The sequence below is a fragment of the Vigna unguiculata genome, chromosome 7, assembly GCF_004118075.2.
Source record: "Vigna unguiculata cultivar IT97K-499-35 chromosome 7, ASM411807v1, whole genome shotgun sequence".
Classification (NCBI taxonomy): Eukaryota; Viridiplantae; Streptophyta; class Magnoliopsida; order Fabales; family Fabaceae; genus Vigna; species Vigna unguiculata.
The window spans coordinates 16,656,395-16,728,483 of NC_040285.1; the positions used below are offsets into that span (position 1 = coordinate 16,656,395).

General features: G+C 36.9%; 2 protein-coding genes, 1 long non-coding RNA gene and 1 pseudogene across 36 annotated transcripts; 1 reads left to right on the forward strand and 3 right to left on the reverse strand.

The window, feature by feature from the left end:
• Positions 1-21,145: 21,145 nt before the first annotated feature.
• Positions 21,146-24,677, reverse strand: LOC114189500 (bet1-like SNARE 1-1). 3 transcript variants are annotated; one of them, XM_028078076.1, is made up of 8 exons: positions 24,394-24,676; positions 24,191-24,260; positions 22,915-23,071; positions 22,438-22,494; positions 22,293-22,352; positions 22,037-22,122; positions 21,561-21,613; positions 21,146-21,412 (listed from the first exon to the last, which is right to left on the reverse strand). In XM_028078076.1, the coding sequence occupies exons 2-7, from the start codon at positions 24,202-24,204 to the stop codon at positions 21,607-21,609; spliced, it is 381 nt and encodes a 126-aa protein (XP_027933877.1). In that variant the 5' UTR covers positions 24,205-24,260; positions 24,394-24,676; the 3' UTR covers positions 21,146-21,412; positions 21,561-21,606. The 3 variants fall into 3 exon arrangements, with proteins under 3 accessions (XP_027933877.1, XP_027933878.1, XP_027933876.1); XM_028078077.1 differs by lacking the exon at positions 22,037-22,122 and having other exon boundaries at positions 24,394-24,677; XM_028078075.1 differs by lacking the exon at positions 21,561-21,613.
• Positions 24,678-32,814: 8,137 nt separating this feature from the next.
• Positions 32,815-39,986, reverse strand: LOC114191230 (annotated as a pseudogene).
• Positions 39,987-51,031: 11,045 nt separating this feature from the next.
• On the reverse strand, positions 51,032-65,729 carry LOC114192012 (outer envelope protein 80, chloroplastic-like). 30 transcript variants are annotated; one of them, XM_028081519.1, is made up of 21 exons: positions 65,595-65,728; positions 65,242-65,468; positions 64,399-64,475; positions 64,021-64,248; positions 63,828-63,923; positions 63,434-63,506; positions 62,565-62,668; positions 61,733-61,796; positions 60,514-61,587; positions 53,845-53,961; positions 53,678-53,736; positions 53,497-53,554; positions 53,363-53,398; positions 53,122-53,266; positions 52,809-52,973; positions 52,599-52,669; positions 52,434-52,512; positions 52,227-52,342; positions 52,003-52,150; positions 51,645-51,714; positions 51,032-51,399 (listed from the first exon to the last, which is right to left on the reverse strand). In XM_028081519.1, the coding sequence occupies exons 9-21, from the start codon at positions 60,531-60,533 to the stop codon at positions 51,242-51,244; spliced, it is 1,242 nt and encodes a 413-aa protein (XP_027937320.1). In that variant the 5' UTR covers positions 60,534-61,587; positions 61,733-61,796; positions 62,565-62,668; positions 63,434-63,506; positions 63,828-63,923; positions 64,021-64,248; positions 64,399-64,475; positions 65,242-65,468; positions 65,595-65,728; the 3' UTR covers positions 51,032-51,241. The 30 variants fall into 30 exon arrangements, with proteins under 30 accessions (XP_027937320.1, XP_027937322.1, XP_027937319.1 ...); XM_028081521.1 differs by having other exon boundaries at positions 64,371-64,475; XM_028081518.1 differs by having other exon boundaries at positions 60,514-60,600; positions 61,566-61,587; positions 64,371-65,468.
• Positions 65,730-67,973: 2,244 nt separating this feature from the next.
• Positions 67,974-71,332, forward strand: LOC114190215. 3 transcript variants are annotated; one of them, XR_003605779.1, is made up of 3 exons: positions 67,974-68,097; positions 68,269-68,617; positions 70,068-71,332. It is a non-coding gene; the product is annotated as an uncharacterized LOC114190215 (long non-coding RNA). The 3 variants fall into 3 exon arrangements; XR_003605777.1 differs by having other exon boundaries at positions 67,993-68,115; positions 68,195-68,617; XR_003605778.1 differs by having other exon boundaries at positions 67,998-68,097; positions 68,195-68,617.
• Positions 71,333-72,089: the final 757 nt, after the last annotated feature.

Genomic DNA, 72,089 nt, shown 5'->3' on the forward strand with positions numbered 1-72,089 from the left:
TTCAGGTAACCTTGTTATGGGTTATTGTGTGATTTCTGGGATGAGGTGTTGTGTGTTGTATGATTTTGGAGCGACACACTCTTTTGTGTCTTTTGCTTGTGTGGAACGGTTGGGTTTGCCGGTGCGCGAGCTGCAGTGTGAGCTTGCGGTGTCTACTCCGGCATCGGGTTTGGTCAGGACGTCGTCCTTGTGTGCTAGGCTTCCAGTGGAGGTAGAGGAGCGCAGGTACAGGGTGAACTTAATCTGCCTACCTCTACAGGAGTTGGAGGTGATCTTAGGGATGGATTGGCTCTCTGCCAATCGCATTCTAATAGATTGTCGGGAGAAGAAATTGTTGTTTCCCGACTCAGAGGAACATGAGTTGGTGTCCTCCCAGGGTGTTATGAGGGAACTACAGGACGGTGCGCCGTGCTACATGATCTTCATGCACATGGGGGTGGAGAGAGGGGAGACGACGTCTATGATACCAGTCGTCCAGGACTTTGTGGATGTGTTTCCGAAGGAGGTACCAGGGTTGCCTCCCAGTAGAGAGGTGGAGTTCTCTATTGATCTAGTCCCAGGAACAGGCCCGGTCTCGATGGCCCCATATCGCATGGCCCCGGCCGAGTTGGTAGAGCTCAAGAAACAGATAGAAGACCTGATGGAGAAACAGTTCATACGGCCCAGTACTTCGCCTTGGGGAGCACCAGTGTTGTTGGTAAAGAAGAAGGACGGGAGTTCGCGTCTGTGTGTGGACTACAGGTTGTTGAACAAGATGACGATCAAGAATAATTATCCGCTCCCGAGAATTGATGACTTGATGGATCAGTTGCATGGGTCATCAGTGTTCTTGAAGATAGATCTGCGATCGGGTTATCATCAGATTTTGGTAAAGGCTGATGATGTACAGAAGACAGCCTTCAGGTCGAGGTATGGCCACTATGAGTATGTGGTTATGCCGTTCGGTGTGACCAACGCCCCGGCAGTGTTCATGGACTACATGAACAGGATCTTCTGACCCTTCCTAGATAAGTTTGTAGTGGTCTTCATAGACGACATCCTTATCTACTCCAGGACTCAGGAGGAGCATGCAGAACACCTGAGCTTGGTGCTTGGTGTTTTGAGAGAGAAACAGCTGTATGCCAAGTTATCCAAGTGCGAGTTCTGGATGGATGAAGTTCAGTTCTTAGGACATGTGATATCAGCCCAGGGGATTGCAGTGGACCCGGCAATGGTCGAGACAGTAGTAAAGTGGGAAAGTCCTAAATCAACCACAGAGATCAGGAGCTTTGTGGGGTTAGCGGGCTACTATAGGAGATTCATAGAGGGATTCTCCAAGATAGTGGCGCCTCTGACTTTGCTTACCCGGAAAGACCAACCCTTCACTTGGACGGACAAGTGTGAGGAGAGCTTTTAAGAGTTAAAGAGGAGATTGACGAGTGCTCCTATATTGGTAATTCCGAATGTGGGGAAACCGTTTGAAGTCTACTGCGACGCGTCTCATCTTGGACTTGGTTGTGTTTTGATGCAAGAAAAGAAGGCGGTAGCGTATGCTTCGAGGCAGCTTAAGATACATGAGCGTAACTATCCCACTCATGACTTAGAATTGGCGGCTATAGTTTTTGCCTTGAAGATCTGGAGGCACTATCTGTATGGTACTCAGTTTCGGGTGTTCAGCGACCACAAAAGTTTAAAGTACTTGTTTTATCAGAAGGAGTTGAACATGAGGCAGAGGAGGTGGATGGAATTCCTGAAGGACTATGACTTCGAACTTCTATATCATCCGGGGAAGGCAAATGTGGTGGCAGATGCTCTGAGTAGAAAGACGGTACATACGGCACATCTCATGATAAAAGAGGTAGAGCTACTAGAGAAGTTCAGAGACATGAGGATACAGGTGGAGTTGGGGTCCGAGTCCTTAGGTGTAGTACTCTTACTATATCTAGTGACTTCTTGGGCTCAATCAGAGAGAGGCAATTATTGGATGCCAGTCTGAACAGAGTTAGAGAACAGATTGGATCAGATGAGGCTAGAGATTTTGTTTTGGGTGAGGATGGTATACTACAGTTTCAGGGCAGGGTATGCGTACCTGATGACGCAGAGGTGAGAAAGTTGATTCTCGAGGAAGGACACAAGAGTCGTCTTAGCTTGCACCCTGACATGACTAAGATGTACCAGGACCTCAAGGAAACTTTCTGGTGGCAGGGGATGAAGAAAGATGTGGCCCAGTTTGTATCAGCTTGTTTAACGTGTCAGAAGGCGAAGGTGGAGCATCAGAGACCCACGGTTCACATCCCGGTTTTGGCAGACGTTGCAGGGTGCTATGGGTAGCAAGCTCACCATGAGTTCAGCTTACCACCCTCAGACCGATGGTCAGTCTGAGAGGACGATCCAGTCATTAGAAGACTTGTTGAGGACATGCATATTGGACCACCTAGGAGCTTGGGATGAAGTATTTCCTTTGATTGAGTTCACCTACAACAACAGTTTTCATGCGAGCATTGTCATGGCGCCATACGAGGCTCTTTATGGCAGGAGGTGTAGGACTCCTCTCTGCTGGTATCAGGATGGGGAGGCAGTATTAGTTGGACCAGAGTTGTTAGAGCTGACCACCGAGAAGGTGAGGATGGTGAGAGATAGGATGTTGGCTTCTCAGAGTAGGCAGAAGGCCTATGCTGATCGTAGGAGGAGACCTTTGGAGTTTACGGCAGGAGATCATGTATTCTTGAGGGTGACCCGAACCACGGGCGTGGCAAGGGCTCTCTGCTCAAGGAAGCTTTCACCCAAGTTCCTTGGCCCGTATCAGATCACGAGGAGGATTGGGCCAGTAGCTTATGAGATAGCTTTACCCCCGCAGTTGGCAAACCTACATCCAGTGTTTCATGTCTCGCAGCTGAGGAAGTATGTATTTGATCCGGCCCACGTGTTGGAGGTTGAGGATATACAGATCAGGGAGGATCTCACAGTGGAAGTACCACCCATCGCTCTTGAGGATAGCAAGGTTGAGGAACGTCGTGGGAAGACCGTTAGCCTTGTTAAATTTATCTGGGATCGGAGGACGGGTGACTCGACGTGGGAGTTAGAGGAGAACATGAGAAAATCACATCCACATCTGTTTGTCTAGTGAGTCTTTATTTTCGAGGTCGAAAATTTTCTTGTTGGGGAGAATGTAAGGCCCCTTTTTATTTCTGCCCTAAAGTTAGTGGGTTGCCCTTGTAAGTGGGCCTAGGGGCTGGCCCAGCATATAAGATCCTACTATGTTGCCCTAATCCCACACTCACTTTCACTCTTTCAGAATCGTAGCCGTCACCTTCCTTAGTGCGCCAAAAGTACGTTATGCTAGGGTTAGGTACTTGCCGTTGTCGAGCTAGTTCGAAGTTGTCTCCAACTCCATGTAAGTACTATGCTAGCCATTCTCGTCTCCATTGTTCCTTTTCGTTTCTTTCCGTTAGGGCTTCCAAGTAACCCATATCGTGCTTCTGTTTCACTATCCTTTCAGTTCTTCCATTCGCTCCTTGAGCTGTTGTGCTCGTGCGTTCGGTGTCGAGGGAGTGTTGGGTCATTTGCTAGCTTATTCCAGGTACGGGAAGCTAGAATCCTTCGTTCGTTTAGTGCGAGTATGCTGTTTTGTGTGCGTGGTGATTCCCTTTTTCGTTTACCTGTTGATTTGGATGTATGATACGGTGGGATTGTTGCTTGCGGTATGTCTTTGCGTCTGTTGCAGGTGAAAACAGTGGCGGGCACTGATAAACTCGCCCAAGCGAGCTAGTCTCGCCTAGGCGAGATTAACAGAGGCTCGCCTAAGCCTTTTTCTCCACGAATGGTCGCCCAGGCGACTCGCGATGACTTTTGAGCGAGCAGGCAACTCGCTCAGGCGAGAGGGATCTCGCTTAAGCGAGATCCCGCGTTGCTCATGCTCTTGTTCTTGTGCCCTCGCCTAGGCGGAGGGGGTGGCTCGCTTGAGCGAGACCCCTCAGCCTGAGCGATGTGCTGGGCGAGACAGTGCTGCGATTGGATGTCTGTTTGTTCCTGAATGATCTGTTTTGGTTGAGTATGATTGTATGATGAGTGATATGTATATAATGGAATATGAGGTATGTTTGGCATGATTCATAAATTGCGTATGACGGGTTGGGTATGATATTGGCATGTGAAATGAATGAGTGGTTTGGAACTAAAGGGGCACGTGTTTAATATGAGATGAGGCCCTAGATTCACGGTGTGGTGATGATTAGAGGTATGGATTCGAAATGTGATGTGTATGAGGAATAAATCTCAGGGAAGGGTATGGAATTGCAAACATGATCTTTGATGCTCTCCTACTGCTGTTTTATGAATGTTGGTCCGTGTCAGCGTGTAATTCCTTGGGGTCTCTAGGTGAGATCTCCGGGGTTACGCTTCAGTGGTCGGGACGTAATCCCATGGCCCTGTTAGTGGGTGTCCATGGTGGTGCCCCATCTGTATAACCAAGTAAGGATTCGAGGTAAGGACTGTATCCTGACACTCTAAGGGGCCAGTTAGTCTCACTTAGAGCGGACTGACTCCTGTGGTGAGAGTAGCAGGAGGCCCAAAATTCATTAAGGGCTAACCTTGTGGTGAGGGAGATTTGATTCATCATAACATTTGTAACACATAGCTCGGGGATGAGCAGCTCATGTTCGAGCAGAGGTATCCACCACAAGTGCAAGCATCCGCTGAATCCGACTAAGTTATACGTATCCGGATGAGTCGAGTCGAGTCGTAGTGTATTGAATGAAGAGTCATAACATGTTTGGTTGTTATATGGATATGAGATGATGAAAATATCTTTAACTGTATGATGAATATGTGTTGGCTCTAGCTTACCCGTTTTGTTGCATGGTTGTGTTGTATGTGGCTGTTCTTCCTTGCGATGATCATCAACTTGGTTGATGGGAGCAGATGGGCGAGGTTCTCGTGGTCAACAAGGGAACGGCGATTCCGCTACCTAGCCATCTGGGCTGTACCTTATACTTCTTTCTGTCATGTTTCTTTAGGGCTATGGCCCCTGTACTCGTGGTTATTAGATTGTAAACTTCTAGTTGAACAGTTTTCTGCTTTTGTTGGCATCGTGGTGTGCTTAGTTTTGTAGGGGTGATGTTGGAAACCCCAGGACTGCGTGGTTATACTACCTTATGTGTGGCGTTTCCTTTAATTGCGTTTATAAATTAAATGGGACGTTACACCTTGGCCCCCGCCTGTCCTCCTATAATCCGCCATTAGACTAACATAAGATCCGAGAAAATTAAATAAATAAATAAATATTTATTTAATAAATGCGAGGGCGGAAATCCCTAAGTTCATGAATATAGAGAGAGAAGTCAATGAGCAATGGTAGCTTAAGTGGTTAAGAGTAGTTACTATTATGAGATGACTTAGGTTTGAGCCTTGTGTATGTCATTAGCGTATTAATTTAATTGTTTTATTATTTTAATAATATGCTTGACCATGGTGCGTGATAATATAATCCTAGAGGTGTAGGAATTATCATTAAACACGAATTAGTTGAATAGTTGTGCAATTGTTTGGTAATTGAGTTAGGGTAGGTTCAAGCCTTGGCTAGCACAATTTAGCCTTGAATTATATGCATTTTATTATTTTTTTTGTTCTGCAATGTTAGGGAAAACCTATAAACCCTAGTAGCCGTTAGAGAAACCAAAGAGGCACGGAATAATCTGTTACAATGAACTCACCTGTTAATGGTGTTAGTATGGCTACCAAAAGCGAGTTTAGTGCCCAAGGGTGGAGATCAATTATGGTGTAAGGAAGGATTCTATGTGCACTTTTGGAACTGGAATTCCAAGTTAGGGGAGCTGCCATTTCTTGTTTTAGTGATATTATATGGAATTGAGTTATATATATTGATGCATGAAAATCTTCTCCTGAACCAAATTCTTGTATCATTTAACTTCTTGGTGTTCGTTGTATGTGGTTTTAGAGAGAGCATGCGTGTGTTTGTGGTTTCCATTATATTAAGTTGTCTTTGTGAACTCATTATTGCTATGATTATTATGATTCTTCTTTCTGCCTTAACATGGTGTTTAGAGTTTTTCTTCTATACACAACACACTCATGATTATTATTTACTATTATTATATTACTATTATTATTATTATTATTATTATTATTTTATTATTATAATTATAATTTTATTTTACTATATTTTATTATTATTTTTATTATTTTTATTTTAATGATGATTTTATTATCATTATTATTGTTTTATTATTATTCAATTATTTTATTATTATTGTTTTATCTTATTAGTATTACTATTTTATTATTATTTTTCATCTCATTTTATTATTATTATTATTTTTTATAGTTTCATTATTTTAATATTATTATTATTATTATTATTACTATAATCATTATTATTTATATTATTTATATTTTTATTATTTTTCTTTTTATTATTATTATTCTTATTATTATTATTATTATTATTACTAGCGTACAAACAAGCGTTATCACGCTTGTATGTACGCATCTTTTAAATATGAATGGTAGTATGTTAGTAGGTGATAATAGTGTAATGTTCTTAAGTTAATATATAAAATAAATTTATATTTATTAAAAGTAAAGTGAAATGAATAGAGAAATTAATTGTTAATGAATAAAGAAAAAGAATAAAAGATAAACAATTTTACAGAAAATAGGTAAAAATAATCGTTAATTTTAAAAAAAGTAATAAATAATTATATTGTAAAGGGTAGAATTTGTATTATGAAATGTGGATGTAAGGCCCAATTATTTTATGCCCATTTTAATTTAGAGGTTGTCCAATCTTTTGGGCCTAAATGGGGTTGGCCCAATTCAATTTCTGACCTAAGGTACCCCAAAACCCTAACTTGTAACCGCTCTTCGTAAAACAGATCCCTCACATCTCTTAGAGCAGCTGCCGTCATCCTCTGCTAGGGTTTGGAGTCGTCATAGCTTAGCAAGCTCAGCCTCATTCTTCTGTTTCGCGTAAGTCCCTCCTAACTCAGGCTCTATGTTCTTTTTTTGTTCTTCCGTATGTTCTCAATTAGAGCTTCCTAATGAGCTCGTTTTCGGAACCTGTTCCACTGTTTTTCAGCTCGCGAAGCTGTCCCGTGAGCTATTGTTCCTCACTGTTCGAGTGTCAAAGCCTTAGCTAATCCAGGTACGGGAAGTTAGGGTTTGAGTTTAAGTTGAGGATTTTCTGCCGTTCTTGAGCTTGCGAAATGTTTGTATGGATAAATCGTTGATTTTGATGCGTGGAATGCTTTGTGTGTTTTGCTGGGTTGAAAGATGCATCTGCTGCAGGTGAGAACAGGGCGAGAACTGGTAATCTCGCCCAGGTGAGTCTGGCGGAGGCTCGCCCAAACCATTTTCGTGAAAGGTCGCCCAGGCGACCTGCTCATTATTTTAAGCGAGAAGGGTCTCACCTAAGCGAGATCCCACGTTGGTTCTTGTTTCCTTTTTCGAGCTCTCGCATGGGCGGAGGGGGCTCGCATGAGCGAGACTGTCTCACCTAAGCGAGACCCTTCAGCCTGAGCGAGGAGCTGGACGAGACAGTACGTGGTTTGGTTATTTGGTTGCCCTTGGATGATTCATAATTGGTTGGGTATGCTTGTTGTAAGACCTGAGAAAATTAAATAGCTATTTAAATAATTATTTAATTATGGCGGGTAATAGAAACATTTAAAGCAATTAATGTGAGGAACTATGATGTGGAAAAGTACTAGCTCAAATGGTTGAGAGTACTTTATTGTGTGTGAGAACTTGGATTCGAGTCCTATGTGTGCCACTTGGATGTTATTTAAATTGTGCGTTTTTGTGTATTTATATATTGAATGCGTGGTTGTAATGATAAATTCCTAGAATTGTAGGAGTTATCATGAAATTTGGATTGGTTGAATGGTTTGGCTTTGGTTTGGTATGTGCATGGGTGTGGGTTCAAACCTTGTTGAGAACTAAATAATTTCTTTTTGCCAATTTTTCCTTTGGCATGAATGTGAAAGGGTTAGAAACCTAGCAGCCAATGGAGAGGTAACCTAAGGGCTGGAAAACAAAGGATAATTAAACATTGGACTAGCCTTAGTGTAATGTTTTATTAAAATTCGTGTAAGGCACTAAAAGAGTAATTAAGTGAGAGTGATTGTGAGAGAGAAGGTCATAAGAGGAGAAAGATAGCACTGTGAATTCGTACTCATCATAAGCAAGGGTTTTCCAGAGTTTTGGGGCTGATTGAGAGAAGTGGTGAGGCTGAAATCACGAAAGTTGGATTGGAAACAAAGGCTAGGAAGGTTTTTGTGAAGGGATAAGCATACCGATTCGAATTTAGCAAGGAATCCAGGTAAGAGGAGTTGTTTTTGATGTTTTAGATACATGTACATTGTACTGTGTTTTGGTTGATTGAAATCGCATGTCTTCCATTTGATTATGCACTGTTTGATAGAGTTTCTGGGTAAAATCTGAGAGTTGGCGTTTGGCGACGGAAGTGGTCCCGCTAGGTGGTGTGTTGTAGAACAAGGCTTGGACCAAAATCCAGTGGGTTGGAGCCCGACAGCGCCAAGTGTTGTGCCAGGTGGTCTAGAACGCGAGTTAAGCTAGCGGCATGGATGTTGTGCTAGGTGGTTTTGGATGTAGTGATGGATTACGCGAGGGATTCTACATAGCTTTGGATGGAGGTCTTGATGCGATGCTTTGCTAGGGGCCTAGTTACGAGTGCAACTTGTATTGGGGTAACACGTGGCCACTCGAGGTTATAACGTCGTGGTTTTGGAAGTCTAGTGGAGTGTGCGAGATCGTGGCTCGTACGGATGGGTTCCAGAAGATTGCCCTACTCGGTGTTATCCGACGAGTTTGGTAGTTTTAGGACAAATACGGACTGCAGTTTGTATTGGGGAACTCCACTTAGCATCACGGATCATGGTCGTGGCAAATTTATTCCCGCGTGTGGACTATTAGGTAGTGGCTTATAGTGGGAGGGGCGAGTACACACTCGTGACAGCAAGGATCGATCAATGTAATCATCAAAGGGTGTAGAATCAAGAGGCGTTCAGAGGAAGATTTGGAAGTCGAAGATTAAGGATTATGGCTTGTGAGTCTTAGGGAAAGCAATGCTCTTACTGGGTTTTGGTGAACAAGTAAGGGTTGTGCTCTTGCCGAGTTTTAGTGAGCAGGTAAGGGTGGTTGCTTGTAAGTCCTAAGGAAAGTAATGCTCTTATCAGGTTTTGGTGAACAAGTAAGGGTTGTTGCTTGTTCTTCCCAAGAGGCGTTGGTGCATAGGAAAGAAAACTGGTTGGTTATGAGAGAATAATATACTATGTGATGAGACTTAAGAGTATTAAAACTATTGGAATATTGTATGCTTATTTATTATATTGTGTAATGCAGTTTTATTGTGTTGAGCTCACCCTATTTGCTTGTGTTTGGCGATGATCGTGTAATGTGTTACACGGGAGCAGATGATGTTGCAAGTAGTGTCGGTGAAGCATAGATTCAGAGAGGGGCTAGCTTGGGGGAAAAATCTTTATGACTTTTTCTTGTTTTATGGATTTTAAACGTTTTGTGATCATTTATCTTACCAAATTCAGAGTTTGTAATCGACAATCGTAGTTTGTGGATTTTGATTTATTGTAGTATAATAAATGTTGTAAATTTTCCCGTGTTTTGAGAAAAGGAATTATTAGAAATGTGATTTCATACTTTTCCCTATTCTAATTATTTAAATTAGTAATGTTCGGCCGAGATGTTACATTACGTGGCAACTTTCTCTCTCTCCCAAGTGAGACTTTCCTTCCTCTTCCATGGTGTTATGCGTGAAGATACGATGATGGTGTTGCGTAAGGTTTTTTTCCTTGTGGTGGCTCATGGAGTTTTCCATTTGCTTCACGCGAGTGCGTGGTTATTGTCACAATGGTCCAACATTCAGTGTTCCTATGCAGTTGCATGAACAAAGCTCGTGTTTGCATGGGTTTCGCTATGGAACGAATCACGATCTGAATCTCGTGGCATTGTGGTGATTCTAACGTGAACGATGACAAAGTTGGTTGCTCTTATAGAGAAGATGATAGCTCGAAGGTGTTGGCATGGGTTTTGGTTTGGAGAGGATGGAGAATGAAGGAGGATCGTACTGCTGCAAGTGTGTAAGGATGCAACGATTCCCAATCTGGTTTCATGTGCAGGGACATTGGATCTATCCCAACGTTGTTGTTTGGACCTAGGTTGAAGGTGATGAGGTGGCATCATCTGATTCGACAAAGTCTGAGTGCTAGGTGTAACACCCCAATTTAGGATGTCACGGATATTTATAAAACATAGTCTTCATAGAAAACAAACAAAAATTAAAACTTTAATACTATTTTTAAACGCATAATTCAAAATAATAATTATTCGAGATTTTCAAATAACCATAGTACTTAAAGTTATATTGTCTTTGACATTTGTTCAAAAAAAACTTAACGAAAGAAAAACCCTAAATTCATCTCATCTTCTCGTCAATCTACTCAGTGTCAGAAACACTTGTACTACCACTTGCTCCCGTATGACAGACGAGTCATATAATCATCGCACATACAACAAATAAACAAACAGGGGTGGCCTAACCGCAAACAATATTATATAAACAGATTTAACGTAACAAGTCAACCAATTAATATTAAAATCAAATCAAACCAAGCATGTGCACAAGTATGATAATCTCTACCACACTCTATGGTTTTCCGGCCACCTGTTCCCTACCACATGAGCTGGTTTCCTAGAACCAGATGGTTCTAGTCGTTCTACCATTTCAGCACGAACTTGTCTCCCCTGCTCCTCTAGGACTTACGAGTAACAACTTCGGTGAATCTTACACCGAGCACTATAAGCAACAAGCCAAAACTAAGGGTGAAACATCTTTCCCCTCTCCACTGCCTCACGTGTAATACCCGAGAAAATTAAAGATATAAATAAATGTTTATTTAATTAATGTTAGGACGAGAACCCCTAAGTTAAGTAATGCGGGGGGAAGAGAATGAATAGTACTAGCTCAAGTGGTTGAGAGTACTTGGTCAGGTTAAGAGGACTTGGGTTCGAGTCCTGTGAATGCCAATTGTTTGTTATTTTGATTGTTCTACTGTTTTGCATGTATGCTTGAGCATAAATTCAGATGATAAAATCATAGATAAGTATGACTTGCCAAGAAACACAAATAGGGAGTTCAAAACCCTAGAACCCTAAAGAGTGGAGTTAGGGGAGTGTTAGAGGGTTGGGAGGAGGTCTCAAGGTTCGAGGTTCAAAGGAAGGGCAATTTGGATCAAGGAGAAATTTTAGAAGCACGTTTGGAATGAGGAATCCAGGTTAGGGGAGTTCCACTTATTCTTTAATTTTATTTGTACAATTGTGTGCCATGATTTATGATTGAGGTGCCTATTCTATCGTTTTTTTTCGTACTAAATTTCTTTGTATTTTTGGAATTTTATAGAAATTGCCTGGCGGGTCTTCTACGATACAAGAGTATTGTGCGTATTTTCTGGGTTTTTTGCATTTTTAGTGGACTTTGTGATGTTGGTGATGCTTGGATGGAATCTTTATATAAAATTGTATGGTTGCCGATGTGATTGAATGTTTGAGATTGCATTACTTGATGAAAATTGTATGAACATGGTTATAATTGGGAAGTAGGGTTCATGTTAGGATTAAGGATGAAGAAATATGATCTCTATTTATTATTGGTGTTTTATTTCATGGAAATAATTTTAATAGAATGAGTGAACTTTATAAGTTTGATTGAACACTAAAGGACTACCAAAATGCATGTCTGAATGGAGAATTAGGGGTTAGGCCTCGTACTAGTGTAGGAAAATCTAGGAAGAACCTAGAATTTGTATGCACCGCTTGGCGGTACATGAACTGCCGCCAGGCGACACATCAGGTGTAAAGTGGCACTCTGATTCTGCTTCGCGTTGGGCTTCTTGGCGGGTTATTTGGAAATTTTGTTTATAATATTGGTTAATTAGGCAGAGGGTGTGGGAAGGAAACATATGAATGTAAGATAATTAAACATATGCATGATAATGTGATGTTTGGGATTAAATGCGTAGGTTAAAACACCTGTCAGTCACTATTCATGGCCATTGATGATTTTAAGACTATTAGAAAAAAAGGACCTAATTGAACAAAATTGACAAAAATTGGGACCTACTTGAACACAAAACCAAAATTAAGACTTATTTGACAAATGTGTGCAAATTGTGATGTTGGTTGAAATTGGGACCAAAAAAGTATTTTAACCTAAATGCGTATAAATGTAAGGTTTTACCTTGATAGTGATGTTGTATTGTGCCTGGTTGGAGATTGTCAATGTGTGCAAATTGTGAAGTTGGTTGAAATTTAGTGTGGCATGTTTTAATTGGTAAAATAATAAGTTGATAGTGAATTTCATCAATAATTGAGTAAAGGCATGATCTTAACTGTGAGACATTTGGTAAATGAAGATGTTAAATTATGATTCAGTCATATTATTATGACTGGATAGGTATAATTGAAATTATGAATTGTGTTTTGAGTGCTTGGGGTACTTTAGAACCTGCCCAAAATGCGAAAAACCAGTAGCATTGACACTACTCGTATGGCGCCTGGTGACGCGAGACGAGCCGCCAAGCAATAGGGACCCAAAATAGTGGCAGTGGTCACTAAAATTAGGTGGCACCTAGTAGTGGAGATGGTTCTGCCAAGCGTAAACGGTCAAGCAGAGAACTCTAGAGGTGCGTGGCGCCTGGTGCTTTGGAACCAGGTTTCGCCAGGCAACACGGGTAATACGTCAGGCGATTCCAAGTGCATAGTGGATTGTATGGAGGATTTTACATAGCTTTGGATGGAGGTTTTGAGGCGATGACTTGCTAGGGGCCCTTTATGAGCTGTAGCTTGTTCTAGGGGTAACACGTGACCACTTGAGGTTGTAGCTCGGTGGTTTTGGAAGTCCAATGTGAGTGTACGAGATCGTGGCTCATATGGATGGGTCTTCGAAGATTACCCTTATCCTCACCTATCACCCGTGAAAATTAATTAATTGAATAATTAATTAATTAATAAATGCGGGTAGTGGGAGCCTTTATAGCATTTAATTATGATAGGCATGACGTGGAAAAGTACTTACTTAAGTGGTTGAGAGTACTTGGTTGTGTTGAGAGGACTTGGGTTCAAGTCCTTAGTATGTCATTTATATGTTAATTGATTTATTATTATTTTAATAATATGTTTGGTCATGATGCATGATAATATACACTTAGAGTTTTAAAAATTATGACAAAACATGAATTAGTTGAATGGTTGTGCATGGATTTGACATTGGCATGGTTATGGGTTTGAACTTTGGTAGATATAAATTAACTTTCTCTTTTTGTTTTTGCTAAAATTAGTTTTGGCATGAAGGTGAAAGGGTAGAGAAACCCTAGCTGACAATGGGCAGCCAAGGGAGGCTGGGAAATAGCCACTAAATGAAACTTGAATGGTAATTAAACTCTAGTTAATGGCAATTTTCGTTTTAGTGCATTAATCTATCATTAAGACCATTAAAAGGTAAATTTTGGGTGAGAAGAAAGGTTTATGTGCTTACCATTGCTGCATAGTGAGAGGAGTACGAAATTGGAGAGTGTACTGTGAGGATTGAGTGAAGCAAGGAACTGAATTGAGAAGAAGTGTTAGGCGACATAGTGATCAAGGAGGAACTCCAAAAGAAATCCAAGATTAAGCAAAGAAAACCAAGTTAGGGGATCTTTATGCGTTAATCTTTACGTTTAAGCACGAATTGCATGGTAAGTATATGATGATTATACATGAACCCCTTCTGTTTTGTTAAATTTCGTGTTTTTGTAAATTTTCTAGAAACCGCCTTGCGGGCTATTCATAACCGTCAGGCGACACATACGTTTTGGCTTAATTCTGGGTTCCTGAAGAGGAACCACCTGGCGGTAAGCTCCCGACCGCTAAGCGACGCATGACTGATTCACCCAGTTCCTGGGTTTTTGTTTGAACTGCCTGACGGTGATGAATACCCACTAGGCAACGTGAGTCATGTTGGCTCGATTTTTGTGTTTTCTGGGTTCTGGGAAAATTCTGATTGGTGGAAAAGGGTGTTTAACCATAGAGTGATGGAAAGGAGAGAGTTAATCACGAAATTAAAGTGTGTACGAGGGGATTTAAGTGATATTGGTTATATATGAATAATAGGATTGGCAGATTTGGGATTTTGGTGAATGAAGTAAAGTGATTGTTGGTTGAATTGGAATTGTCGTGAGTAGTATTTAGAATGGAGTATTTGCACCATTGTTATTATGTTCACGTGCTAGACAATGAAGGCGGGAAGTGGAGTGGATTGGATCGCCTGGCAACACGAGACTGTGAGGTGTCGAAGGAAGTTGGGTTCTATGTCAGACCAAAATAGAACAAGAATAATGAATTTGGTGATACTTTCGAGTAGGCAATGATAATATTAATTAATGCATGGGATAAGATTTTGGATTTTCTTAGGATTTGATTGGGTTTGGAGACAAACGCATGCAAAGGAAATATAGAAGGGTAGTGAAACATATATGGAAATTTATTGTTGCACAACCTAATGAAGAATTAGTTATTCCAAGATATTGATCAAGTTTGAAGTGGACTTGAAAGATATGGGCAGAGAACCTAGTATATGACAAGATACTAATGACTAAGAAATGGATACTTAGTAATTCAAGTTTAAATGGGTGTAATATGTTTGGATTGTATCAATTCATCATCCTATGGCATGTTGGAGTAGATCATAATTCATAACTAATCTGTGGTGAGATGAATAAGAATTATGGGTTGTAATGCATGATTGTAGTACTCAAGTTAGCAAGCTAAGGTGAAGGGAAAAAGGTTAGAAAGGGGGGAAAGCACTGAGTCATTTTAAACCAGAAACCTCGTTGTACTAGTATAGTGCCTGGCGGTTCATACCTCACCGTCGGGCGACAACAAGGAAATCAGAGAAGCCTGGGAAACGTGGCGTCTGGCGACAGAGTTAGTTCCGCCAGGCGATAGATGCAAATTCAGTGTGTGCAAAGGTGCTTGGCGCTTGGTGATACGCGTCCCCCGCCAGGCGGTCTGGAAGCGTGATGAGTGTGTATTTTTGCCCTCATTTAATGTTTAATTCAAGTTTAATTAAAGAGTGATTTAATTGATAATTCTGATAATTAGGCCGTTTGAGCTTGTGTCATAAATATGTCTTAAAAAGTGAGTTTTAGCTGCATAAATTATTTTTGGATATTTTAACGTTTATTGATGCAACTGAAGTTAAGATTAAGCTCATTCAAGGTGGGAAAATAAATTGATTGAAGTTACAAATCACCTTTAAATAAGGCTGAAATTAGCAAGTTCTGAAAAAATCACTTCTGCACCCCCAATTTTTATTTTACATACTCCTCCTATAAGTGGACCACTAAAAACCTACTTCTACACCCCTTCCTTTGTCTATTTTCAACCCTCTTTCCACTCATAAACTAGATACACTCAGATGCTGCCATATGGCAATCCTTACCTTCCAAATCTATCAAACCATATGATGACACGTGTCATGATCCTCCACTTACTAAACTGGCCAACCATACACTGCCACGTCATCATCTTCCTCCATCTCACACATGAAACCCTAGCCTCCATTTTCATGCTACTGCCACACCTATAATTGTCGTTAACCTCGCATTGCGCCGTCAACGTTGAAACAACACCTACAACCGTGCATCGTTAGGATACACTACCTCGTAACCCAAAGGGAGATAACATCTACATGACTTTTCTTTCCAAAATAAAGGTCCTGAGGAGGAAGAAAAACCCATGCAAGGCTACCAAAATGCTTTAACACATGAAAATATATGGATATGCAATTAATGCATGCATTGCACCACAATTAAAAGTGTACCAGTTATATGCATCCCATGGGTCCCTTCCAAGCATCAAAGCATATTTTATAATAGGCCCATGAAAACAAGATAACTACATCATGCACTCGCATACAACATTGCACGCGTCATACCACAACGCATGAAAACCCACGGCCATAGATTGGCAGCACCCTTGAATGTTTTTTCTTTTCAAAATAACTTCTTAAAAGGATTAGCCAAATCTAATCAAACACTACAAAAATTTTGAGGTAAATATTGCGGTTTTAATATGGTGGTTATGAAAAACCGCCATAATTTGCTTTATAATATGACAATTTTATAATTGCCACATTTGTATGTGCAAAATATGGCATTTACAAACGCTATTATACTCCCATTATATTATTTTTGTAAGATCCAAGAAAATTAACTAAATAAATAGATATTTATTTATTAAATGCGAGGACAGGAATTCCTAAGTTAATTAATGTGGAAAGAGAAAATAAGGAATAATGCAAGCTCAAGTAGTTGAGAGTACTTGGCTATTATGTGGAGACTTAAGTTCGAGTGTTGTGGATGCCATTAGTGTGTGAATTTAAGAGCTGGTGCGCGTTTGGGAGTGGAGAAAAGAGTGGAAACCTTCGTGGATCAAAAAGCAACTCTAAGATTTTCAATTGGAGCAAGAAACACCAGGTTAGGGGAGCTCCTTTGTGTGCATACTTATTTTGTGATTTTTTTTCGTAGCATAATACGTAACTGTGATGCCTGTGCTTGATCAAAATTTACTTGGTTTTCACATTTCTGGAATTTTTTCAGAAACCGCCTGCTGGCATTGAAGGCCCGCCAGGCGATGCATGAATCATGTGTTGTTTTTCTAGATTGGTGATGAACCGCCTAGAAGTAGGGTAGAAACTGCCAGGCGACACGAATTGGACTTTCCCAGTTCTGCAATTGTGGTTGATTTCTATGACATGTTTTGGTGTTTTGGGAACTTATGTAATCTCTTTGCATGTGTGCTTTATAAATTGCATGAGTAGATCACGTATTTGAATGCTTTGGAGGTGTGTAATAACTATCTTTTCATGAAAAACGATGTTTTTCAGATTTTTCGCGCAGCAGGGAACGTCGGCGGTGGTTTCCTACCTATGGGCACCAAGTCTCTGGTCTTGTTTCGCTGGACGGCTAGATCTAGTCGTTGGGCGACTACGACTTTTCTAGTTTGCACAATTTTTGTAAAACCGCGTTTCCTAGTTCGTTAATCGTTCAATTTAGCTGAATTTTTTACAGAGGGTTCATAATAGGTAGTTCGTTACTTTGAATGGTGGAGATTTGAATTGGAGCTCTCTAGATAGAGATATATGTTATTCATGATTGTTGTTTGAATTCCCTAAGAGTATGATTAGTAATAGATGCTTAAGTGTGCTTAACTGTTGGTATGACCTTGATTTGTGAATGTGAATATATATATATATATATATATATATATATATATATATATATATATATATATATATATATATATATATATATATATATATATATATATATATATATATATATATATATATATATATATAGATGCGTGATTCATAAGTATGTTTTTGGCAGTACTTGTTAAGCCATGTTAAATATATAAATCTATATATGTTAGCTCGAATGTATGATGTTATAAGTGTGATAAAAAGGCCACTACTGATGATGTCACTATGACCGAGTGTTGCATGATCATGATGGGTTTTGGGCAACTATGAGAACATGATGATTTTGGTTTCACTTAAGTGTTGGCATGAGAGTAGATGGTTGTGCATACTGCGAATTTATATTATTGAACTATATAATATATTGGAGTGTAATCTTAAGTTAAATTGCTAAATATAGACCTATAAAATAATAAATTGGACTTAGGTATGGGGTGCTAAAATTGTTTTTGGGGTGCTAAATCAGTAGCTGGCACGTAACTGGTATAGCGCCTGGCGGCGCGGGGAAGGCCGTCAGGCGATAGAAGTACCAGGGATGTCCTTGGAGTGAGTGGCGCTTGGCGGTGAGGAGTGAACCGTCAAGCGATAGCATTTAAACAGTGGCTCTAGAATCTATCTAGCACCTGGCGACGAGAAAGTTTTGTCAGGCGGTCTGTGCTGGAATATCGCGTTTTGGTGCTTAGGCAACGCCAAGCGATAGCGTAGAGAGCAGTGTGTTCTATTGGCTTGTGTTTTGCGTGTTTGTGATGTTGGGCTTGGACTAGGAGATGCTTGACTATGTCATGAGCGGGTACATTCATGGCTGGTGGTGAACACGTGATAATATGAGTGGGGAGGTTCATTTTATGATGCTCTCGTGTGAAGATACGAGCAAGGAGGTTCATATTTTTTGTGCTCACACTTGATGGTTACTGCGAGCGTGGAGGTTCGTAGTTGTTCGATCACTTGTGTTTGACTACGAGCGGGGAGGTCCGTAGAGTTGGACTACGAGCGGGGAGGTTCGTAGAGGCAAGACAACGAGTGGGAAGGTTCATGGAAGCATGTATATCCTGGGTCCACGGTCAAGTATTTGTATGGTGTGCTTGGAAAAGTGGTTTCATGTGCAAAAGAAGATTTAGAGTTTTACACGACTTGTGGCTTGTGTGCTTTGGATGTGTGTAGTCTACAAGTCTTTGGGTGATACCTTAAGGATGGACATTGCTGGAGCATTCCTTGAGTTGTGGCTTGGAATGGCATCCCTTGAGTTGTGGCTCGAGATGGAGGGTAAATACATGGCATTCCTTGAGTTGTGGCTTGGAATGGTATGTCTTACTAGTGTGAGTGTGCGAGTTGTGACTCATACGGAGGGTCTCCAATCGATTGAGCAATCACAGGTTGTGGCTAGTGACGTGCTAATCTTATGTCGAGAGTACGAACTGTGGTTCGTATTGGAAACTCCACCAAGCGTTGCGAAGTGTGGTCTGTAGAATGATTTTTTACCTTATGTGTTCTACAAGTTGTAGCTTATAAGTGGTGGCAGCAAAGAATATCTTAAGGTTATCATTTCAAAGATGTAGAACGTGGATGAACATGGTGGTGGCCATGGTTTATGGAATCAGAGGATAGTGTTCTTTGATGAGTGTATGTGTGTGTGTACATTGATTTGTGATTATATATATATATATATATATATATATGTGTGTGTGTGTGTGTGTGTGTGTGTGTGTGTGTGTGTGTGTGTTTATATGTTAGCTCACCCTATCTGTTTGTGTTTGGCGATGATCGTGTAATTCCTTACATGGGAGCATATAATATTGTAAGTGGCGTTGATAAGGCATAGAGCCATAGAGGGGCTATATTTGGTAAAAATTTTATGGAGTTTTATTTGAGGGATTTTGATTGAGGTCATACCCGATCAAATAAAACATGTAAATGTAATACTCAGCAGCTCAACCAAGGTCGTCTCTTGGTGACCAAACCTTTCATTCAAAGAGATTTCCAGATGGAATTCAACACAAAGAGAGGGTTGGCAGATTCCAGAATTATGATAATAAATTAAACAAATTTGCAAATGTTAATAAAGCAGATTAAAAACAGTATTGACTTCCTTGAATTTGAATGCAATTTCACTCATCACATGTCACGTAATTAGGGTTCTGGAATCACCCAATCCACTCATTCAAACCCACTAAGCGAGGATTAAAAACGTATTTCAATATGCAATTAAGCAATGTATACATCTATTCATCTATGGCAGCCAACCTAACTCATTAAACATGAACAAAATAAACCAAGAACACATTACCCAATCTGTAATTAAGCCTTAATAGAATCAAAATAATCATTCATGGTATTAGGTGTGGTGGTCATGCCTTCATCACCCTTTTTCTCGCAAAATTATGGTTATTTTTTGTGGCTGATGACTTGAAGAAGATGAAGGTTGAAGATGATGACGTGTCAGCACGTGCTTGGACAAATTGGTGTGTGGAAGATCATGACACGTGTTTCTTTCTGGTTGGACAGATTTTGTGAGTGATAAAAGGGGTGAAAATAGATAAATTACGGTGGTGCAAAAATAGGTTTTGTGTGCCCTCATTGTAAAAGAGGAGTGTTTAAGTAATGTAAGGGGTGTAGGACAAATTTTTCCAAAGTTTGTTCGTTTTGACCTTATTTTGAAGGTCTTTTGTAATTTTTATCAATTTATTTTTACACCTTGAACAAGTTTAACTTAGTTTCAGTTGCATCAACAAACATTAAAATATCCATAAATAATTTATGTAATCCAAAATCACTTTTTAAAGTATTTTTATTTCACAAACTCAATAAACCTAATTATCACAAATCTTATTTAAATTAATCTTTTAAAGACAAAAATTCAAGATTCAAAATTAAAGATTAAATGAAGTCACAACTACGCACTCATCAATAAGATAAGATTTTTTTTTATTGAATTTTAGTTCCCAAGTTTAGTTATGCACAATATGCATTTTTCTTGTAGATGTAGAAGAAGCGTGTGTGGAAATATTTTGTCTAGATGTTTGAAATTATATTAGTACCAAAGGAATGCGGCATGCATAGCAATTATGAAAAAGTGATATTTACAATGCTATATGGCAAAATAAATAACTAAGGATAGTCTAAGGGAAATAGATCTCATAAGTTTCCTACTATTGAAACAAGTACATCTCATAATTTCCATGTTAAGATTATTAAAATATGAATTGTGGTATTTTTCGGCACAATTTACAATTGATTTGGAGCCAACGGGCATTTTATGTGATTCTCGTTATTAGGCGGAGACAACATAAAGTAAGCCTTTTTCTATTTGCATTTTAGTTGGTAAATTTAAAATACTTAGTGGTTTTTTTCAAAGTTAATGTGCATATTAATTTGATTTTTTATTTTAATAAACACGCGAAATGATTATTGAAGACCAAACAGATTAATCATTAATAGTGTTCTAATAAAACCAACAAAACTAAAATGATTATACTAAACCTGTAATATTTCTATTATACTAAACATAAAATATATCAATATTTATTTACCCTATTATTTAATATGTACTATTTTTGTTAAAGTAAAGAAATATTGTTTTGTATACAGGGGCAACTCCATTCTAAGGACACGACACCCTGGATACAAAATCTTGGGTAAATTCCAAAATCAAAGCCCCTCTATTCTCTCACGCTCCATATAGTATTTTCCATTAAGTTTTGTATCTCGAACTCACAACCAGTTAGAATTTTGACCTTGTTCAAATTGCATCTCCAAGTGTGTTTGGTGATACAAGAAGTTGATTTATAAGTAGAATTTCACAAATTCTAATACATTATCAAATAATAACTTTGATATTTTGGTCACATATATCTTTTACCTTCAGGACTGTGTCAAACATAAAAGACTAGATGGTCATATAATGTTGCCTTAATAAGGTTGGCTTAATTGTAGTTTTTTATAGGGAGCGTACATAGTTTCACATCAATCAGCAATACCATTAATCCATTTTTCTTGCAATGTTTGGATAATCTTCACTATTTTGGTCAAGTACCGTGGACGGTTTGAAGATGACTGGGAGTTTAGGCTTTCGAAAGATTACCCTTTCTGCCATAGAAAAAAAGTTGAAAAAATTCGTAAAGTAATATAATTGAAAACATTTAAAACTGATCAAGACGCTTAAAATTTAAAACAGCTACAACAAAAGTGACTTTCGCACAATATACAACTGACAATACATGAGCAAAAAACAAACCTTAACGTAAACGGTGATCTTGAACTGCTAGACTTCCAGTTCAGATTCAACCACTAGAATAAATTAATCAAAGCCAAAAAGTGATGAAACTAATTCAACATAAAACAGTATAAATATAAAAACTAAATAAATATGAACGTTATCAATAGGGTCAGTTCGTTCAACTTATTCAACCGAGTTTTAGTTCATTCAGAGTCGTCCACACGTCAATTAGGAGGAGACTATACCATAACCAAATAAATGCCAAGTTCCCTGTTAGACCAAGAACTTTTCTGGATCTTCTTTCGTCAACAAACTATATTTTTTGGTATACAAACTAGATATTGACATTACCAGTTGGATAAAATGAAACGTCAAAATCTTTATACAAACACAAAGGAACATGTTACACGCAGTATAGCTAATTAGAGAAATAGAGCAAATAGCTTCCTTTCCGATCTAACATATAGCTGACAACTGAGGGAAAGATCAATTACCTAGTAAGATAATATATTATAAGAAAAAGCACAACAAAGGATGCTACAAGAGAAAACATTCTTCGGCTGGATTTTGTTTCAAATACCTGAAAGATGACACAATATCATAAAAAAAGACACAAAAATAAATACTTGATCCTGATACAGGAAGAAAACACTATATCCCTACCACATCTATTGACACTATCCCGAATCAGAAGGAATGGAAAAGACAACAAATGTATAGAGAAAAATGTAAACAAGACAGTTCACATACCATTTTGAATTTATCCATAGTGCCCGAGAGGACCCCTCTCGAAGAATCCATATCGTTTCCCTATATAAAATGCCAACAGGTTACCAGCAGATAACATGATATATCAGAGAAAATGCAAACATTTTCAGTAATTGCTCGTACGCACCATACGATCCAACATCCGGTTATGACTATCCACTTCCTCATTTATGTCACCTGACAACTGTAGAAACTATGCTCGTTAAAACTATCACAAAATTGCCCATTGTTAATAAATTTACAGGATATACATTTACATGCATCCAAGGTCTTTAAACACTATTATAAAGGGTTTCAAGAAGACAAGAACCAAATAGATATTATAATACTCCACTAATGGAACGGCATCAGTTACACCGTAATAGAATAAGAAGTAATGAAAATATGGGTCAAACAATGATTCGATGAAAGAATGGAAGATAACAAAAACTTGAAAATTGAAATTATTTAAAGCAAGGAACGAAGGAACAGCTCCGAGCTTTAATGCATTATATATATTCCAAGAATTCAATTCCGATCCAGCAGATTAATTCGTGCAGTATAATTTACCTTTCAGTTCTGAACAGAAAAGATAACATGACATTAGAAGCAATAGTAAACTTACTCTTTTCAGAAGATTGACTCTATCTTGCAATCCCTCCAATGCTTGTTCATTATCATGTTCATCAATTTCATGGGAGGAAGTTGAGTAAAGAGACGATGCTCTGATGCCACCCTCCTCAATACCATCAAAAAGTGCAACTCTGTTATTACGGCCATCTCTGAAACAGAAAAAAATAATAGTATACAATGCTGTGATATGAGCCAGATGGTCAAATAATACACAAGCAAGATAGTTTCACTTATTTGATGTTTCCATAAGCGCATAAAGCATCAAGGATTCTAGATATATAAAATGAATTAAATCATAAGGAAATTCGAAAGAAAGGCTGTCTCTGCATTGCTTATATCAGGGGGGAAGACACATCATACACTTAAGCATTTCTTAAAAAAACAAAAATTGTAAACAGAGACCAAATAACCCTAACTACTGATTAAATTGCAGCAGAAAAAATTTTCTACAAAATAATGAGGGACAAAATCTTTTATCACCTCTTATCCTCGGAAGTAAATGGTCACTCGATATTTACTAAACAAATATAACAGCAGAATGTCATTCTCTATTATGTTACACACGCATATCCATTATTCCACCACAAATTCATCATAGCTTATTTGAATACACATGAAAACATGCATAAAACTCGATTCGCTGTGAGCATCAACCATATCGTCATTTCCAGTATCCATGGTAACAGATATGTTACTCCAATTTAACTTTTCTCTTACATTCAATACGACTCGAACAAAAATGTCCACACGAAGGCTCCAATACATATAATGACTTACATAGACAATAAAAACAAAAAGTTGTTCATCTAACACGAATAAAACACTGCATGGGATTGGTAACTCGTTTAAGGAAGTATATGCCAAGATGCGAAACTAGGAAAGCATTGTTTAATCATTTAATGAATACAATTCAACCTCAATTTATAAAACATCTCCCCTCATATTTGTTACAGGAATCTAAACGCCAGAGATAATTCAGTCATCGCAGGATCAAAGGAACTCTTATTCCAATTGGAAGGTGAAGGAATCATAAAACGGTGTATTTTGAGATCAACGAAACAACCCACACTAAAACGCATCAACGATTCACCAATAAATCAAACCCATCGATCGATTCAAACCAGCGCGAGATAGAAAATCCAAAGCCTCCTACGACGTCGTATCAACGGATCTAACAACAATTTCCCCGCGTAACTGAATCGAGTAACGACCGACACTTTTTCCGGAACATATTAACCAGAGAAAACATGAATTTAGTTCACACTAACCTTCTAGCATTCATGCCTCACCAGATCACAAATTCCTAAAACCGTTTTGCAAGTTCTCCCAATCCGTTTGCTAGCGAAAAAAACATAATACATAAAATCCAAAATTAAATAAAGGAAAACGATAAGAAAATACATGAGGAAAATTCAGATCTGAAAACGAATGGAAGAGGATTAGGAGGAGATGAAGTAGAAGATTCTGGAACCTCTGTGTCTTCAAACAAAAACTTGGTGTGAAGCGGAGAAGAAGGAAGGTAGAAGAAATTGGTGAATGAGAGGTTTATATACCATGCGAGGTGGTTTACCACACTGTGACTGTAAACACTGTAATGTGATTAATTACATTTTTGTTATCAGTAAGACTAAGACAATTGAGGTGGCAATGCAAACACACAGTTGCTACCAAAAATACTGTAGACAACAACTGTTCATTTTTTTCCCCTTATTTTCAGGTTCAGAAGATGGCAGGTGGATCTTATTCTTTCTCCTAATCTTGTTTTGAAACCAGCTTCACAATAAAATGTTGAAATTCTCGTAAACTATGCATTGAGATTTAATAGGTTTTATTGATAGGTAGATGAGTAATATGTTTATAATTTATAATTAGATATACAAAATAGATAATTTAACTTCTACTCTTTTTTTTCAATCTACTTCTAACATAATCAGGCATTTTACCAATATACCTTATGAATAAATTTTAATGTTATATATTTTTTTTTTTAATTTATTCATGAAACAAATGCGTGTGTTATAGTTTTTTTAATAATAAAGAATAATTAAATTTGTATTATTATAATTATAAAAATAAATTTATTTTGTACTTAATTTTTTATTATAAAAATAATTTTAGATTTAAAAAAATAGTAAAATAAAAATAAATCATTAAATTAAATAAAAATTACTTAAAACGGATACTTAAGAATAAAATTGCAAAAACTATCCACATTAAAATAAAGAATTTTTTTATATAATAATATAAAAATATAGATGTAGATAATTATTTTTATTTAAAAAATAACTAAATATAAAAAAATAACTATTAAAATAACGGATGTTTAAAGAATAAAAATAAAAAATAAATAGTATTGTCCTAACCACACCACGAGTATACGGTCCTCGGCAACCCTAAAGGTCGACCACTTCAGGCCGAGGGTTAGCCTATATGTGATGGAGCTTGGTGAAGACATGAAGCACCAAGTGCAGCGGAAATGATGGAGGAAGCATGGAAGAGTGGAAGGCAAGTTTGTAGGCTCTTGCTTGCAATGGATAGGTGAAAGGATGAATGATTTAGAGGTGGTTCTAGCCTAGGAAAGGGCTAGAGGTAAAGAGAGTAAGCTCTCTAAAAGATGACTCTCAAGTGACAATAGTGAGGAGTGTTCTCAACTCAAAGTGTCTATTGCACAAAACATTCAAGAGTGTCTACAAATGAGTAAAATTTTGGCTTTTATATGAAGCCATTTACACATGAGAAAGGAGAGCCTTTGGATGGAGTGGACCTTGATCTTGGCCCTTAGATCAAGCTTGGAGAAGGAGGCTTGATCTTGGCCATTGGATGATACCTTGGTAAAGGAGGAAGCATTCCTAACCCTTGGATGCTTTGGATCCATGAGGTGTAGGAAGAAGTATTGACTTCCACTTAGTCCACCTTGGCTCTTTTGATAGCTCATGGCCAAATCTCCTATTGGGCTTAGTCAAGCCCAATTTTATCAATTCAACTACTCATTGTTTGACTTATTATTCTGGAAAGCAAAGCCTAAACAATGGGCCAATATTATTGCTATTCTATTGCTCTTTGAGACACCTCTTCAAATCTTCACATCTTCTTTGGCCCATGTGAAGAGTGTGAGAAGCCCATGTGGGTTTGGGCCATCTTGAATGAAGCTCAATTGGATCTTTTTTAGCATGCTCCTTGTTATTGGGCCTCTTGGTGGGCTTGGAGTTAAAGGTGCATGTGGGCCATGTATTGGGCCTTGAGCATGATTTGGGTCTAGGCGTTGACCCAAGCTATAAGCCTTGTTGGGATCACATCAATATGGCACACAACTACCAATGCCCCCTTAGGGCCGACCACTCCAGGCCAAGGGTTAGCCTATATGGCACACAGCCACCAACACCCTTAGGGTCGACCACTCCAGGCCGAGGGTTAGCCTATATGACACTCAGACATCAAACACCCTTTAAGAGCCGCCCACTCCAATATGCTTTCCCATACGACATGTGACTAGTAATAATCCTCACAAAGAACGCGACCCTTAGCGTTTCCCTTAGGCCGACTACTCCCTAGAGCCCCAATGAAGTAGACCACACCTGATCACAACCACTCGAGAGCCAAGTAGACAAGAAGGACGCGGCGAGCTGAGATCCACATGACCGCATACCGACTACCGAGCACTCGTCACGCCCCCTGGCAATTATTGATAACATTTGAAGGACCAATTGGCAATTTACTCCTTAGCTCTGGACCCAAAGGTAATTAGAAAAAGGGAATTCAAGCCCAAAAACCTATGACAGGTAGGACCCACAGGTAAAAAGGGTATAAATAGCTCACTATTTTATGTATTGATTACGCATTAAATATTCCCTGAGATTCTAACATCACCAATGCTAACTTAGGCATCAGAGTGTCTTTTGCAGCTCCCCTTGCGTCGTCCTCGAAGTTCACCCGAGCAAGAGAAGACTCACCTGCAACCGAATACAAGAGTCCTCCAACAGGTTTGCGGAATACAGTTTGGTCCCAGTAAGAACAATTAGCGCCTACCATGGGGCCGAAAAGTACTTCGAAAAACCCGACGACTCCAAAGACAAGATGGTATCCACAAGAAGTAGAGCAGTAGAGGTCCCAATCGTGGTCCCAACAGCCGAGGTTGGAGACACAGGCCCCTCATCAGATATATCACGCATTTTAGGGGCCTAAGCCAGAATGCAACAAGAATTCGCAGAGTACAAGAAGAGGAACGCGGATGAAATGGAGGAGTTACGGGAAGAGAACTCCTGCCTCAAGCGAAAGATAGAAGTGGATAAGGCGGCTGGAAAACCCTATTCGACGCACTCGAGGGTGGAGGTCCCTCCTACCGAGGATGAGAGCGAATACAAACCCACTGGCCATACAATTCAAGCAGAAACGAAGAAAGCCGCTAAGGAGCTAGTGGCGAGCGAATCAAACCACCCGAGAGAACGGAAACAAGCTAGATTCTCCAACTATGCCCCCTTGAACGCCATTAAGTCTCGCATCCTAGATGAAGTCCTATAAGAAGCATTAATCCCACCACCCAGGAAGTTCTAGAACCCACCAAACGCAGACATGAGCAAGTATTGCCGATATCATCGCAACAATGAGCACACAACTGAGGAATGCGAAACTTTGCGTGACAAGATAGAAGAGTTGATACACGCCGGTCATCTCAAGCACTATACCCGGGGCATAGAAGGAGGAGCGACCCGCCCCCATTATGACATATCAAATAACAGGCGTTTCGAACTGTCGCAACCTAAATTGCGACGGGATGACGAACTAAAATAAATTCATTTAGAAAATAGAGATTTGAAGTCGCCACCATAGTTTATTCTGGAAAACTATGGAAAACCATAAAACATATAAAGTCCAGGAGAACCAAATTTAGGGTCCGGGAGTCGGTTACGCGTAGGGAAGGTATTAGCACCCTACCGCGCCCGCCCAAAGGCGATACCTTTAATTAAATTTGCAAAAGAGATGTGTTTATTTTAAATATTTATTTTTCCCAAAAGTAAGAACATAAATATATTTTTGAGTGAAAAGGACCCGACAAGGATTAACCTTGGTCCTACGTATCCTCATTAAAAATAAGAAATCAGGGCTACGTAGTTCTTTATAAAATTGTTTGATTAAATGATTTAACTTTTGAAAGTTGTCTTTTGACATATTTGAAAGGAAATGTCGTGCGGCGCGAGCGGTCGATTAGACATCAAATACCTCTTTATAACTTATTTATTGATAAGAAAGAGAGTGTCATGTGACGCGAACGGTCAATTAGATAACAAAAACATTTTTAATATTTTTGCATTTTTAAAGAAAGTGTCGTACGACGCGAGCGGCCGATTAGACACTAAAATAATTTTTATATTTTTAATAGAAGTGTCATGTGACGCGAACGATCAATTAGACACTAAAATAATTTTTATTTTTACCTTTTAAAAGAAAGTGTCGTGTGACACGAGCGGCCGATTAGACACCAAAACAAAGAATAAAGAAAATAATTTTAAATTTTTATTTATTCTTATTTTTGAAAATGATTTAAATTTTTATTTCAATTTTAAAATATTTTTATTATTTTTTTGAAAATGACGTGATTGAAATATGAAATTTACTTAAAAAACGCGGAAATGTGATGCATAAAGTAAAGCGCGGGGTGCATAAAGTAAAGCGCGGGGTGCATAAAGTAAAGTAAACACATTATATCTAAGAAGAAAAATAAAGGAAATGGGTGTGTGCTTAGTGAAAACGCATGTACGAAAAGTAAACTAAAACTTAATGAAAGGGGTGTGGGGTTATTACATTGGGGAATGCATGAAGCAAATAAATAAACAAAATCCAATATTAAAAGCAAGGGTGCATAAACTGAAATCTGGAGGTGCGTGAAGAAACAACTTAAATATGCTAACCTTAATTAAAACAGAGGTGGTGCGTGAATGAATTATAGTGGTGCCTGAAGTAAAAACTTAAATATGCTAACTTTAATAAAAGAAGAGGGGGTGCGTGAATTAAATTATGGAGGTGCATGAAAAAAAGGTTAAATTTGCTACCCTTAATTAACAAAACGCACAGCACAAATGACCTAACCCTTACTTCATCTTCTTCCTTTCCACGAAATACCACTGCCGCACTAACTCACGACCTAGACCACCGGCGGCAATCGTTGTGCCACCACCAACAGTAACGGCAGCTATAGATTTTCGCCTCCATCCCTACACTACCATACCATCAAATGCGGCCACCATTCAAAACGCAATCATGCTCGTGGCAAAGCCGTCAACGGTGACGGCGACCACTCTCAGTTTTTGGCAACGTCGGCACGGCGTTGCTCGCCACTACACCACTCATGATCGCGAAAAACCGTTGCACTGTCTCCACTACTCGCGTCTTCTTCGGGCCATCAAGACTACCGTAAATTTGCCGTCACTGCCACCGTCAGCGTCGGAACAGAGCCATTTCGGCAGTCTTTTCTCTCGCACAAGGACTTCATTTCTCCGGAACTGAACCCCAAGTTATTCCAATACCAACTCAAACTACCTCCAACGTTTCCCTTAATGCTCACTACCACAATCCTATTTTATAGCGGCAATCTAAATCCTTTTTATTTCATTGTTAATTGTTTTGCCATTGTATGAAAACAGAAGACAGAGAAGAGTTTTTGTGATGTGATATTCATTTCAATTGGGACTTCTTTTACTGGTATATAATCAATCGCCATGCTCTCAACTCAGATCATCATATAACACAAAAAAAGATTTGAAGATAGAAAATGCGTACCTCTTTTGCAATTCTGCTTTTGATTCCAAAAATTGTTGGTTTACCAATTGGTTCTCTTTTGTTGCAACTCCGAATTCAATGATTTCAATAAAAAAGTTGCATAGCCATGGTGCCAAAAAAAATGCCGAGCATATTTATATGATGAAAATTTTTTTACGTGTCTGTGTGGTAACCCCCTGGTTCTTGTGTTAACTTCATTAGCAGATGGGGTGGGCAGCAGTTGGAAGAAGTTAGGATAGAAGAAAAAAAAAACTGTTCCCTCCAATCCACAATTTTTATTTTTAATTTTTATTTTTAATTTTTAATTTCTGAATTTATTAATTAATAAAAAATGAAAATATATTTTTTAATTATATATATATATATATATATATATATATATATATAAACAAAAAGATTATCTTACTTAACGTTTAAAAACATAAATTAAAAATCTTTTATTATTTAACTTTTATTTATTATTATTTTTTTTAACAATTTATTATTTTTTATCTTCTTTTTTTTATATAACACTTATTTTTGAATATATATATATATATATATATATATTATTTTATTTTATTTTATTTTTATTATTGTTATTTTATTTTATATATATTTTATTTTTTATTTTTTATATTTTTTATATTTTTTATATTTTTTATATATTTTTTAAAAACAACATTATTTGCCCGGACGAAATTGGGTGTTGACAGCTGCCCCTCTTTTCTTAGATCTTACTAGATGATACGAAAAATTAGTCATTTTCATATCATCAAAGGAAAATATAAGAAAAGACAGAAACACTAATTTCATCTGGGCTTTAGAAAGAAAACACATCAATGCAAAACATTTAAGAAAAACAATGACCATTCCATCGAAGAGGGTCTTGATATGAAAGATCGATGACCAATGCATTTGTAGAGGGCCTCGATATGAAAGATCGATGACCAGTACCTTTGTAGAGGGTCTCGATATGAAAACATATGAAAATCAATGACCATTCCATCGAAGAGGGTCTTGATATGAAAGATCGATGACCAGTACCTTTGTAGTGGGCCTCGATATGAAAACATATGAAAATCAATGACCATTCCATCGAAGAGGGTCTTGATATGAAAGATCGATGACCATTGCATTTGCAGAGGGCCTTGATATGAAAGATCGATGACTAGTACCTTTGTAGAGGGCCTCGATTGAAAGATCGATGACCAGTACCTTTGTAGAGGGCCTCGATATGAAAACATATGAAAATCAGTGACCATTCCATCGAAGAGGGTCTTGATATGAAAGATTGATGACCATTGCATTTGCAGAGGGCCTCAATATGAAAGATCGATGACCAGTACCTTTGTAGAGGGTCTCAATATATATAAAAAGTAATTTGAGAGTATGATATCCTAATTTACAAAATATGAATGCATGTTATGCATGAATCACCTAGAACTTTGTCTCTTCATTTTTCTTTTCCTTTCATCCTCAATCATTCATTTTTCATCATCATTTTTCCTTCATTTTTCATTTCATTTTTTCATTTCATTTTTTATTTCTCTCTCTTTTTTTTTCTAATTTTATCATTTTTAAGAAGACACATGTCTTTATAATTATTTGCTTTTGCAGCCATCAAATTCAATGCATGCTCATAATTTGTTTTTCACATTATCACCTCACACTCTATATCAGAATCACGAGGAATTAGGCAAATCTTTGCGCGGAATGAGAGCACCGTATACCTTACATTCTCTTTCTTGATGCACAATACATCTCATGTATGTTTGAACCCATGGATAGGTGTTACACAGCTGATGCAATCTTGTGTCAGCAACGTGTTTCAAAACTTGTACCGAAAAAGGATTGCCTCATTTTAAAACTTTTGACTAAATTTAAGAAGTGACTGAGTTTTTGCCCTTTTCCTTTTCTCTCTTTCCTTTTTTCAATATGTGTCATCAACCAAATTTTTGTTTCTAAGTTATTCCCATGAACAAAATCTGACAGACATTTTTCAATCAGTGTGGACTTTAACTAGCTTGTAACGTGGCTCGGGCTTAAAGGTGTTGAAAGAAATAGATATTAAAGGCCCAAATAAAATATTAGTGGCTTTTACATTTTGTAACAAAGATCGTTTTGCAAGATTATCGCTTCGGCTATCACCTAGGGTCTTTGAACTTTTAAAGTTCTCATCATTCTTAACTTTTCCTTCTCAAGTTCTTTTTTCGCCATTACTTTATGACTTTCTTTGAATTTTCAACTTTTGGCTTTTTCATTGAAATACTTTTTTCACTTTATTGAGCCCCTTTAATAGCCTTGCAATTCTTGACATGTTGATGATCCTTATTCAAGGGTATTTTGGGAAACAAATTATTATTTTTTGGCTCAAAGAGGGTACAATGGAAACATGTTTTTAAATCATTTTTTTGGAAGAGAAAAAGATGGCCACACATCATTTTAAATCTTGACTGCCCTATCCTCTTCAAAGAGTTAACTCAGTGACAAAAACAAATGGCATCAGACACATATTACTGTTTATTTTTGTTTGCGTGTATAACTCTCTTTTTCTTCTCCCTCTCTCTCTCTCTCTCTTTCTTTTCACTTTTTTTTAACTCAGAACAGCCTTTTTAGTCCAACAGGGCTATCAAAAATGTGCCTCAGCATACTATTTATATTCTCTATTCTTTTGGCAAATCCTTTATCTTAGGGAAATCTTCATGAATTGGGGAATTCAAACAACATGAGTGTAAAAATGCTTCAAAATAGAAAGTATTTGATCTGCTACCCTCAATGCCACAAAACATAGATGAACCATACCTCCTCACTTTGATTAACTCTCTCTTCACTTTCTTTCACCTCTTCTAGCGATGCACTGCATTTGCAACTGCATAGTCAAACAATTTTGACTTGTGATCTTCTCTATTTATTTTGCTCACTTCCATGACACCCTTCAAGAACCATTTTGGGCTATACTGAATGACTTGTACTTCGTGATTTAAACCCATGGTATTTTATTTCAAAAAGCTCAATGTGATGACAAAAGACACTTACAAAAGAACGTAAAACAAAATTACAAAGAAATAATAATCCAGTCTTGACTACAATAAAGCATAATACAATGAACCATAAGAACAATGTCAATATTTCCCAATCATTATCAGATCATTACGCATAGAACTTCTTTACTGCATCTGAGTTGACATGTAGAGATAACTCTTCCCCATCCATTTTTGTGAGAACTAGCGCACCACCTGAAAATGCCTTCTTCACTACGTATGGGCCTTCATAATTTGGAGTCCATTTCCCTCTGTGGTCTTTTTGTATAGGCAAAATCTTTTTCAAGACTAGATCACCTTCATGAAACTCTCTTGGACGAACCTTTTTATCAAATGCCCTTTTCATCCTTCTCTGATACAATTGTCCATGACAAGCTGCTGTTAACCTTTTTTCTTCAATTAAGTTAAGTTGGTCAAATCTAGCCTGTACCCATTCTGCTTCTTCTAACTTAGTTTCCATTAACACCCTCAGAGAGGGATTTCTACTTCAAAAGGAAGGACCGCTTCCATCCCATATACCAAAGAGAAAGGTATTGCACGAGTTGAGGTCCGTACCGATGTACGATATCCGTGTAGGGCAAAGGGAAGCATTTCATGCCAATCTTTATATGTAATCACCATTTTCTGCAAAATCTTCTTTATATTCTTATTAGCAGCTTCAACGACCCCATTCATTTTCGGGCGATAAGGAGATGAATTGTGATGTTGAATTTTGAATTCTTCACATAGCTCTTTCATCATTTGATTATTCAGATTAGTTGCATTATCAGTGATAATTTTATTAGGCAACCCATATCGACATATCAACTCCTTTTTTATAAACTTTACTACCACCTTTCTAGTCACATTGGCGTAAGAAGATGCTTCCACCCATTTGGTAAAATAGTTAATTGCAACCAGAATGAAACGTTGTCCATTTGACGCCTTCGGCTCTATGGCTCCAATAACATCTATTCTCCACATCGCAAATGGCTATGGTGCAGATAGAACATTTAAGGTTGTAGGAGCTATATTAATATTATCTGCATAGGTTTGACATTTTTCACATTTTTTCACATGCATGTAACAATCATTCTCCATAGTCAACCAAAAATAACCTGCCCTCAAAATCTTTTTAGCCATAGAGTGCCCATTCATATGTGTACCAAAACCTCCTTCATGAATTTCTTTTAATATCAACCCTGCTTCTCTTGCATCGACGCATCTGAGGAGTACCATGTCATGATTTCTTTTATACAAGACATCCCCATTCAGAATAAAACTTGAAGCTAACCTTCTCAAGGTTCTTTTATCATTCTCAGAAGCTGTTTCAGGATATTCTCGACTTTTGAGGTAGCGCTTTATATCAAAATACCAAGGCTTACCATCTGATTCTTCTTCCACTAAATAACAGTATGTTGGTTGTTCATAACTCCTCATCTTGATCATTGGCATTTCCTCATCTTGACTAATTTCAAACATTGACGATAAGGTGGCCAAAGCATCAGCTAATTGGTTATCCTCTCGTGGAATGTGATAGAACTCAATGGAATCGAAATGTTTCATTAATCCTCTAATATATGATTGATAAGGGATTAACTTTTGGTCTTTAGTCTCCCATTCCCCTTTTAACTGATGAACCACCAATGCTGAGTCACCATACACCTCCAACACCTTCACCTTCGACTCAATAGCTGCCAAAATACCCATGGTGCATGCTTCATATTCTGCAACATTATTGGTACAACTAAAGCACAATCTTGCTGTCATCGGAATGTAATGATTCTCTGGCGAGATGAGCACTGCCCCTATTCCATGTCCAAGCGCATTGGATGCTCCATCAAACAGTAATATCCAAGCCTTCTCATGATGGCTACCCTCCTTTTCACTAAATAGGGCAAGAATGTCCTCATCTGGGAATTCAGGTTGCATAGATTGATAATCCTCAATGGGCTGTTGAGCCAGATATTCTGCTAAAGCGCTTCCCTTTACGGCTTTTTGAGTCACATAGACTATATCATATTCTGATAACAACATTTGCCATCGAGTCAATCTACCGGTGAGAGCAGGCTTTTCAAAAATATACTTAATTGGGTCCATCTTAGATATCAGCCAAGTAGTGTGACTCAACATATATTGACGTAAACGATGTGCTGCCCATGTTAATGCACAACAAGTTCGTTCCAACATAGAATATCTTTGTTCACAACCTAAAAATCTTTTACTCAAATAATAAATGGCATGCTCTTTCTTCCCTGTCTCATCATGTTGCCCTAAAACACAACCCATCGATTCATCCAACACAGTTAAATATAAAATGAGGGGCCTCCCTGATACCGACGGACGCAGTACGGGAGGATCCTACAAATACTGTTTGATTCTATCGAAGGCTGCCTGGCAATCTTCATTCCATTCCATAACTTGATTCTTACGCAACAATCTAAATATTGGCTCACAGGTGGAGGTTAATTGGGAGATGAATCTAGCAATGTAGTTCAGTCTGCCTAAAAACCCTCACACTTCTTTTTCAGTATTAGGAGCTGACATTTCCATTACTGCTCGTACCTTATCTGGGTCAACCTCAATACCTTTTTCACTGACAATAAAACCCAATAACTTTCCTGACTTTACACCAAAGGTACATTTAGCCGGATTCAATCTGAGTTTAAACTTTCTTAATCTCTCAAACAATTTTCTCAAATTAAAGATGTGATCATTTTCTGATTTAGATTTAGCAATCATATCATCCACATAAACCTCGATTTCTCTATGCATCATATCATGAAAAAGAGTCACCATCGCTCTTTGATAAGTTGCCCCAGCATTTTTAAGTCCAAATGGCATTACTTTGTAACAAAATGTTCCCCAAAGCGTTATAAATGTTGTTTTCTCCATATCTTCTGGTGCCATCTTAATCTGATTATACCTGGAGAATCCATCCATGAAAGAGAACAATGAAAATCTAGCAGTGTTATCCACCAAGATGTCAATATGTGGCAATGGGAAATTATCCTTAGGGCTAGCTCGATTCAAATCCCTATAATCAACACACATTCGGACTTTACCATCTTTTTTAGGCACAGGGACAATGTTAGCCACCCATTGAGGATATTTTGCTACAGCCAAAAACCCTGCATCAAATTGCTTCTTCACTTCTTCTTTAATCTTTAGTGACATTTCAGGTTTCATTCGTCTTAGCTTTTGTTTAACTGGGGGACATTCTTCTTTAAGTGGAAGTTGATGTTGCACTATATCAGTATCCAACCCAGGCATATCCTGGTATGACCAAGCAAACACATCTCTGAACTCTTTCAACAAATCACATAATTTTCCTCGTACCTCCTTACTCATGTTGTTACCAATTTTAACCTCTTTTCTCTCATTTTCATCCCCTAGATTAAGTATTTCAATGATCTCTTGATAGGGTTTTATTTCTCGGTCTTCTTGTTTCACTAACCTTAACAACTCAGAAGAAGGTTCCCAATCGTCTTCATGATCGTCATCCATATTATCGATAGGGTGCTCAAAATTAGGAATATTGACATCATTATTTTCAAAACATTCATTGTCATATCTACATTATTTGGATTTATAAAAGAAAATAAATAGACAAACAAAGTATGTAGTGAAAGAAAACATAACTGAACATCACATTAACTGAAAACAAAAAAATAGAACCAGTCCATAAAGACATCTTAGAATGTTTTGGGGAAAAACAAAATAAAAATAACAATAACAAGCATTACATTTGACTGAACTTAAACACCACAGGTAAATTCACGGTCTTCCAATTATCGATTTGCATGTTGGGAGGACAAGGCTGCACCAAACTAGAACTTCCTTCCCCAGATTCATCTTCAATAACTGCAACTTGACTAGCATTGATCCATCCAGTACTACGAAAGCTCTTCTTTAAGTCACATATGGAGATCTTTCCTACCCTCGGCTCACGACCCTGCAAGCGAGCTAAGCTCCGTTCTTTCTTTTCCTCCATTAATCTTCTTTTGTCCTCCTTAGTAGGCTTGTACCCCAGGCCATATTTGTTCTTGTTCTCAACAATTTTCAGTGGAAATATTGGTCCCTGTCCAACTTTGCCTAGGCCTTTCCCATATTTATAACCTTCTCTCAACATAACCCTTGCCATCATCAGAGAGGCACATGACAAATATGGCTTTATCTGAAATGGTTCAACATATGTATTCCCCACAATTTCCAAAGCTTGAAAAGCCGTCTCAAGAGCCTCCTCTGTTGTTTCAATATATCGAGCAGATGAAGGACCACTCACCAGAAAATCTTCCTCTCCTGAAACTGTTACCATTTTATCCCCCATTACATACTTCAACTTTTGATGCAAAGTGGAAGGCACCACCCCTGCAGAATGAATCCAAGGTCTACCAAGTAAACAACTGTATGCTAGTAAGATATCCATTACTTGAAAAGTTATTTGAAATACACACGGACCAACTTGAACTGGCAACTCTACTTCTCCCATCACCTCTCTTTTGCTACCATCAAAAGCTCTCACAATCATAGTACTTGGCTTCATAGGGAATTTATCACGTGATAACTTCTCCAGCGTCACCTTAGGCATCACATTTAGGGAAGAACCATTATCAATCAGCACACGAGCTATGACATGGTCGAGACATTTAACAGATACATGAAGAGCTTTATTGTGTCCTCTTCCTTCAACTGGTATCTCATCATCCGAAAAAGTAAGGAAATCATTAATGGTAATATTATTAACAATCCCTTCAAATTTATCCAACGAAATATTTTGTTCAACATGAGCCCCACTCAGTATTTTCATTAGCAACTTTCGGTGAGCTGTCGAATGCATGAGCAATTCCAAAAGCGAAATACGAGCTGGCATACGATTCAACTACTCCACCACCTTGTATTCGCTTTGTTGTATGAATTTCAAAAATTCACCGGCCTCTTCATCTGATATTTCTTTTAGTTTATCTCTTTTGCATTCTTCTTCATCTTGTATCGTCTTTTCTCTTAATATCTCTTTTGCTTTTTCAATTCCATCATTTACTTTACTTTTATGGCATACTTCCTTCCTTAGATCTGGTGGTGTAAAGAAACGACCACTCCTTGTTATCCCACCAAGACCTAATATATTTTCAACATTTGGACCTTCATGCACAGAAGTGTTTTCAACTTGTTGTCCCTCACCTAATTCATGTACTCCATACTTCCATGGAACAACTCTATCACTTTCATAAGGAAAAGAGGAGGGCGTTTTTATCACTATGTATTGCCTTCCTTGTTCCATGAAAGAAGGGGCAAGTCTAGTGAAATGAATCACTAAAGGTTCTGGCGTGGTTAAATTGGATTGTTCATCATTTTGGGCCAATACCTCCTCATCCTTCTTTCCATAAAAAACTTGCAGGAAATGCTTATCAATTAGATTTTGCAACTCTAGCTTGAACTCCACGCAATCATTAATAGAATATTTGGCACCCGGATGGAATGCACATGCATTACTCAGATCATATTCACCTTTTACTAGCCCCATTTCTAATAGTGCTTCAAGAATGAATTTCATAGAGCTCTGAATTTCACTCACTTTTCTTACCAACCTTTTCTCCCTGACCTCAATAGCATTTGTTGAAGTCTTCTCATGCCCCGACAAAGGGTTATTTTCAATACTGGGTTTATCTTCTTTGAATGTCAACCACCCTACATCAATCAAAGATTGTACCTTATATTTGAGAGGAAAACACCTTTCTGTCGAATGCCCCTTTACCCCTCCATGGTAGTCACATGTAGCATTTGGATCATAACTCTTGGAAAAAGGAGGTTGTTGTGGCTTCATTGGGCAAATTGCAACAAAAGATTTACGAAGAAGCATCGATAACAACTCTGTGTATGTCATAGGAATAGGAGTAAAATGAATAAACTTCCTCTCCCTTCTTGTATTAGTACTTTGACCTGGGTTCTCATTATCACTAGTAGTCGCTTTCTGAGGTTGCAACTGATTGTTTGAAACAGGTTGTATTTGGTAATTAACAGGTGCACGGTTATCCCATGCGGATGCGGCATGAACTTCAACTTCTTTTTTCTTACTTTGATTGAAACCTGGTTTTTTGGTATTTGCAACCGCGGGCGGGCCATATGCAATTTTACCATTTTTTATCCCAGTCTCAATCCTTTCACCAATGATGATGATGTCCGCAAAATTAGAAGATATATTCCAATTCCCAATCATATGCTCATAAAATAGTGGTTGTAATGTATTCACAAACATTGTAACCATCTCCTTATCATATAGTGGTGGCTCAACCTGGGCAGCTATCTCTCTCCAACGCTGGGCATACTCTTTGAAAGTTTCATTTTTCTTCATTGTCATGTTTTGCAATTGTATTCTGTCTGGTGCTGTATCCATATTAAATTTATATTGCTTTATGAAAGCATCAGCTAGATCCACCCAAGAATGAATATGAGTCGGCTCAAGATGCATGTACCAATTCAACGCTGCCCCAGCTAGGCTATCTTGGAAAAAGTGGATAAACAATTTCTCATCATGAGTATGACCAGCCATCTTTCGACAGTACATTGTTATATGGCTTTTTGGACACGTAGTCCCCCTATATTTCTCGAACTCAGGCACTTTGAACTTAGGGGGTATCACCACGTCAGGGACCAAAGATAAGCCTACAGCATCACCGAATCCATAACTTTTATTCCCTTCAATAGCCCGTAGTCTTTCCTCCAATATCTCTAACTTTCCCTTATTATTCTCAGTCGATGAAATCACTTGAGCTAGTGTCTTTTCTTGTAAACCCACACCTAGAGTCGAAACATGTGGTGGAATCGATACATTAGGATCTGTGTAGGTTGTGATTCCAACCACACTTTCTCCTGGGCGTACCTGGTTCCTAAAATCAACCATCCCAGTTGACACTTGGAACTGCTCATTAGGTAATGAAACAAGTATGCTTGTATTACCACCAGAGAACGGAATCTTAACTTGCTCTACATACTCTGCCATTGGAGGTGTGTAACCCGGGGGTAAGCCATAAGGTGGAAAAGCTTGAGATGATGTCCCTTGACTCATAAGATGATGTGATGGGCAAACCGGAGGTCCACTTGATACATGAGGATGAAAGCCTGGAGGGTAGGAAGTACCACCGTCAACTGCTGAACTTTCTCCTGAACTCTTCATAGTCCTCAATGCCTCCAAGATCTGACCCATTTGATCCTTTATTTGGCTGATTTCACCCTTCACTTGGCTAATTTCTTCCTTTACTTCCTCGTGTGCATTTTCCCAATCCTCCATTGTTTTGGAATTTGCCCGAGTTCTATAAGGGTGTCTCGGAAACTTTGCCGTATTCACTTACTGTCACTCTTCTGTTTAATTTCAAATGAAATGAGAAGTGCGAAAAAGGAAAAGAAAAGACAAAATGCAGATGCAAACATTCTAGCTAGAAATTATAAAGCTGTGCGAATAATACTGCGAGTAATAATGGAAATTAACGCGGAATAAAGTAGTCGATTCAAACAAAAATCCACAATGTTCAGAAGTTCATAACAATGAAAAAGAAAGAAAGCATAAACATCAACTACGAGCTCTAGCCACTATATTCTTCATTTCCCCTACTAGCTCTCTGCAGTAATCGAGGAAATCTTCAATTGCTTTTGGTGGATTGAATATAGGCATTGCAATCTCAGCATCAGTTAACATCCTAGGTACATCTTCAATTGCTCCGTTAGCTATAGCTGCTAACTTTGAAAAGCATCCTCTCCAATACTCTACAGTTCCTTTTAACTCAGCATATTCAGTTATCAATCTCTGATTTTCCTCCTCCGACTCTGCCCGGTACCAACTCTCCTCAACCACTTTTGCTTCATAAGTCGATACTGTATCCTTCATCTGTCTCTCAAACTCTCTGTTCCTGTACTGTATGTCATTTTCTAATTCTGCTTTATACCACCGCTCTTCTTCTAGCTTTGCCTCATAAGCTGCTGTCATTTTTTCTGTCTGTAATTCCATCTCCCTAATCCTAACCTGTGCATTTCGCAGCTTGTTTAATGCCTCCCTTTTGTCTCTCGCCAATTCTTCACATAATGCAATTTTCTCACGTTCAGACAATACCACTGCCTTCTTCTCTTTGCCTCTCAAAGCTAGCTCTTTGTTAGCTGCCTCGAGATCTTGTTGTACTCTAAAGTGATGGTTTCTTTCCTCTCTTTGCTTCTTTATTAATACATCACAAGTTCTGATCCTGGCTTCATTGTCATGTTTGAGATCTATATATTCATGGTGAGCTTTCTGAAGATCATTAACAAGCTTAACATTTTTCTGCTTCATCTTTTCCATTTCTTCCTTAAGGGTTTTGACTTCCTCACTCTCCATATCTTGTTGTTCTGGCATGAAGGCAACTGGTTTGAACGGTAGCTTCACCACTTTAACCCTATCCATTACCCATTGCTGATAAGACGTCTTCTCATTTACTACCCATGGCCTAGAGTCTTTCTCTGCACGCACCACACTGCCCCAAGCACTTCTAATTCGCTGGAGTAAATCATTAGAAGTCCCTTCTTCATAGCAATTCCACACTGCAACTAAAGATTCTGGATTTGGTGCACCCCGTATAGGATATCCAAATTGTCTTTGTGCTAATATCGGATTATAATTAACACAATATTTGGTTCCTATAAGAGGTACATTTGGGTACTCCCCACAGTGTATGATATGTGATCTCTGCTGCCAAGATACCTCTCGTTTGATCATTCCATTATGTAACTTAGCAAAAAAACACACCCATTCTTGCGCTCCTTTAGCTGTTGGCTTGTAATTTGGACTAATATGAGAAGTAAACCATTTATATAATACTGGCAAGCAACATGACAACTTCTTCTTCTTAGATTCATAACACATATTCAAATTTCCATAAACATCAGCTAAAATTGTTGTGACTGGGTTTTCTGCATTGATCTTATATGCTATGAAAACATTGATGGCTGAGAGATCAACAAAGTTATCGATGCTTGGAAAAATCATGACGCCATAAAGAACGAGCGCCAGTACATCCATGAAGGTTTCCCCCATGTCTTTATCAGCCAATTGACGTAGATGTCCCTCTAGAAACCCTTGAGGAATGCCTTTGATGGTTCCCTTCGTAATCATTTTGCTTTCTAACTCGGCAGGGTGTACCTTCAAGATTCCTGCTAGTGTTGAAACAGATGTATTTTGCGTTGCATGCTTGTAAGGAATCTTGCCTTCTAATGGTAGATCTAGAATATCCCCAAATTCCTCCACTGTCGGCACTAGTTGAAAATCCTTGAAGGTGAAGCACCGGAGCGGCAGATCATAGTATTGGACCAAAGCAGTAACAGCTGGAACCTGAGTATCAATCTCTAGAAGATTCAGTAAATTCCCATACTTCCTTCGAAAAATGTTCCTCTGGATAGTCTTCATCTTCCCCACCAACTCTCGAAGATAAGTCAAGTTTCCTTCCTTTGCTCTAATTGACTGCTTCTTTTTTAGTGACTCTGAACCAGAATGCTCTCCAACTCCATATTCCCTATTAATTTCCATTTCTTCTCCAAGAAAATGACACAACTTTATAATTTTCTACCTAGAATGGATACAATGAAAATGTACAAGAAAAGAAAAAAAAAATATAATCTACATGATGCTATGAATAATTTACATAACTTATTACAACCCAAAGAAAGGAACACAAACCAAGAAATACAAATAAAATAAAAAAATAAAATAAAATAAAATAAAATAAACAAAGAAGGAATTATAGGAATACACATCTCCCTTTCGTGCCTTATAGGGTTCAAGCGCATTCATAGGATTAAGGTATGTATATGTGCTCACCAGGATAGTCTCCTATGTCCTAAGGATAAAAAGTCACCAGAGTTATGGCCCACTTCACGACATTTCTCACAACAGTTGGTAAACAACACGATGTGAGAGTATCAAATGAAGCAAACAAACTCTAGATGGGGTTCTCACAATGACCACTTGGGAAGTACATCCACTATGGCACTGCTACACAATCCCCTTCTAATTCTAAGCTACTCAGACCCGGGTATAGGGCCGCGCTCATGTTCATGTACAAAATATAAGGTGAGTGTGTGAAGGGAGAGAAAACATGCAAACCTAAACCCCCACCTGCAAAAGAGATCCATACAAAAACATATTTTCTACCCTAAGGTTCAATATCCACAAATATGTCATACACCAACAGGAATATATACATAAGTTGAGAAAGGGAAAAACAAAACATCTAAATTTAACACATCGCTTTCGCATATTCGATTAAATAGGCCTGACTCTCTACGGTCCCCAGTCAAGTCGCCATCTGTCGCAACCTAAATCGCGACGGGATGACGAACTAAAATAAATTCATTTAGAAAATAGAGATTTGAAGTCGCCACCATAGTTTATTCTGGAAAACTATGGAAAACCATAAAAAACATAAAGTCCGCGAGAACCAAATTTAGGGTCCGGGAGTCGGTTACGCGTAGGGAAGGTATTAGCACCCTACCGCGCCGGCCCAAAGGCGGTACCTTTAATTAAATTTGCAAAAGAGATGTGTTTATTTTAAATATTTATTTTTCCCAAAAGTAAGAACATAAATATATTTTTGAGTGAAAAGGACCCGACAAGGATTAACCTTGGTCCTACGTATTCTCATTAAAAATAAGAAATCAGGGCTACGTAGTTTTTTATAAAATTGTTTGATTAAATGATTTAACTTTTGAAAGTTGTCTTTTGACATATTTGAAAGGAAATATCGTGCGGCGCGAGCGGTCGATTAGACATCAAATACCTCTTTATAACTTATTTATTGATAAGAAAGAGAGTGTCATGTGACGCGAACGGTCAATTAGACACCAAAAACATTTTTAATATTTTTGCATTTTTAAAGAAAGTGTCGTACGACACGAGCGGCCGATTAGACACTAAAATAATTTTTATATTTTTATATTTTTAATAGAAGTGTCATGTGACGCGAACGATCAATTAGACACTAAAATAATTTTTATTTTTACCTTTTAAAAGAAAGTGTCGTGCGACACGAGCGGCCGATTAGACACCAAAACAAGGAATAAAGAAAATAATTTTAAATTTTTATTTATTCTTATTTTTGAAAATGATTTAAATTTTTATTTCAATTTTAAAATATTTTTATTATTTTTTTGAAAATGACGTGATTGAAATATGAAATTTACTTAAAAAATGCGGAAACGTGATACATAAAGAAAAACGCGGGGTGCATAAAGTAAATGCGGGGTGCATTAAAGTAAAGCGCGGGGTGCATAAAGTAAAGTAAACACATTATATCTAAGAAGAAAAATAAAGGAAATGGGTGTGTGCTTAGTGAAAACGCATGTACGAAAAGTAAACTAAAACTTAATGAAAGGGGTGTGGGGTTATTACATTGGGGAGTGCATGAAGCAAATAAATAAACAAAATCCAATATTAAAAGCAAGGGTGCATAAACTGAAATCTAGAGGTGCGTGAAGAAACAACTTAAATATGCTAACCTTAATTAAAACAGAGGTGGTGCGTGAATGAATTATAGTGGTGCATGAAGTAAAAACTTAAATCTGCTAACTTTAATAAAAGAAGAGGGGGTGCGCGAATTAACTATGGTGGTGCCTGAAGTAAAAACTTAAATATGCTAACTTTAATAAAAGAAGAGGGGGTGCGTGAATTAAATTATGGAGGTGCATGAAAAAAAGGTTAAATTTGCTACCCTTAATTAACAAAACGCACAACACAAATGACCTAACCCTTACTTCATCTTCTTCCTTTCCACGAAATACCACTGCCGCACTAACTCACGACCTAGACCACCGGCGGCAATCGTTGCGCCACCACCAACAGTAACGGCAGCTATAGATTTTCGCCTCCATCCCTACACTACCATACCATCAAATGCGGCCACCATTCAAAACGCAATCATGCTCGTGGCAAAGCCGTCAACGGTGACGGCGACCACTCTCAGTTTTTGGCAACGTCGGCACGGCGTTGCTCGCCACTACACCACTCATGATCGCGAAAAACCGTCGCACTGTCTCCACTACTCGCGTTTTCTTCGGGCCATCAAGACTACCGTAAATTTGCCGTCACTGCCACCGTCAGCGTCGGAACAGAGCCATTTCGACAGTCTTTTCTCTCGCACAAGGACTTCATTTCTCCGGAACTGAACCCCAAGTTATTCCAATACCAACTCAAACTACCTCCAATGTTTCCCCTAATGCTCACTACCACAATCCTATTTTATAGCGGCAATCTAAATCCTTTTTATTTCATTGTTAATTGCTTTGCCATTGTATGAAAACAGAAGACAGAGAAGAGTTTTGGTGATGTGATATTCATTTCAATTGGGACTTCTTTTACTGGTATATAATCAATCGCCATGCTCCCAACTTAGATCATCATATAACACAAAAAAAGATTTGAAGATAGAAAATGCGTACCTCTTTTGCAATTCTGCTTTTGATTCCAAAAATTGTTGGTTTACCAATTGGTTCTCTTATGTTGCAACTCCGAATTCAATGATTTCAATAAAAAAGTTGCATAGCCATGGTGCCAAAAAAAATGCCGAGAATATTTTTATGATGAAAATTTTTTTACGTGTCTGTGTTGTAACCCCCTAGTTCTTGTGTTAACTTCATTAGCAGATGGGGTGGGCAGCAGTTGGAAGAAGTTGGGATAGAAGAAAAAAAAAACTGTTCCCTCCAATCCACAATTTTTATTTTTAATTTTTAATTTCTGAATTTATTAATTAATAAAAAACAAAAATATATTTTTTAATTTTATATATATATATATATATATATATATATAAACAAAAAGATTATCTTACTTAACGTTTGAAAACATAAATTAAAAATCTTGTATTATTTAACTTTTATTTATTATTATTATTTTTTTAACAATTTATTATTTTTTATCTTTTTTTTTTATATAACACTTATTTTTGAATATATATATATATATATATATATATATATATATATATATATATTATTTTATTTTATTTTTATTATTGTTATTTTATTTTATATATATTTTATTTTTTATTTTTTATATTTTTTATATATTTTTTAAAAACAACATTATTTGCCCGGACGAAATTGGGTGTTGACACGAACGAAGAAACGAAAGGAGACCAGAGCGCCGAGAAGCAAGAAGGGAGCTTGTGAGGAACCAAAACGTGGAACAAAGGGGTCCACAACAACACCAGGAAAGGAGGCCCGACGATAGACCCCCCTTGAGGGGAACTATCCACACCATCTCCGGGGGATTCGCAGGGGGAGGTCGCTCGTCCTCCTCAAGAAAGAGACACCTGAGAGCCATTCAGTCAGTACAAAGCGTGACCAGTAGACCACCAAGGAGGATGCCCCCCATAACCTTCACTGACTCCGACTTCACGAGCTTCGACCCCAACCAAGATGACCCTGTGGTGATAACAGTAGAGATACAAAGCTTCACGGTTAAAAAGGTGTTGGTCGACCAGGGAAGCTTGATCGACATCTTATACTAGAAGACCCTACAAAAGCTTCAAATATCCCAGGATGATCTGGCCCCGTACGATGAACCAATATACGATTTTGCTAGTGAAAGGGTCCCAACCATAGGCTACATCGACTTGCACACAACCTTCGGAGAAGGAAGGGGGGTCCGAACCATATTGATATGATACTTGGTCGTAGATGCTCACACTTCCTATAACGTGCTGTTAGGGCGCCCCTCACTAAATGCCCTAGGTGCGATAGTTTCCACCCCTCCACTTGGCTATGAAATTCCCATCACCATCTAGAGACATCCTCACGATACATGGAGATCAAAGAGCAGCGAGGGAATGCTATATGGCTAGCCTAAACCTACCACACCCCCCATGATGACGCACAACATGGAAGTCGCCACCGAAGGCGTGAACTTAGCTGGAGAAGAGTTAGAACCCAAGATTAACTCTGAATCTAGAATGGAACCAGTAGGGGAAACCCGATAGTTCTCGGGCACAGTAAGACCATTCCTTGTAGATAGGAACATATCTTCAAGCCGAAGAGGAGCGACAATTGGAGAAAGTACTTTCCGACAATGCAGACTTATTCGCATGGACAGTAGCGGACCTTCCTGGAGTCCACCCCAGAGTCGCATCACATAGGCTATCCGTCTTTAGGGAAGCCAAGCTTGTTTCCCAGAAGAAGCGGAAACTTGGGGAAGAATGCAGACAAGCAGCCAAGGCAGAGGCGAAAATGCTGAAAAAAGTTGGCTTCGTGGCTGAGGCGCGGTACACAACATGGCTAGCCAATGTTGTCCCAGTTAAGAAACCAAACGGGAAATGGCGCATGTTCGTCGACTACACTAACCTCAACAAAGCCTGCCCTCGGGACGCCTACCCCTTGCCAAGTATTGACCGCCTCGTTGATGGCACAACAAGCCACACAACCCTAAGCTTCCTAGATGCATATTCTGGGTACAACCAGATACCCATGGCTGAAGAGGATAAGCTGAAAACCGCCTTCATCACAAAGGAGGCCAACCTACATTACAAAGTCATGCCCTTCGGCCTGAAAAACGCTGGAGTCACGTACCAAAGGCTGATGGACAGGGTTTTCGCACCCTTGTTAAGCAAAAGCGTCGATGTATATGTGGACGACATCGTGGTAAAATCCTTTGACCCATCACAGCACCCGTCGGATTTCATGGCAATTTTCAATGCGATCCGAGCTTACAACCTGAGACTGAACCCAGAGAAATGTACTTTTGGCGTTAATGGCGGCATATTCCTGGGTTTCATGCTCACTCACCGGGGCATTAAAGCCAACCTGGAGAAATGTCACGCGATTATCAACATGAGAAGTCCAACCAACATCAAAGAAGTCCAGCGCCTAATAGGAAGATTGACGGCCATATCACGATTCCTCCCTAAGCTCGTCGAAAAAACATGACCTATGATTAAGCTGCTCAAGAAATCGGCCAAGTTCGCCTAGAGTGACACATGCTAGCAAAAATTCGATTAGTTGAAACAACTACTCACTACACCACTTATTTTGAGCAAGCCAGATCCAAGCGTCCTTCTGATTGTCTACATCTCGGCCTCTGTCGCAGTTGTCAATGTCGCAATAGTCCAAGAGACCAACGGTCGGCAGCAGCAAATCTACTTGTCAGCCGCGTATTACAAGATCTAGAAACGCGATATCAAGTATTAGAAAAAGTAGTCATGTCACTCATAACAGTGGTAAGGCGGTTACGCCCTTATTTCCAGAATCACGAGGTGATTGTCCGCACAAACTGCCCCATCCAAAAAATCCTGCAGACTGTCAACATGGTCAATTGAGTTGTCATAATTTAACATTCGATATGAACCACAAGGCGCAATTAAGGCACAATGTCTGGCAGATTTTGCCAATGATTTACAGGACTACGCAACCCAGAAGAAACTTGGTGGACCATGCACGTCGATGGTTCGTCCAACCCACAAGGGGCAGGAGCAGGAGTAGTACTCGAAGGACCAAGCAACGTGCTAATCGAACAGACGGGACATGGATGGAACCTTTCATCCGATACCTAGAGCACGAGTCGTCCTTGACAGCGAAGAAAAAGGATGGATGCGAAAGGTAGCATGTTACACCCTGGTGGGGGAGAACTCTTCAGAAGAGGATTCAACACCCCACTTCTAAAGTGCATCACAAAGGAAAAAGTCGACTATGTTATGCAGGAGATACACCAAGGGGTTTGCAGCTACCACTCCAGCCCCAAGACCATGGTAGCAAGAATACTGCGGGCAGGATACTATTGGCCAACCATCCAAGAAGACTGCATCGCCTACACTAGAAAATGCCTCCCGTGCCAGAAACATAGCCCCAAAACGCACCTACATCAGGAAGAGTTACACCACATATCCTCCCCATGGCCATTCTCTAAATGGGGAATGGACATTATTGGACCATTCCCACCAAGAAAAGGCCAAGTAAAATTCCTCCTAGTAGGCATCGACTATTTTTCAAAATGGATTGAGGTCGAGCCCCTCGCCACCATCACAGCCAAGCAAGTACAACAATTCGTGTGGAAAACCATTATTTATCGTTATGGTATACCCCACACAATCATCATCGACGACGACAGGCAGTTTATTGATCAGTGAGGCCAACTATAATTAATAATGCAAATTCATCTTGTTGCCTTCCATGGTAGGTGTATGTCATTTGTTTATTCTTATGTTGTTTGATTATTTGTTTCTCAATTATTGGGAAAAAATTTATGAAACTAGGTGATCGTCATATCTTTATATCTAAACTTCAACAACCATAAGTCTAGGTGAATTAAAATATTTCAAGGTGAGTAGATTAGAATTTGTTTGGAAACAAGTATTCCATTTTTTTAATTCAATTGTTGTTTTTTCCTGTATATTTCATGAGTATATTTCTTTTATCATTTCAACAAACTAGTGATGTAGGATAATGATGGTTCATTTTATGTTTTTCAAATATGATGTTGAGATTGTTAAGAAGACCTAGTGAAGATTTTCATTAGACATTAAGATAGCAAGCCTTCTATTGTGAAGGTTCACTTCAAGAGGTTCTAGAGAAGGAAGAGATGGATTCAAGAAGGAAAAAAAAAACAAAGTAACCATTAGAACATAAAAGCCGAATTGAAACATCAAAGAAATGGACAAGATGAAAAGACATGAAATGGTAAACTAGTATTGTAATGCACACCACTTAAGGGGGGGCATAAGGCTAACCAACCTTAGAAGAGGAGTGGTGTTGTGCCGCCACTTGAGCTTGCTCAAGATAAAGCAATGAAGTTTCACTCCTAAGGAGGAGAACTCACACTGTTGACACAATATAAGGTCTATATTTTCAATTGATCAACCCTTTTACAAGACAATGAGCACCCCTTATATAGATGAGTTCTAGGGGTCTTTATGCAAAGACAAAAGTGTACAAGGGCGTGTTTATAAATAAGAAACCCAAACTTTTAGAAACAAGGTTAAACCTAATTCATAAGATGACAAAAGTGGAGTAGACAAGGTGGCATTCTCTCATTAATTTTGTCCAAGCCAAGGGAAGACAACCATGGTAAAAGATGCTTTATGCTTTCCTCTCTTCTCCACATCACCAAATGCACCACCTAGCCTCACTCCATTAGTGTTAATCCACTCCTAATTACCATAATGCAACAAGGATTAGCATGTTAACTTTAGGTCAAGTCAACTATGGTCAACAAGTCAACCTTAGTCCAAGTCAACAAGTCAACTTAGGAAAAACTTAGCATAAAACTAAATTAAAAGAAGGTGAAGAAACTTCCCTTTCTAAAGATGCTTAACCTCCCTAAGCATATACCTCCATCCTTGGTAGGGGTTAGGGGTTCATCAATGAGCTTGAATCTCCTTTGTGTACAAGTAGATCATTTACTGCTAGCAACATTTTGTATGCTTATGGTGTTTTTAGGATGAAGCTATATTTAGTCTATTATGAATTTTGAGGAATTATGGATTAAGTTGTAACTACATTCCAGTTTAAATTACTTTTATGTTGCTATGGTGATTTTGAGAATGAAATGTTTTAATTATATATATTTGAGCACTTTAGTAAAGTTTGTCATGTCTTTTGTCACAATTTAAGAATTTGTAGGAAGTTTGCAAATAAATATTGTTGACAAAAAAATATAAGCACCTCAAATGATAACATACATTGCCATGAACATGAGTTTCTAATTACTAACAAATTATTGTATTTAGAAGATTAGAAATAAGGCAAGCAAAATAAAGTAATAAACCCACAAAATAAATAATACAAACAAGAGAGGTTTAAAACCTTACAATATAATCGCCAAATTGAAGAGGGTAGTAACCCCTACAAAATTAAAAACTGTAAAAAATGGAGGTTCTAAATCCCTACAATAAAATAGGTGCAAATAAAGGAGGTTTCAAACATTTACAAAATAATAGTCACCAATATATAGATTTAGAAAAACCTCTGCAAAAAGTGTGTGGCGAAAAAGCCCCCTCAAATTAGTTTGCAAAGGGTAAAATCCCTACAAATTGAAATAAAATATTCCGCACAATAACTTTAACTTTTTCTTTATAGTGTCCGACATGTTTTGTTTTATTCTTTCAATTTATTTTATATATTTATTATAATTGGTTAATTGAACTAATGTAATTATAATGGGACAACAAGTTCTTTAACTATTTTATTTTACCAAATATAATTACAAATATGATAATTAAAAATTAAAATATCAATTTATATAATGAGACAAATAGATAATTTAAACATTAAAAAATTCAAAAACATCCTAGACTTTTTCAAAGTCAAATTCCCAACTTACATCATTAGATATAATAAATAATTATAATTAAAAAAATATGAAAAATAATAAAATTATTGTAGTTACAAGTTAAAAGAAAAACTGAATATTTTTAACTCAAACCGGTTCACCAATTGTTTAAACCGATTTACACACCACTATTTATATCACTCACCTTTCATATTCAAATTAAAGAAATGAAGAAGCCTAAAAAATTTGGCCACATTAAGCAGTGTGAGCTTTCATAGAAGCAGATCTCTAATTCCGAAATATGCAGTTCCTTTTTGAAAGGCATTAATGGCATAATCAACATGTATCTGAGCCAAGGGGGTTTTGAATCGCATGCCACCCCCAATTCCAAACCCAAATCCTGGCTTACCATGTCTCTCTCCTGGATTATCTGCAATTATAAACGCAACAACTAACATATTACTACAACCTTAGGGAGAAGAAAAAGATTAACTTAATTAACAGACAATAGAGTTAAGAATACAATCTTTGTTGTTTGGAGATAGAATATGAAAAGGGACTAATGGTCAAAACAGAACAAAAGGCTACTTAGAATGCTAACATGGTTTAATGTGGCCAAACTTTTGTAGAGATAAACTTGGAGAATGGTTTTAAGAATTACTAAAGGAAACTCACTTGGAACTTTATCACCACTCCACAGGTCAGACCCACAGTCCAGGAAGATAACACCTGTTAGTTTCTTGCTCTGCAAATAGAGTAAAAAAAGATGATCGATCAGCAAACAATAATCGGTAGAAATGGTTAGAAATGAGTAAGGATGATCTTATATAACAAAGTACTATGAAAAAATGTTTCTTGTCAATTAAGGTAAAACTTGGAGCAAGAAAATTTCATCTTAAAATATTATAAGAAGCAAATTTTAAACCTATCTCACTATTGCAAAATCGATTTATAATGAAAGGTATAAGGAAGAAAAAAAAAATTCACAGGTATAATATTATCTGTGACAGAAGCCTAGCAATGAATGTTATACCAATGGGATTGACAATTCAGTTGTGGATAGCAGACATGATTGTCCAACACCAATGGCACCTTCACCATAGCCTCTCACACTACTGGGTCCACCGACTGCAAATGCTTGATATGGAGCAAAGGATCCCTTAACTGTTCCACTACTCATCCTGTCACAATATAAAAACTGATGCAGGTTACCTAGTGCGAAGGAATGCATATACTGAACGTGGAAAAAGAACTCACCGTGAGAAGAACAATGCTGGTCCAAGTTTGATTCCTCTTGCAGCGGTAACTTCAAACCGATAGTAGGTCAACAAGTTTTGTGAAATTGCAGTTCCTAGTTCCATTTGCACACTAAACTGAATACAAAAACAAGCAGTTATAATAAAGATGTAACTTGCACACAAATAAGGAAGATTTCATTTCTCAGTTTGATAACCAATTACTTACATTAGTAAAACCGTTATCCTTTTCATCTTCAAATCGAGATTCTTGACTAACCACTATCACGTTATCAGATGGAGTTCCACTACGAGGAATTTAAGAAGACGTGGTAAGTCAAAATTATTGAAACAGGTAAATTTTGTGAGGACTGAAACAACAAATCTCAGCAACCTGCGAGTCAGTTGAAAACCATCTCGGTCTGTACTTATAGAGCGGCCTCCATCATGTGAAAAGTGAAAACGCTGCGTATTATATATATCATTGTTCAAACCCAACAAAAATGACAGAATATTCTCTACGTTAGAGAAACGCATGCATGATACGATATTGCAAGGTAAGAATAGGAATGAATGAAAACCAATATTAACTAACTCCTCCAACCTTAAAGTATACACATGTTGCTTTGCCTTTGGTCGAACCAGATTCAGAAGGGTCAACATAATCAAACCCAATCGATAACTTGGACAATCTTACACCTTGACTTTGGGAATGGCGAAAATTGTTCGTGGGAATTCCATGGATTCTTACCTCAGGTGAAACTGAATGCTATAAAGAAAAAACTTCAATGGGATTGTGTTACGGTGTAAAGAAATCACCTCAAGATTTGAAAGTACAAATCTTATATTATGAAAAAATTATTTAATTTATAGAAAAGATTAATTAATTATGAAAAAGAAAATCAACAAGTACAAACCTTAATGGTGAGGGAGGGGGGACCAATATCTCGAGGTCTATGGTACCTATACGTGAGCAATAGGTCTGAATCATGCAGCCCCTTGTGCCACGACATATCTAGCAAATCACTGTAATAAATTAGACCAGGCTGCTTTAAGCCAAGGCTGCAATCAAAGAAATTGAAATGCTTGGTTATATATATATATACACTACCTAGTTGATGTGAGTACAAAATTTAAAAACCAAGCCAAACTGTGTACCTGCCAGTAGCCATAGAAACCAGACCTCTAGACAGCCTGTTCATGAAACCATCAGACAATAGAAAAATAATATTTCATATATATAAAAAAAAATTCATCAACATTCTTAGTTTGATTATAGAATGGACAAAAACCTTTGCATGTGAGAATTATACAGTCTTCTAGTGAAATCAACTCCAACGTCTAGCTTTGCTGCCATGCACAAAATGCATGAATTACTTGGTACATTAATATTTAATGATATGCAATGTTAACCAACTAGATACTGAAAGAAAATGACAAATAAGAAAACAGTAAGTTTGAAGAAAATCGAACATCTTCCGACGTGGACACTTTTGTTTGCTCCCATTTCTTCTGAGTCCTCGTTCAAACAACTGCCACAATTGATGAGGAAACAGTGAAGATGAAATCAGAATTTCGTAATTTGGCTGCAACGTGTACATTATACATATAATAAGTTCGAAAAGGTGGAGGTTCCATGCTTTCTATCTTTGACATTCTTTGTCTGACATAGATGACAAGTTTGGTCACCCTTTGCTTCCTCGTGTTTCTTTACCTCGTTAAAAAGTGGTTCAGAGGATATAGAGTATGATGTTTTCCTGTTATATAATTGTATAACTTATATTATAAATAAATCACTAATAATACCTTCAGTACCTAATACTGATTAGAAATATTTTTCATATGTTTACTTCTTTGAAAAAGCATATGCAAAAAATACAGTTAAATTACAGATAAAAGACATGTATAGTTTGAGTCATTTTCTATTTTTTGAATTTAAAATTTTAATATCTTAAATTAAAAAATTGAAATTCATAATAAACTAAATAAGTAAACGTCTTATTATAACTACTAAAAAAATTTACCGGACGTGGATATAACCTTAGCAATAGATTTAACTAAATGAGGTTTTTAAAACCTCCTTTAAATTCTGAAAGTTTAGTGTTAAATCTCTAAAAATTAGTATAGGTTTTCAAAACCTCCAAATAATTAGTTTAGGTTTCTTTCAAAACTCGGTAAATGTATACAATTTAATAAAATTTACGTTTAAATATGATTTTGGTTTGTTAAGGTTGATTGGAATTTAGAATTAGTTCATTCTTGAAATTTTGATCTAATTTAGTACTCAAACTTTAAAAGTGCATGAATTCAATCTTTTTAACTAAATTTTGTTAAGTTTATCTGACGTAACTTTAAAAATGTTTTAAAATGCGTGAATTAATACTTTTTGTTCTTAGGGGACCAAGTTGTACTCCGCAAGTCTGCTAGGTTGCTCTGGTGCTGGGTTGACGAATGGATGCCTTGTTACTCCGATGAAGCTCCGGTGATGACGTAGGGGTGCCTGCAAAAGACACTCTGATGCTTAAGTTAGCAGTGGTGATGTCAGGGATTCAGGAAATATTTTAATACGTAATCAATGCATAAAATAGTGTGTTATTTATACCTTTTTACCTATGGATCCTACCTGGAATGTATAAAATTACCAAGAGGTCCCTCAGAAGTTCCTGGTAAGCGTTAGTGGGGCTGTCTTGAGTGTGAAGTATCCGGTATGCGGCCATGTGGATCTGAGCGACTGGATACTTCTTGTCCGCCTAACCATCTGAGTGATTATGGTTGGATATAGGCTGCTTATTCTAAGGGCTCTTTAGTGCGAAGTAGGCGGCTTAAGAAGGATGCTGATGGTTGCGCACTTCACTAAAGTGGGTTTTACTACAGAGTATGTGGTCCAAAGGATTGCTAATAGCCACATACTATATAGGGGAGTCTTCAACACGGAGTATGCGGCCTAGAGGATTACTAATGGCCGCATATTGCATAAGGAAGTATTCAACATGGAGTATGCAATCAAAAGGATTGTTGATGGCCGCATACTATATAAGGGAGTCTTCAGCATGGAGTATGCGACCCAGAGTATTGCTAATGGCCGTATACTCGTGTGGTGTGTGGCTATTCCTAGTTTGTGGTGTGGTTGGGACACTTTTAACCAAACTTTGTTAAATTTATTTGACGTTTTAAGTGCGTTTCATGATAGTATTTAAGTCATTTACACCATCTAACATATTTTCGCTCAACGTTAACTCAAATATTATTATGAAACACGTTTGAGACACATAACTTAAAAAATGCGTGAATTTAATCATGTTAACCAAATCTAGTTAAGTTTATTTGACGTTTTGAATGCGTTTTATAATAATAATTGAGTTAACATTGAAGCGAAAATGTGTCAAGTATTATGAAACGACATTCCAACATTAGATAAACTTAACCAGATTTGATTAAAAAGATTAAATTTTTCATGTATTTTTTAAGTTTGAGGATTAAATTAGATCAAAACTTCAAGAATACACTAATTTCAAATGTCAAACTTGTTGGATAAAAAATATATTAAATCCTAAATTTTAAATATTTTAATAATTATATTAAAATATAATGCAAATTCTAGAAGAATCTAAAAAAATATAAGATAGAGTTATTGAAATGTAAAGAAACTTCTAGAGTATTGGAGAAAAGCCTAGGATAGAAAGAAAAATCAAGAACATTCAACTATGTAGAAAAATCTAGAAGTATTTGCATTAGTTCTAGCTAGGAGTTTCTAGAATAATCTATGGGACTATAAATACCCATGTATCCTACCATTTTGTAACATCAAGAACAACTAACACAACATCCAATACAACTACTCTCAACTACAAATACACTTCTCCAACTACTACTTTCACACTCTACTATCTACACATTTTCTCTATCCCTTCAACTATCCCTTTCACAACCTTGAATTACTATCAGTGGTACCAGAGCTACGTTCGGTCATCTACTGGGCGTAGATAAACTTTTCAACTACTTCAAAAAAATTAGAACTTCATTCTATACTACTTCCAAAATATTTTCTCAACCTATGGCCACTACCAATCAAACATCATCAATTCCAGTACCTATTTTCACAGGAGAAAATTATGATTTTTGGAGTGTCAAAATGAAGACATTCTTTCGCTCCCAAGATTTATGGGACATTATAGAAGAGGGATTCACTATTCTAGAAGACACTTCCGCTCTTACTGCAGCTCAGAAGAAGGAGTTGAAGGAAAACAAACAGAAGGATTCAAGGGCTTTATTTGCTCTTCAACAAGCAGTTGATGACACAATCTTTCCGAGAATAATAGGTGCCACAAACGCAAAGCAAGCTTGGAGCACAATACAAGAAGAGTTTCAAGGAAGTGATGAGGTACGCAATGTTAAACTTCATTCTCTAAGATGAGAGTTTGAATTAATAAGAATGAAAGAATTTGAGACCATTAAAGACTACTATTCTAGAATAAAGAAAATAGTTAGTCAGATGAGAGCCTATAGGGAAACTATTCTTGACAAAAAAATCGTTGAGAAAATTTTAATTTCTATTCCCCAAAAATATGATGCAATCGCAACTGCGATTGAACAAACAAAAGATTTGGCCACATTGTCAGTAACACAACTAATGGGCTCTCTTGAAGCTTATGAACAAAGATTGAAAAGGCATGAAGAAGACTCAGTCGAAAATGCCTTTCAATCAAAACTAAAATTACGGTCTCAGAATAAAGAATATAAAGGAAATAAAAGTAGAGGAGAAATTTCTAGAAATAAAGAAAATTCTAGAAGCTTCCCTATGACTCGTCAAGGAAAATATCCCCCATGTGGCATATGTAAAAAGACAAGTCACATGGAAAAAGATTGTTGGCATCATGGAAAACCTCAATGTCAATATTGCAAGAAATTTGGCCACGTAGAGAAGTATTGTCGTAATAAAAATAAGCATCAAGCAAACTTTGCTGAAGAACATAATCAGAAGCAACGCTTATTTTATGCCAATCAAGAATCTCCTAACGGAGGAGAAAGTTGGTACTTGGATAGTGGATGCAGCAATCACATGGCCAAAGATCAAAGCATCTTCAAAGACATTGATAAATCTGTCAATGTCAAAGTTCGACTAGGAAACGGTACCACAGTGGAGTCTCAAGGCAAAGGAACTGTCATGGTGGAGACAAAGAAAGGTATGAAATTCATCAAGGATGTTTTATTGGTTCCCAATCTTAAAGAAAATCTTTTAAGTATTGGTCAAATGATGGAGAATGGATATTCTCTCCACTTTGAGAAAGATACATGCAAAATTTATGACAGTAGAAAGACAGAAATTGGCCAAGTAAAAATGGAGAAGAGAAATAGAAGCTTTCCCATAAGCTTCAAATCTGGAACTAATATTGCCATGAAGGCAGAAGTTGATGACTCGTGGCTTTGGCATAGGAGATTTGGTCACTTCAACACATATGCCTTAAAGCTTCTATATAAGAAAAACATGATGAGAGATCTTCCATGCTTAAAAGAGAATAATGAATCATGCGAAGGATGTCTCCTTGGTAAACAACATCGATTACCATTCTCGACCGACAAAGCATGGAGAGCTAAAGACTTACTAGAGTTGATCCATACTGATGTTTGTGGACCAATGAGGACGCCTTCACATCACAACAACAGGTACTTCATCCTCTTCATTGATGACTTCTCTAGAATGACATGGGTTTATTTCTTAAAGGCAAAGTCAGAAGTCTTTGGAATATTCAAGAAATTCAAGGCCCTTGTTGAGAAGCAAAGTGGAAAACAAATAAAAGTACTTAGAAGTGATCGTGGAAAGGAGTATACATCTCGCGAGTTTGACAAATTCTGCGAAGATGAAGGCATAGAGAGACAACTCACAGTCGCATATACTCCACAACAAAATGGTGTATCAGAAAGAAAAAATCGCACAGTCATGGAGATGGCAAGATCAATGCTAAAAGAGAAAGGTATGCCTAACACTTTTTGGGCTGAAGCAGTCTACACTACAGTTTACATTTTAAACAGATGTCCAACTAAGGCAGTCAAAGACAAGACTCCTATTGAAGCTTGGAGTGGAAGAAAGCCATCAGCCAAACACCTACGAGTATTTGGATCTATCTGCTACATACATGTTCCTGATCAAAGGAGGCACAAGCTTGAAGACAAGACTATATGAGGAATATTCTTGGGATATAGCACACAATCAAAAGGCTATCGAGTTTACAACCTACAAACAAAAAAGCTCGTCATTAGTCGAGATGTTGAAATTGATGAAAATGCTTCTTGGAATTGGGAAGAAGAAAAAGTTGTTAAAAACACCACTTTAGTTCCAGTGCAACAATATCAAGAAGAAATTCAAGAAGAGGCAGAAGGTTCAGGTACGCCTTCTCCACCTCCATTAGAAGATTCTTCACTAGAGTCCACTCCAAGACGAGTAAGATCTTTGGTAGACATATACGAAACCTGCAATATGGCCATGATTGAGCCTAACTGCTATGAGGAAGCATCAAAGCAAGAAATATGGGTCAAGGCTATGGAAGAAGAGGTTAAAATGATTGAGAAGAATAACACTTGGGAGCTCGTAAACTGTCCTCAAGGAAAAGACATCATTGGAGTGAAATGGGTATATAAAACAAAGCTCAATCCTGATGGAACTATACAAAAGCACAAGGCCAGATTGGTCGCAAAAGGATACTCACAACAACCAGGAATCGACTACAATGAGACATTTGCTCCAGTCGCACGACTAGATACAATAAGAGCTCTAATAGCCCTAGCAGCACAAAAAGGATGGAACATCTATCAACTAGATGTCAAATCAGCCTTCCTAAATGGAGTGCTCGAAGAAGAGATTTATGTTGAACAACCTCAAGGCTTCATCAATAAAGGCAATGAAGGCAAAGTACTAAGACTAAAAAAAGCCTTATACGGCTTGAAGCAAGCTCCTCGAGCATGGTATAGCAAGATTGATCAATACTTCATCGATCAAGGATTTAGGAGGAGCAAAAGTGAGCCAACACTATATATTAAAGCACAAGGTCAGTATCACCTCATTGTCTCCTTATATGTCGATGATCTTATCTATACAGGAAACAATTTGGAGATGATGAAAGAATTTAAAGAAGACATGATGAAGACATTTGAGATGACCGACCTTGGGTTGATGAACTATTTCCTCAGTATAGAGGTGAAACAACAAGAAGACGACATATTTATCTCTCAAAAGAAATATATTGAAGCCCTATTGAAGAAGTTCAAGATGTATGATTGTAAAGCTGTCGCTACTCCATTGGTGGTAAATGAGAAACTACAAAAAGATTGATGAAGGCATGACCACCTCCTTAAAAGCTCCATCAAGAAGGATCACTAGAAGCATGTCTAGAGGGGAGTCTCACTACAAAAAAAACAAATATTAACGGAGGTTATTTTTTTTATTACCTAGGGTTAAAACCTTCGTTAAGTCATTTACCCGGGATTATAGTTTCCCCCGCTAAACCATCCCTGGAGAATGTGTTAGCCGGGGTTTTTTTGAACCCCAGGAAAGACTAATCAATTGTTGGGGTTTTTTGAAACCTTTGTTAACTTTCGTGGGTTTTAAAACCTCCGCTAACTACCATGGGTTTTCAAAACCTCCGCTAACTACCATGGGTTTTCAAAACCTCAATTAATTACCATGGGTTTTCAAAACCTCCGTTAACTACCATGGGTTTTCAAAACCTCCATTAACTACCATGATTTATCATTTATACATTTGTATATATTTTTTCAACCACAATAATTTCCAGTATATAGTTAAAATATTTCTCCATTACTATATAATTATTTGCTACAATTAGAACCAAGCAACCTGATAAATAAAACATGGTCCTCAATGAGGTTACAGTATAACTGTATTTTATAATCAAATGACTGGCCCTCAAAATTAGCTTAGATGCTGAAACAAATTTGTAAAGTATTTCATCTTGCAAAACATAAAGGAACTTCAAAAGTGGAATGAAGCAATTGGCTTCTTCATCAAATTTATGTTGGCTCTCAATATTTCGTTGCTGGAATGTTAGCATTAGAGGATCAAAGCAACTAATAGCATTAGAGAGATATTTAGTTTTGCTATTTGATGGAGCCAAATTAACTATATCAAGTGACAACAATGGTATTAACTGCAAATCAACGTCTAGTTCGCCACAGCATGAAATATACTCCCAAATAATCGCTAATAAAAAATAGATTTTTGGTAGTGATTCTTAAGTATGTAGGTAGCTAATTCAACTTTCAAGTAAAGGGTAACCACATGGAAATTTGCTGACCTCCAAAGCTTTTTCTTCATCGTACACAAATTTTGGAAGTTTCCTCATCAAGTCTTTACAGTCTGCTCCAGCTATTGCCTTGCTTATCTGCAAAGTTAATATAACAGAAGTAAAAAATAATCTCTTTCCTGACCTTTACACTCAGTAAACAATCTTTCAAGTTAAAAAAATTGACATATATAAAATTTGATAATGTAATAAAACTAACAAAGATCAAATAAGATTTAAAATTTTAGATAGCAATCATAAAACATAGCAACATTTACCATGTAGAAAAAACATAGTAATTATCATATCCATCATTTTCGCAAACAATATAGTGATGCCTTAACATTCTCACTTTTATTAAAAACATGCCGCAGTTCAAACATGTTGACTAAAATAAAATGCTAGTTTAAGATGAAAATAAAAATGAAATTATTTTCATCACAAGTTTATCACATATTTCTAAGGAATAGAGATATCACATCCATGTATCCAACAAATGACTGCAGTAGAACAAAAAGTCAAATTATATTAGATAAAATACTATATCCAACAATTTTTGGAGATATTTTCATCACAAGTTTATCACATATTTCTAAGGAATAAAGATATCACATCCATGTATCCAACAAATGACTGCAGTAGAACAAAAAGTCAAATTATATTAGATAAAATACTATATCCAACAATTTTTGGAGATATTTTTTGCTTTATTTTCTTCTCTAAAAATATGGAGACTTTTCTCCTATTTTATGCTATTCATTTAACAGTTAAGAACTAAATAGAAAGTTAAATCAGAAAGTCAAATTAAAAGTTAAAATTACCAACTCATTACAATGTTATTTGTTTTAAATCAGAAAAATAGACATAACAAAAAATTAATAACATTATTCTAATGCGGTATCAATCATGATGATCATGCTTTTTCATTTTCAATCATGATGATCATATCTGCAATTATATTTGGGAAGGCCATGAAAGAGCTAGGAAGAGTTCATGAATGAGATCATTAGCCAGCATCTAGTAAACCACAACATCAACACCAGTTGTTATACCAAAGTACTCACTGTAATTTCCAATGAATGCTACCTACAACAAGATGAATAATACAAAAGAAAAAGTTAAATGAATGAGAAAGAATATCTAAGTGAAACAAAATCCTCTGCTTCAAAGTCTAACCAAGGTAAAATAGTTAATGCACATAAACTCAACACAAATATCTTTTAAAACTCACCAAAGCTGGAGAGCTACTAAGCTTTCATTCACTCCAGTCACTTTTCCAGAAACATGAGAGTTGACTAAAAAAAGATTGAAAGAAAGAAATTTACAACATAGTTGATTAAAGAGTCTTATAAACTAGCAACGATGTAACTTTGTGCCATTAGTGTGGTTGGAACCAGACTAGTCTATTATTATCCTTATCAATAATGCATTAACTTGGTGTAAGAAAACAATGTGGATATCATTTTTAAAATATAATTCTTTTAGTAACTAATTTAGTTCATCACAAAAATATAAAAAAGCTAAGGAAAACATCACACATTGAAGATAGAGATTATATATATATATATATATATATATATATATATATATGTATATATATATATACATATATATATATATACATATATATATACATATATATATATACATATATATGTATGTATATATATATACATATATATATATATGTATATATATATACATACATATATATATATATACATATATATATATATACATATATATATATACATATATATATATATCCAAATAAAAAACAATTATCACATATCGGGTCATGTAATACGTGTATAACAAGATTCAGAATCCAAGTTGAAAATGGCATATCCCTAATTGGAATTATAGCCATGATTGAAGTATTATTTGGAGATAACATTGTTGGTTTTACATCTCTTAGAAAGTAAACTACACAGTAAAAAAGTTAGCAAAGCACTGCTGCAACAGTCAAATAATAATAATATGCAATATTCATGTAAGCAAGGATCACCAAATTCTATCTTCTCAAGAATCTAAAAGTAAAAAAGATAGAAACTTATACTTACCTATGCAAAAATTTATAGCAGCAACATCAAGAGCTATTTTTATTTTGTCATTATAACCAATTCTGCTAATGGCCTCCTTAACAAGATCCAGGGCTTCTCTAAAGCTGTTGATAGTTAAATAAATACAATCAACTAAAAAATAGAAATAAAATAGAAAGACCTTCAAAAGTAATTTTATTAGAGTTGAGAAATACTTCTATAACGAGATTAGCCAGGTGAAAGTTTCATAAATATGTATTGATTTCAGATTTAAAAAAATATACAAATTTTTTGTAACTTCAAACCAATTCTTTTTATATTTAAATCTGCACACTTCAGATTCTGAGTTATATGTTTTTGTTTCACCTGAATTTAAAAATATTTGTACACATAGGAAACTAGCTGGTTTAGTGATCCTAAAATACTAATGGCAATCATAAAACATAACAACATTTACCATGTAGAAGAAAACGTAGTAATTATCACATGCAACATTTTGATAGTGATGTCTTAGCACTCTTACTTTTATTAAAAACATGACACAATTCAAATATTTTGACTAAAATAAAATGCTTGTTCAAGAGGAAAATAAAAATGAAATTATTTTCATCACAAGTTTATCACAGATTTCTAAGGAATACAGATATCACATCCATGTATCCAACAATATAATATAATATATTAGATATTAAAATTCAAACTATATTAGATAAAATATAATATAAAATATAAAATATAGGAGCTTGCCTGTAGATATTAAAAGAACATACAAAGAATTGATTAGAAATACAACAAAGATTCTCATTCATAGGCATGTGCTACTCTCTCTTATCTGGGGATAAAATTTCCAATTTAGCATCTCTACAACAAAATAAAAACAACCATTTTACCTTCAACAATTCATCTCACCCACATCCCGGCAAGCCTTTTCTTCTTGTTCTCTCGCGGAAGTGGCTTCTCAACCTGCCAATGCAAAATGTTAAGCATTATCGCTAGGTGCATAACTTAAACTAATATAATGAACAAAACTATCATACAGAAAAGAAAGTCAGAAGGAATACCTTTCAATAGGGTGAAAATAGTATAGGGCATTTACAATGTAATAAGTATTTGTTTTCTCAGAGTAGTTCAGATCATCAATGGATGATATTATAGTTAACAACTACATCAACATGAAAGACAACTCAACGATATAATAAGACCCTGGAAAGTTTTTATGCATTTTGATGTACCTTTATCTGTATTCATTTTGATGACAAGGTATCTGTATGAATTAGAAAGTACCTTGATCTGATTCAGGGCTGACAACTTTAGACAAATCATATCCAAAACTTTTATACATGTGGTAATAGGATGTCAATGCTTCTTTGATGCAGAAGGCTACAAGCATAGTCAAAACAAACAAAAAGGCAGAAGCTAAATTAGCAGGTTAATAAAAATTTAAGAATCTAAGAGGATTTCAAAGTGAAATGCCCACCAATATTACACAATCACAATATACATTAATTTGAATATGAGATTGCACATAATAATGGACCTGCAATTATGCAAGCATGCAAAATAGTGTTAGAAGAGATAAGAACAGAGGCTTTTAAGTTGAAGAAATAGATAGTGCCCCAAAGTTCAAAATTAGAAATTAAAAATGCTAAGGGATGCTTTGTCAAATGTGCTAAGCCCAACACCAATTACAAAGACAGGAAAGACCCTGAAAAGTATGGAAGGCATAACAAGCGTTAAAATTGGCAAGATGTGATATAACAAGCAAGTTAGATAATCTTGATTAATGATAATAAAAATGTAATCTAGAACAACTAAGATGATATGTACTTAGGTTAAGATTGTGTTTGAGGAGCACCTCTCTTGAGTAACTGACAAACCTATAAGTTGTGAATCACCAATGCCTCGGTATAAATCAATGGGAATTATGGGCTTCTGAAAATTGATGAGCTCAATGTCTAAATCAAGTCATGTAATGCAAAGTAATAACCATACTAATTGCATTTGAACTTTTTTAAAAGGTGTATTATCTATTCAAAGAAACTTTTACGATTGTTAGTCAAAAGAAACTTTATGTGTCCTGCATTTTAATAATGTTTCTCCCTTCAAAGCATTGTCATATCTGAATAAAACCAATATCATGAAGTAAATTACAACAAAAGATTAAAATGGGACTCAAGTACTTTGACAAGTAAAATTGCAATAATTACTGCACCTATGTGTAATGAACATTTTCTTACCTGAGGCAATGTAGCCATAGGAACCAGCCACAACAGACATAGATTTTGAGAAAGAAAAATCAATCGACTTTGCCAAGCCAAAGTCTCAAACATAAGCATGAAACACCTCATCAAGTAATATGTTAGAATTTATGTCACGATGAATGATTTGAGGTTTGCAATCATAATGAAGATAGCATAAGCCTTCTGCTATTTACATACATACCAGTCATCCCCTAACTTTGTAAACACTCATGAAATTGTGAGGCATCCATGCACAACATTTCATGAGTAATTGCTTTGATGCATAATGGTGACAAACCATATATAATTAATAAATTAGCTTGCTTATAATATGCTAGTAAGATTTTATTCACTATCACTACTGCTATTAATTTGTTTTCAATGAATTGTTGACTCTATCCAATTATATAAGAGAGAAAGAAGAAAGGGACAAACATATGAAAAATCTACCAACTTACGAAGCAACAAAATCAGCGAAGCAGTTGCCCCCCGTGAAGCACCAGCAAACTAGAGAAGCACTACCCCGTGAACTCGTGAAACCACTATAAACTGAGCGAAAAACAAAACCAGTGAAGCAGTTGTCACTGTGAAGCACCAGTAAACTAGCCATGAACCCCTGAAGCAACAACGAACCCATGCAAAGTAGTTGCAATCTTCTGAAGCAGATACTAGAGCAAACACAATTCTGAAACATAAGAACAAATTTGTTGAACAAGACAGGGGATTGTAAACCATTGACCTAGGGTTTTAGAAATTGGGAGAGTGAAGAGCAATGTTAAAAAGTCAAGAATGAAAGAGGAAAAACAAGTACCAATTGGATGATCCACCCTAAGTAGAGGAACCAGAGAAATGGAATTTGAAAAAAAAAAAATTCTTCCTTAGAGATTGAAGATATATTGAAGATATAAGGAGGAATGAAGATAGAATAAGCGAATAGTCGTACGGGAAAAGGGAGGTTAAAAAAACAGAAGAAAATAAAGATGGAAAATGAGGGAAAAATTAAAATTTTAAACTTTACTGCGGTTTAATAAAAAAACCGTAGATATTTATAAGGGGTTTCGAAAACCCTGTCTACCTATATCTTTTATCAGAGGTTATTAAAACCTCTAGTAAAAAACCTCTACTAAAATCAAGGTTTTTTGTAGTGTCTTCTATTCCATTACTTTTATCTTTGTTTTGCATTACTTTAGTTTGAATTCCCTAAGTTGGTTTCTAGTTGATTTATTTTGGTTGACTTGTTGACTTTGATCCAAAGTTGACCTTTGACCAAGATTAGATTAACTTAAACCAACATGCTAATCCTTGTTTGTCTTGTTTTGTAGGTAATTAAGAGAAAGTAGAGCATGGCTAGGTGGCACTTGGTGATTGGAGCACTTGGATGAAGTGGAAGAGAGAGGAAAGCAAAAAGCATAAAGCAAAAGCAAAAGTAGACATGTACCTTGTCTCCTTTTGCCTTTGTGGTTTATGCCTTAGAAGGTCACTTGGTCTCCTTCCTCTTTTGGCCTAAATCCTCATGGGAATGCCTCCACCAATCATCTTCCTTCACTTGGCCAAGACTCACTCTCACATTAGGTTTAGGGTTTGCTAGTTAATCCTTTTTCATGTTTTTGTATTTGCTAAAGGACCCCTATGAACTCCTATTTAAAGGGTGCTCCTTGTCTTGTAAAAGGGTTTTTGTTTCTAAACTATTGTGTTTCAACCTTTAAATTTTCGTGAGCTCTCCTTCCTAGAAGTGAACTCACCTTTGCCTTATCTTGCTTGCAAGTGGCGGCACCATCACTCATCTCTAGGACTTGGTTGGCTTAGATCCCCCTATGAGTGGCGTGCTTCTTCCATTCTTCATCTTCTATGCTTTCCATTTTTATTGTTTCTTCTTTCATTTTGCTCTTTAGTGTTGTTATTACCGTGTGTGTTTAAGCTTGAATCCAACTCTCTTCTTCCTTACATGAGCTTGAGAAATGAACCTTCACATCTAGATAGCATGCTATCTTAATGTCCAGTGAGAATTTTCAAAAAGCTTTCTTAAACAACTTCACCATATTCATAACTCTAAAAGGGAACAAGATAATCCTTCATAGATGATGGAGCACAAGAAACAGATGCATCACGCTACAGAAGTTTGATTGGAAGTCTCTTATATCTCACAACCACAAGACCAGACATTATGTATGCCACAAGTCTTCTATCAAGATTTATGCAAAAGCCAAGTCATATTCATTATGGAGTAGGGAAAAGAATTTTAAGATATCTACAAGGCACAAAGGAGTTTGGAATATGGTACAAAACCATGACTAACTCAAGGATCATTGGCTACACCGATAGTGATTGGGCAGGATCAAAAGATGACATGAAGAGCACCTCAGGCTATGCTTTCTCGCTTGGATTGGGAATATTCTCTTGGGCATCAAAGAAGCAAGCAACTGTTGCACAATCAACAGCTGAAGCAGAATATGTGGCTGCTGCTGAAGCAACAAGTCAAGCTATATGGCTTCGAAAGATATTCAAAGATATGGGAGAGAAACAAAGTGGACCTACTACAATCAACTGTGATAATAAATCAGCTATCGCAATGACGAAGAACCCAATACATCACAGTAGAACAAAACACATAGCAATTAAATACCACTTCATTAGAGAAGCGGAAACAAATATGAAGATACGACTTGAGTACTGCCCGACAGAAGATCAAATTGCAGATATCTTCACAAAGGCCTTACCAAGACCAAGATTTGAACTACTACGCGCTATGCTTGGAGTTACCGAATTTGCATCAAGGAGGAGTATTAAAATATAATGCAAATTCTAGAAGAATCTAAAAAAATATAAGATAGAGTTATTGAAATGTAAAGAAACTTCTAGAGTATTGGAGAAAAGCCTAGGATAGAAAGAAAAATCAAGAACATTCAACTATGTAGAAAAATCTAGAAGTATTTGCATTAGTTCTAGCTAGGAGTTTCTAGAATAATCTATGGGACTATAAATACCCATGTATCGTACCATTTTGTAACATCAAGAACAACTAACACAACATCCAATACAACTACTCTCAACTACAAATACACTTCTCCAACTACTACTTTCACACTCTACTATCTACACATTTTCTCTATCCCTTCAACTATCCCTTTCACAATCTTGAATTACTATCAAATTAAAAAATTAAAAAACTATAATTTTAGCAATTTTTATTCCCTATCCTTTTTTTAGTTTTTTCTCTCACTGTTGTTACTGCACAGCCACACCTGCGCTGCATTGTTGCATCTGCTATTATTTTATCGAGGCTTAGATTGTCGCTGAAGCGAGAATTTAATTTGGTATGCTTCGATGAAAAAGTTAGGTTTCTTTTCTATTTCATTTGGATTTCTTTTATCATTTTCGTCTGGTTCTTCTATTCAAATTATTTCGCTTTAGGGATTGTATCTTTCACGGGCTTCGATTCGGTTAATTTATCTTTCTCAAGCTGGAGTTCCTTTCGAATTTCGCAGACGCCAATGGGCGAACAAGGACGTGAGGAACTTCGCAGGCAGGACTGCGTACGACGTGGCGGCGGAGAACAGGCATGCGGGCGTGTTCGACGCGCGGGGGCTCGGGGACGGGCTGTGAACGCAGGCGAGGAGGGGGAAGGTGAGGAACATCCAACGACTGATTGAGGCGGGCATGCTAACATGGCGGAGGTGTTGTTGAAGAAGGGGGCGGATGTTGAGGCGAGAACTAACAAAGCCGTGACGACGCTGTAGATTGCGGAGGTGCTGGGTTACGTCGGGATTACAAGGGTGCTGGTTAGTGGGAGGTCAAGCTAATGTAGAGAGGAAGCTTTCCTTCGTTCCAGCAATAGTAAGTCCTGCTATTTTTTGCTAAGGCTTTTCCACATACCATATATTAGCTGTTACATTTCATTAATGATTTTCCTTTTATTGACTTGCATTCTAGTTGATCCTCATAATTGGTACTAACTTGCATCCAGTGCTAGTAAAGTTGGCATCCATTGGTAGTAAAGTTGGCTGTTGAAATAATAAATCGTTGCCCAAATATGAAACCTCACCAATTTAACTTAGAGATGAACTCTTTTGGTTTGGAAAGCCCAAGTTCGAACCATGTTAGCTATTTGGGAATCCAGGTTAGCTATTTTGTTTTCATTAAGTGTTTCCTTTAACTTCACTTATAAGTTCACAACAAGGATCGTAAGTGTTTTTCAAAATTATAAACAGGAGCATATGAGATGATAGTGAAGCATTGTTGAATCACTACAAAAAATCTTTGCTTGAATTCTTCTTGTATAGGAAGATCTGTCTGTCCTGCACCTCGTGCTCTTGTTCTTGGAATGATCGAATTGATTAAATATAGTTAAGTTTTAAGTGTTTTGAGTATCTAGTTTGAGCACTTCACTAATTCTTTAATGTAAAGATAATTAACACTTTATCAAGTCTGCAATGGTATTTAGTACAATTGTTCAGGGTGGTATTTCTTATTTAAAAATTGCTAAAGCTTCCTAACACTTTATCACGTTGTTTATCATACTACTATTCCGGCATGTGCATTCTAAATTTCAAATTTCATGGATTACTGTGGATGAAAAAGAAGTTGCTTATGAGCATCTCGTAAGGTTTTAAATGTGAACTTGATGCTTAATTTCTGGTCTCTTAAGCCCGATAGTGCCCTTGTTAATTTTATCTTGCTGTCTTATAAGTTTACAATTAATAGTACTGATGCTATAGTATTGTTGTCCTGGTAATGCTATAGTACTATAATATTTATTTGATTATTGCTATAAATATTTATTTTATTATTGCTGTCCATGTGCATTATATGTCAATGATTTTATTTGTCCTCCAAAATGAGTATTTAGCAATTTTAAGTTCTTTTATCCTCTGAATTTCTGCATATTTTTTAAGAACCATCTTATATTAGCATATGGTTTTGATTACACAGGTTTTATGATGAAAACATCTTATATATCATGAAGCAGTTTTTCTTGTTGAAACCTCATTAATTCATTTCTTTCATTTCTCATGGAAAAGGAGTTCCACGATGCATTGGATAAACTGCTTGAACTGTTAGAAGTTAAATCCCCCTTTTTCCTAGTTGTTAAGGTACATAAAGAATGAACAATACAATCAGTAGTTAGTAGCAGTTTTTGCATTCAAAATTTTGTAAAACGATGTGATACATTTGCAATAAGATGGAATGCATCTCTTAAAAATAAATGTATATTGTAGTTACATTTTTGTTTTGTGAACTCCTTACTAAATACTGTGTTTAACATATGGTCTCATTTCTCCTTAAGGGATTTCTTGTAGGTTCGTATGGCCTAACTTGGGCCTGAAGAACTCAAGCAAGATATCAAAGCTACCAATACTAAACAGTCCTTTAACAGATTCATCTTCCATTCCTGGACCTTTTCAGAAGCTAAGGTTTATTTCTACTAATGAATGCATAATCTATGCAATAGTTATGTAGATTTTTCTCTCCGATTTCAATCACTTGAAAGCTGTGGACCACTGCTTTCACTTGCAACATGTAAGACCCAAAAAATTAAATAAATAAGTAAATATTTATTTACAATAATTGTGGATTAGAAGTATATCTAAAAGAACTATTTTGTCAAATTATAACAAAGAATAGTGGTAGCTCAAGTTGTTGAGAGTACTTGGTTATGTTGGAAAGTCTTGAGTTCGAATCTTGCATATGTCATTAGTGTGATATTCTAATTATTTATTTTATTTTGCATATTGGTCGTGTGATGTGTTATTATATTTATGTATATGCGTGAATATGTCAGGAAATATGTAATGGCTTGTTGATGGATGGTCCATGAACCTAGCCACACTTTATGGGAGTTAGAGGAGTAGTATATTTATGGGATTTTATGGGCAAAAACTCACGTGTTAATGCCAATTGATGACCAGTAAACTTTTATTTTCGTTTTTAATTAGTTTATTAATTTTTTTTGGCTGAAAATTAATTGAAGGGGTTAATTAGTTAAGAATTGGGAGAAAATTCGTGTGGCTATTAGTACTGAATTTTTAGAGCACCAAATTTTTAGAGCATCAAAAGGAGACCTAAGGAGAGTTTAGAGAGATAGGAAGGTTCTTGGAGTTAGAGGCAAAGGTTAAAGATTTTTCTGGGTAAGGAGAAGCATCTAGGAGGTCATCTTTAGCGTGAGCAAGGGTGGAGCAGTGGGAAAAGTGGTAAGGGGAGCTTAACTGTGTTTTTTTTTTCTCAACTTTGTGTTCTGTGGTTTTATTCAACAAGTGTGTACTGTTTTATTTGGTGTAGTAGTGTCTCTTCTCCATTTGGTTTCCACTATTACGTTAGAGGGCAGAGAGAGTTTGTGTAATCGTGTTTTTGATGCTGATGAAAGCATGTAGAAAGGTCCTGACTGCAACACCAATGAAAGCAGCGTTATTCATTGTTTTTGATGTCGATGGAGGTGATTTCACTGTGTTGTGTTTCATCATGACCTAAGTTTGGCTTAGGATTAAATGTTAACATTCTAAATAATGAAGAGCAAAATATCAAAGTTGGTGTACATGTCAGAGTATAATCAAGACTAATTTTGAAAAGATCCACTTTTAACCTTATGTTCAAATGGTGTTTAATATTATGAATATAAGATTAAAGAAGTTAATAAAATAAATGTTCAAATGGTGTTTAATATTATGAATATAAGATTAAAGAAGTTAACAAAATAATTTGTATATGAAATTTAGTTTGAAACCAAAATAATTGAAAATTCACATTTTACCTATGCTTTGGTGCAGCACCTCTGGTACAAAGAATATGAGAAGAGGAAGAGTGTGAAACAAAATGATGTAGAAGGTTTAATGAGTAGATGTTTGGTCTCTACTAATGAGTAGGTGTTTGCTTGTCTTATATGATTTCCATATAAACTTGGCATGACACAGTTAATATGTTATCAAATTAACATGCATTTATAACTCAATGAAAAATTGTTTACCAAAAATTATTTAAAAATTATTTGTAGAATTAATCACAACGACTATTTGGTATTTATGCATAAGAAATAACCTTTGAGATTATTGGCTGCGCAAAATTTATGAATAAATATTGATGAAAGTAACCAAAGTTAGGAATATGTGGGTCCAAAGATTTAGCAATTAGCAGGTTGAAATCTTTACATGTCAAATCAAATTAATTGAGTCGAGGGAGAAGGTTGAAACATGATTTCAGTTGTTTATTTTATTATATAAGTGTGCCTTTACCTTTTTTAGTCCATAATTTTTAAAGTATGGTTTTTTGAGGTGAAATTTTAATATTCGAATGATTTTACTTTTTTTTTCCCATA

Bases quoted from the DNA above. Each gene is read 5' to 3' on its own strand.
- LOC114192012 (XM_028081523.1), bottom strand. From the start codon at position 60,533: ATGAAGAAAAAGCTTTGGAG. The intron at 53,737-53,844 runs GCATGGAACCTC...CAATTGTGGCAG, and splicing joins AAGAATGTCAAAGATAGAAA to TTGTTTGAACGAGGACTCAG. The intron at 52,670-52,808 runs GTTGGAGGAGTT...TATAATACGCAG, and splicing joins CAACATGTGTATACTTTAAG to CGTTTTCACTTTTCACATGA.
- LOC114189500 (XM_028078075.1), bottom strand. The intron at 22,495-22,914 runs GTAAGTTTACTA...TAGTTTCTACAG, and splicing joins GAGTCAATCTTCTGAAAAGA to TTGTCAGGTGACATAAATGA. The intron at 21,413-22,036 runs GTAATTGATCTT...TTTCTATGGCAG, and splicing joins ATAATATATTATCTTACTAG to AAAGGGTAATCTTTCGAAAG.